This window comes from Eucalyptus grandis, chromosome 3 (genome assembly GCF_016545825.1).
Source record: "Eucalyptus grandis isolate ANBG69807.140 chromosome 3, ASM1654582v1, whole genome shotgun sequence".
In the NCBI taxonomy this organism is placed as follows: Eukaryota; Viridiplantae; Streptophyta; class Magnoliopsida; order Myrtales; family Myrtaceae; genus Eucalyptus; species Eucalyptus grandis.
The window spans coordinates 49,458,988-49,531,076 of NC_052614.1; the positions used below are offsets into that span (position 1 = coordinate 49,458,988).

Consider the following 72,089-nt stretch of genomic DNA (forward strand, 5'->3'; position numbering starts at 1 on the left):
GCTAATTGATAAGGACCAAAGCCATGTCATGACGACCATGCGAGGAACACCTGGTTACCTTGCTCCAGAATGGCTGAGTTATGTTATCACGGAAAAGGGAGATGTGTACAATTTGGCATTGTGATGTTAGAAATCCTATGTGGGAAGAAAAATGTGGACCACTCTTTGCCGAGTGATGAAGTGCATATGTTGACCCTTTTCAAGTGCAAAGTAGAACAAGAACAACTATTGGACATGGTTGATAAGTCCACTGGTGACAAGAAGTTGTTAAGATGATGAAAATCGCAGCACGGTGTTTTCAAGATGATAGTAGCAAGATAGCACTATTTCGTAATCAAACCAATTTCTCTTCTGCTATTTATTATCAGATTCATTTTCCCTTGTAGATGAGCAGTCTAGGGAGTATTCCACCTTAGCCTTTATCAAAGTCAACCATAGTTGAAATACATTGATGCCATCATCAATCTTTTGAAGAAAGAAAAGGGATGATCCTCGCTAGCGACACTTAGGGGTTTACGTGGCGGCTGTCGGCCAAAGCGGTTCCTCTAGCACCAAAAAAAAGAAAAAGTCAACCATAGTTACCACCGCCCGTGTTAGATGATTTTTGATCTTGAGATAGTTTCTTATGGGCTTGTTATCGGTTCCGGGTTCCTTGGATTACCAAAAAAGAAAAAGAAAAAGTCAACCATAGGAAACACATTTATTCATCAATTTTTGAATAGAAAGAAAAGGGGGAATGAACAGTTCGGCTTTTTTGAAATGTTTCTTGTAGATATGGCTAACCCATTAAATTTAGGTTTGAATAGATACCAAATGTTGTACTAACCCATTGGGCCTTGGAGGGCCTTAAGGTCCGATTTCAAACCAAACCTAGATCGACAGGGGCCAAGTCAGACCAACAATTGGACTAGGCTCTCTGACCCGACCCGAGTCCCATATTCCAGAATTAAAAATTCAAAAATTAATAAAAAAATTAAAAATTAAAAATATAAAAATAAAATGTAAAAAATAAAAAATAAATAAAATGCTTGGAAATAGGTCTTCATAATTTTTTTTAGCATTAGATTTAGTTTAGTTTCATTTAATTAGTATACAAGTAGATTAGTCCTAGTGGAGTATCATTTTAAAAGAAATTAAACTTGATTTGAACCTAGCTCATGGGAATCATGTATTGGGCCTTATAACGTGACCATGTATGTTCTTTGCTTGATTTGTATAGAGTTTTCTTTTTTCGTGTTTACTTTAAAGGTCATTTCAATATTTGGATGTTTATTTACCGTACTATCTTTCCATAAATTGATTGTTTATTGGTTTCTTAAAATAGGTTAGGACTAGTTTAGACTTTGATGAAAATGAACCTTACAAAAACATTTGTATGATCATGGAGCAAAATTGATGCCTTTAGGACTATAATTAGCAATCAAGACCATGTGACCACTTACGTAAAGACATTCCAAATTAGAGATACTGAAAGGGCACTAATAGACATTAATGTAACTAAGTGCCTGACTCTAGAATATTTAGTTGTGTAGGAATCGAGACGACACTCTCGTATCTCTGTTGGTTTCTAGTCGATTCAAATAAGTTTGTGGCAACTCTTATAAATATTTAGGTTGTTAAGAACTAAAAAAAGAATCCAATGTCACATGAGGCATGGGTTTGGGAAAACCCGTGCCTAATCAAGGGCTATTTGTCCAAATTAGGTAATACCCCTAAACCTATTTTTTTTCCCCTCCAAATGAAAAGGGTAGGTCTCGACAGTCTTTTTTTTTTTTTTTTTTTACCAAGAAGAATCCAACTGTTATTTTGTATATTATGCTCCTATTGAATACTTCTCAAATAATTGAACGATTCTCTTTTAATACTACTACATAAGCTATTCACCACACGATAATAATATCAGCTGCAACTTGGTCATGTATAGGTCTAGATGATTACCAGAATCTTTCTACAGTAGCTGAAACAGCTTTTGACACCTCGTTAACAAGTTTTCTAACAATATTGCCCTCAAAATTTTGATCAAAGGTTTTTGATATTGATATATGAAAGCCTAGACTTTTGTACCAAAATATTCAACTAATGTTGTCTTCCATGTAATTTAAGTAATATTATGTAGGAATGGAAAAATTTACCTAAACAACATAGATTGTCTTACGACGCATATGAATGATGTCAATGGGAAAGCACATTCTCTTACTAAAAAAATAATACAGAGAAATAAAGAATACTAAAAATTTATTGCTAAAAATAAGGCAAGATATAAAATAACATAACACTAAGCGAATTCTCTACTAAGACATAACAAACCCAATAATTCCATTGTCCGATTTGCATCTTTTAGATACAATAAAATAAATGTTTTTTTTAAATAGTTTTTGAACTTCTAGATCGATTCTTTATGGGTTTGATATAGAAAACAATAGTTCTTGTTAGAGAAAAAAATACACCTCAAGGGGTAAAACTTGACACGGATGGACATATAAGTGTCACGCCCCGAACCCCGAGCGCGCGCATATCCCACTGCGGCCATGCAAATGCGACATTCCCAGGTAGTGTCGCCGACCCCATTCATTTATTTTTGCGCAAGCGGAACGTATTATAAAACCCCGGACAATGAAATACGGGATAGAAAAACAAGAAGCAAAACCACAACATAACACTTTCATAATTCAACAGAATTACAAATAGAGGTCTACGGCCAAAAGTCTACAAAAAACCGGCTCTTAAAAAGGAACTGTCCTACGACCTACAAGTCGGACATGTCCTCCAATCCTTATGACTTCACCTCTGCAACTCCTCAAGGCCAATCAAAGTTATCTGTCCGCTTCGTTTACCAGGGACCTGAAATTTTTAATCCCACAACCGGGATGAGACAATGTCTCAGCAAGTTCAACCCCCTAAACCCCTATTAGAAGGAAAATACGCCCCGGGTGGCGTAGCCACATCACACAGAGAACTTACCTCGTCTCAGTTCCTTCCTGCAGGTTAGCACAATTCAAATCACCCAATCACAGATAATAATAAGAACTTAAACCACTAGAATGTCAACAATATCATTTCAAACGACCACAGGAGTCCGGATTATAAGACCAAACCATTATGACACGTCCCATACCATGTCACACGATTCCGTCCCATAATCCGACCCGTTAATAACACTCAGCATGCGATCCAATTGATATTCACTGCCACACAAGGACATAGCCTACTCGCAGTTCGGCTATCTACTGGCACATAGCCAGGCATCACCTCCCCCCTTAGAGCGTGGCTTCGTCACTACGTCGACGACATTCTCGAAGGAGCATGAGTCCAGCTGGCCTAGCCTCTACTGCGACCCGAGCCACGTCACTCGTTGACGGCATTTCTAAATGAATAAAGGTCTAGTTGGCCTAGCCACTACTGCGACCCGAGCCACGTCACTCTCTTGACGGCATTTCTAGCAGAATAAGGGTTCAGTTGGCCTAGCCCCTACTGCGACCCGAGCCTTTCAACCAGCACACGACAATTCGATACCGATCCCTGGATACTTTACATTTCACTCACATAATCCAATTACGATATTAACCATTAAAAATCAAATTTCAATGCCAAACCCGACACTTGGATTTTTATGAATAAAAATCCCTATTTATCACAATCAACACTCAATTTGCCACATCCATTCACCAAACTCAAATTCTAAATACACAAAAGGCGATCGACGAAATTGAGAGAATAAGGTCCCGACGAAATTTTCGAATTTAATAAATAATTAAATTTATTCCAAAATTAATTAAATAATAATATCCATATTTTCGCAATCCACACTCAATTTATAATATCCAACCATCAATTTCAAAATCCGAATACACAAAGAAATAGCGATGAGCACAAAATTCTGAGCAAATAAGGTCCCGAGATAATTTTCGAATTTATTGAATAATAAATTTTATTCCGAAATTGATTTAAATAATAATATTTTAATAATTTCGAATATATATATTATTAAATTATTTAATAATTCGGAATACTTAAATAAATCAAAAATAAATTCCTTTAAGTCACATCAAGGTTTATATTAATATAAACATTCACTTAACCTTAAATTAAACACACTTTAAGTTAATTAAGCCACTTAATATAATCTACACTTAAATAAATTAAACTAACCACATAATAACACTTAACATAAACTAAGCACACCTAAAGCATCATTAACCCTCTAATCAAGGACCTTCTAATCAAGGTTTAGTGAGCTAAACTCACCGGATTAGTGAGTTGAGCGGACCAAAACGACCGGGACGTCGAGGGGATCGACTCTTCTCAAGGCGGGCCGAGCATCCGGGGTCGGGAAGCCGGCCAAAACGGGTCAAACACCCGCTGCCATATCCATTTTTCCAGCTTCTGTTTGGGGCCGAGAAGGAGCGATTCCAAGCGTCGGTTGGGCGGAGGAACGGGGCGGCAGCTCGATGGTGGCTCGGACAGGCGAGGCGGCGGCCAGGCGAGGCCTCACAGTGGCCGGAGGTGGCTGAATCGCGGCCTGTGCTGGCCTGCGAAGTTGCTGGAGACGAGGGCGAGCAGGGACGACGGCGGCAAGAGGCGGAGACGCGCGAGCGGCGCGGGGCAGACGCGCGGCGGCGGCGACGGTGACGATGGCGCTGCTGGCTGCTGCTTAGGCGTTCTCAGATTTGTCGGCGGGTTTCGAACAATAACTAGGGAAGAAGAAGAAGAACTCGCGCAAAGAAGAGAGAGAGAAGGAGGCGGAGGTGCTCGCGAGGCTGCGACGGCGAGCGGGCGGAGGGGCAGCCGGCGACGAGCGGCCGAGCGGGGGGACGAAGGCTGGTCGGGCTGGCTGAACCGGATCTCTCCCGCTGTTGGCCACCGAAGAAGAAGAAGAAGAAGATGGAGATGGAGAAGTCGCACGGGAGAGAGGAAGAAGAGAGGGAGGAGAGAGAAGGAGGGGGCCATTTCTTTTTTTTTTTTTTCTCTTTCTTTAATCCAACAAAAGGGCCCACCATGATGTCATGCTCCACTAACTTCAAATCTCCCACAACAATCTTCAATGGGTCCAATCCCATCCGCCGCCATGGCATGAATTCTTGTACAACAAATTCTTCAATTCCACTTGATTCTCTTCCAATTGAATCAAATTGAAGTCCATAAAATTAATCCAATATCACCACACTTCAATTCACATCTTCATTTGTCTATAGAACCAACTTAAGTCCCAAAAGCACGACCAAGGGCGAGCCTATTAATTTCTCGAGCCAAATTAGCCATTCTCTGATTTAATTGCTGAAAAATTTTGATTACATGAAAAATCTTCTAAAGATGAATTAATATTCCTAAAATGATTTGTGACACACCCAGACTTCCAATTTCTAAATTCGATCTCAATTCCACGGTTAATTTCACTTTGGCACGATACTAGCGCGGCCCAACCTACTGGGTAGCTTTTAGAAATTTTCATACATTTGACCCGTGGTTGATCATCTCAAGCCACAATGTACATCTTTGAAACATTAGCGACTTTCGGTTGTTGGGGTAATTTCAAAGTTTCGAATACAAACACAGGGTAACCAATCGACAGAAAAGTCGGTCCAGTGCCGATCGACAAGAATTGTGCGATATGGTGGAATCACCCACACCTGATCACATGCCTCTGTCGAGTCGACCTATCTCCGATCTCTAATCGATTTTTAATTGTGCCGCAATGACCCTTGCAAATTAGCTCGGTCGAAAGATCGCTTCCTGGTTAAATTCTCGAGTTTGATACATTAGAATTTCTTAACGGCTTCACCTGATAGACTAGTTTTCACATGAGTGGCCGACTCAATGAAAATAACTATATACGTGCCAACGAAATGCCCGTCTCAAATTATGGAAAATAGAATTGGAAAATCGGGATGTCACAATAAGCGTCGAATTTCCAAAAGGTACAGTTAGCTATAACTTTTTTTGAAAATTGGACATTTAAATATCAATTTTGGCAAGACTTATTGGAAATTTGATGTAGCGTTATTTATTTAATAAAATTGGCCTATGTGGCTTGTTGGAATGTCCACTTAGTGTCTTTGTTCTAAAACGACGTTATTTTGCCCTAAATTTTATTTTTAATATAAATATTAATTAAATTAAATTTTAAAAACTAAATAAAAAAGTGGAAATCAGATCTGGGGTCGTGGAGGCCCTCACCACCACCGCCCCACCGTCATTGGCTCCAATTCCCACTTTTTTGAAAAAAAAATTAGTTTTTAAATTTTAATTTAATTAATATTTATATTAAAAATAAAATTTGGACCAAAATAACGTTGTTTTTGGTTTATCTAACCATGTTAGTGCCACGTGGGTTATTTTTATCTAAAATAATTGCCATGTCAGTGAAAATACTTGCTGGAAAATATCATGTTAGGAGTTCGGCCAGAAATTTTGGTCGTTGGCATTTAAGTATTTATTCTTTTCTTTGATTTTGGCATTTAAGTGTGCTTTTTAGAAGTTTTGGTACTTGTGTGTTTAGCTATGCCAGATTTTGGTACCTTTTTTGACACTCATTTGAGCTTTTTCCTATTTTAGTCCATTTCACATGTAGAAAATAGAGGACACGGTATATGTGGGCAATAAAAAAGAATTAACAAATCCTGTGCACACATTTGAAGGAAGATAAAAGGTTTTGAATTTTACAATTTACGGATGAGGAAGCATCTTTTATAAAGTTTAAGATTTCATTCTTATCATGGCAAATTACATCTTTGACCATCGAATACCAGATAACATTGCAATTTATATTAAGTAAATTGACATGGAATTTGATTGATTTTGTTTTTTTGGAGTTAGAGCTTGAAACTATACATGAATTAAAAACATATCTCTATTTGTAAATGATTTTTTCCCTATAGATCTGCAAGGTATATGTACAAATTCTTTGGGTGGGGAGCGATCACTCCGGCTTGCCTCTCCTCCTTCGTGGCTGGTTTGTGTTTAATTTACAATATTCTTGGACTTGGTATGTTTGTATTCCATCTTTAATCTTTCTGACTCGACATTTTGTATCAAATATGATAGCAAAATGTGAAATCATTAGATCAATCATCGATGATGTTTTGATCTAGCTAAATGAAAGAGACATACATCTACCTGATCATTTAGTAGGAATTCGGCATGATTTTGAAGAAGTCATGCGCCTATTAGATGAAGGTTCCCCTGATGTACGTTATCTAATAATCCACGGTATGGGAGATATTGGGAAAATAACTCTTGCAATGGTTGTCTTTAATCAAATTGCTAGTCAGTTTCATGGGTATAGTTTCCTTTCTGACATTTGAGAAGCTTCACAGGGTGGAAGTCGTTCGATTGGAAGAATGACTATTGTCAGAAATTCTCAACATTAAATGAGTGGAGATTTCTGATTGCATGCAGGGATTAATCAAATTTGAAGGAGATTCCATAACAAGAAAGTCCTCATCTTGATGACCTAGATAAGCGGGAGCAACTCATGAAATTGTAGATTGAGAGTCGTGGACTTGATTACACTAATTATCTTACTAATGCCATTTCAATATTGTAACTTGATTGTTTATCAACAAAGTGACCAATGCAGTCTTCCACTTCCATACATGGGTACACAATCAGAAAATTAAACAACCACAATCAATACGATAAGGGTAAAGTGCAAGAAAATAAACACGAAAAATTCAATATTGAACAAAAAATGTACTTGGCCTTGTTATTGAGCCTCAAGAAGCAATCCCCTAGGAGCCATATAATCCAAATTCTAGTTTGCTACAGAAGAAGAGACGCTTATTAGAAAATTCTCTAGTGATATTAAAGGCTAAAAAAAATTCTTCTTAAAGGTAAACCTAATATAAAATCTACAGTCTTTAAATCTTTTTTATTTTTATACGATTTTTTAATATTTTTAATACTTTTTTTTTCTAAGGAGAAATAAAAATCAAGAAAAAGGCAACATCCTAAATTATATGAATATTTTGACCAAAAAAAAAGACTATTTGAATATGATCTAAATGAAACTCAACCAATGATAATCCTAAATCCTAACTATCTAATTGAGACCTCTATTTTCTAATCCTTATTATTTTCTTTTTCTTTTTCAATTTATTTAATTATTACTAGTATTATTTTATTTCTCTCCAGCGCCCAAACACATGATGCACAATCAGATTTTCATCTTGGCTTTCTGTATATCTTTTCTTTTGTTCTTTGGTCCATTGTCACCAGAACAAGTATTCCCGCAGATTTCTCTTTTTTTACGCGCTCAATCGTGCTTCAATTCATTCATTTCCAGGGAAAAACTTAACTCTTTCCAGAAAACAAACTCTTGCTTAATCTCAACTCTCTATCCCCATTCGTTCATTCATTCCTAGTAGACAAGAACCCTCGATTCCATTAACATGTTTCAATGGTTCACTCAGTTATACAACGCCAACTCATAGCAGATTTACTTGCCATATATATTGATCCATATAGAGAAAATAACAAAGTGAACCAGAGTTGAACACAAGATGCATAGATGAAATGAGACTAAAACAAAGCAAGCTTGATCTATGGAAATCTCATGGTTGAATGAAAAATAATCCAAACTAGAATAAAGCAGTGATACCGCATGGATTACGAATACATATCAATGATTAACAACAACCAAGCATACATGCTAAGAACAAACAATCAATAGCCAAGCAAGCTACTGACTTAGGGATGTCGCCAAACATTATAGTCGCTGAACTCTTTCTCTTGACCAATCACACATGCAAGTTTTGCAGATTCATCGGAGAGGCTTTTTGGACAAAACTCACGAATCTCACAACCAATGCAAGCGATTCTGAAATACTGATAATTCGATTTCAATTTGTTCTCAATAACGTGACGATTCCAGGTTTTATTTCATGTCAGTAAACTGTAACAATTCAATGAGCGTCGATGAGCCAGAATCTGATGAACAGAGAGGATGAAGGAGGCTACAATGAAAATGAACTTGATCCAAAAAGAGCGGGACGCGAAGGAGGATAATTGGTGTATGGGTGCGTCCAGAGAGCGAAAGGAGCGAAGTCTAATCGGCCTGATCTGCTGGGCTCGATTGAATTAAACTGGATTGCGAGCAGTAAGGACTTCGGTGATGGGCCCAACTAGTCCAAATCAGGACTCTATTTTTTATTTTTTTTATGTACTTGTCTATTTCTTTATTTATTGTATCATACATTTCCTTTAGTCTTCTTACTATTATTTTATTTTTATTTTCTTACTGTTTCCAACTTTGGGCTTCACTTTTATGGGCTGCATGAAAGAGTGAAGTCTGATGGGCCTGATTTCTGGGCTCAATTGAATTAAACCGGATTAAAAGGGCAAGGACTTACGTGATGGGCCGGATTGCAAGGGCCAGGAATTAAGTTATGGGCCTGAGATGCTGCGCTAAAAAGATATACATGTTAAGAACCCAGTTGCACAAAAAACAAAATTAAGGGATCTGAACGTTTTGCAATAATTTAGGGACTCCACTCCCTTTTGTCCCAAGAAGACAAAAGAAAAGAGTTTTGATTGGCCATTATGGTCATCCGAGGAGTCCTTCCAAAACTTGTTAAAAAGTCTTGGCACCTTTAACAGTGTCCACTTGTGAATGCAGAACATTAGGTGGGAAATAGACAGTTAAGTTTGATTTTAATGTGAGCTCGCCAAATTCTAACAATTGATTGCGCAGTTGATCATTCAGATCTTTCAATTCATAGACGTGGATCTCGGACCTATGAATGGGGGTTTGATCATGTACCAAGGGGATTTTCCCGCTATCTTAAAAAGTAAATTTACCAAGAAAAAGGGTTGAGTTTGTGACTTTATGTGTTAGAATCTAAGAAGGTGGGACCTCGGTTCATTTCCCGGAAATTCAACCCCCAACGTTTGAGGTGCGCATATCTTATCAAGCCAAAAAGAAAAAAAAGAATTGGGCGTGTCAAATGGGACAGTGATTATGGTAAGATTCGCAGCCATCATTGCTTTTGCGGAAGAAGAAGACGAATTGGGAATAAAATATGTGCGATTCACGCATAAGAGCGGGCTAAAAAGTTGCCAATTGCCCATTTAAAATGAATAATTGTCAAGTCCATCATCAACATAAAACATATTCTTTTCATTTGCAATTTGAATAGGTAGTAGATGAATGAATTCGGTAACGCAACTAAATCTAAATAAATATGTCACATATTCAATGATGAATGTATAAAAAATTCATTACATGGACATTGAAGATAAAAACAGAAAGTACCACCGAAAATCTTAACTATACCCACCATGGTAATATATTCTTATTTTCTTATGTCACAAAAATCCCAAACATTTGCCATTTTCTCAAAAGATATACCCTCTACCATAGTTTCGTCCATGATGGCCGTTAAAAAACATATGCGGTGGCTTACATGGATAATGATAGGTAAATGGAATTGATGTGGATCCAACGTGGGTTTAGAAAAACCAAAATGATGTCATTTCATTTTTTTTTTTTTTTGCCTTCTTACCATTGTATTACTTTTTATTTTTCTTACTATTTTACCAAAATGAACGTTTGATTTGCAGGCACTTGCCATTTTCCCAACGTTCCTCTTTATTCAATTTCATTTTCAATCTAATTTAAATATTTTTATATTAAAAAATTACATTTAGATTAAAATGATATTGTTTTAGCCTTATTTTCCATGTTTTAGTCATGTCAATGACATGTATGAGAGATAAAGTAATAAAAAAGACATGTTAATAATTTCTATTAGCTAAGTTGGATGGAGTTAATAAAAGAATTTGATTGCACAAATTTGACAAGTTTTAATACTTGATTGCATTTTTTGTATGTTTTAATACTCAATTGCACTTTTACGACAAATTTTAAGACTTTTAATGTATATATCCCATTTTTTTTTCTTCTTACTAATATATTATTTTCATTTTTCTTATTGTTTTACAAAAATGAACGTTCGGTTTGTTGGCTAACATTTTGGTGTCAACAATGTATTTTGAGAGGCCCAAGTTTAGGTTTCTTAAGTATGAAATGAACTAAGCTCAAACTTGGTAATACTTGATTTGGGAGGCTCCTCTAAATTTTATTAAATTTTTTTAGGCCGCGGTTGTTAGGACATCACGAGTTAGAATTGATGATGCAAGACATGTAATCTAGCAAGTGCATTTAATCCTCTCACACGTTTGTTAGGGATTCAAAACAGATTTTTTTTTTCTCTATAAATAATTTTGTAGCTCGATTACATGTATGATTGGCGATTTATTAAGGCCTGCTTAGCTCTTGGGGAATTCTCAAATAAACCGAAAACGGTTTATTTTTAATTGATCATGACCCTTCGCTTTCCTGGAAAATAAAACTTAATTTCCAATTAAAAAAAGAATGGTTAAATGGGGAACATGGGTAGAGGAACCTGCTTCGTGTTTTCGACCTCGACTCAGCAAAGTCCACGCGCGCACTTCACCGACCGAGGACCTTGAAAAAGCCAAGTCAACTTTTGATTAAGACAAGCCGAGGAAAGGAGATTCATGCGTTAATACTTGTCCATAAACATTGGTTTTTGGTCGTCTCTCGGCCAAGCTTTCGCTTCCGGTGAAATTGCTAGGACAATGACATGCTAACAACAACTTGGCGACGTCTAATCACTGACAGTTTCATGCATAAGACATAGCGTGGACTGCGAATCTTATTTTTGTTGATAAAATTAAGAATTTATATACCAAAAAAAATTATAGGTGGACCAAGCCGTAAGCACCACGAAACATATCATGTCTCAACCAACAATACTAATGTGTAGTATTTTAATATCTACAAATAACAATTTGAATCTGACATTTCTTATAATTGACTAACAGTAAGTAATTTTGATAGAGTTATCAAGATTTCTTATTCCTAGCTATCCAAACATGATACAACTAAGTATTAATTTCAAGTCAGCTAAAAAGAAGAAGAATAAGAGGATATTAACTCCTTTTTCGAGCAATGAATTTGTCCATTGGACTTCCTTCGAAAAGCTGAAACTGAAAAAAAAGTAGTCCCTAGATTTTTTAACAGCATGACAAAGTACACAGATATTCAACATTCGATCCTTGGCGGAAAACATCTTACGAATTATCACTCAAAACAGTAAACTATGCTAGCGAATATTTGGACAAAAACCAATTAATCTCGCGCAGTGGGAAAAAGTCATAAAGCAGGTGAAAATCAAACTCAATTTCCTTATTATTTCAGCAGTAATTATTTTCAGAATACTATAATTAATTTGACAGCAAGCTCGTTAAGATAATCAAGGGTGACAATCTATCTGTCAAGATCGAAAGGCAATGAGGTGTATGAATGATTTTTAATTTTGATGGCCACAATACATCGTAGCATTGACCAAACAATCATATGCAAAAGAGTAAGTTAAGGGAAATCGCTATTTGTCATCTATGATGTTAATTTGAAGAAAGATCCTTTCATCCATTTTCAAAAACGAAGATATCATCAAATTAATATACTATTGACGGAATGGGCCCTGAGAGAATATTATCTCCTCGTGTTATAGGCAGGATGAGCAGCGCATAAATGTTTCCGCTAAAAGCTTGGAACATTTCCGAACAAACACACTGGTAATTCATATTAAGTTATTAACCAAACCTAATTTTGATTTTTCCTGTTATTTTGGAGAATCGAGATTCTCTCTCTTTTTGCAATCCAACTTGACTTGAACCCACTGATGTTTACATTTTCTGGTCGACAATATATATTTTTATTTGCTAGGCGTTCAACAAGCCACTGATGTTTATATTTGAGCTGATAATCGATCGAAAAACCAATGAGTATTTTCCACGGTAAGGAAGTATTTCTCATGGTCTTTGGATGATCTTCTGTCCATTTGTTCCTCCAATTTTAGATTGAGTTTTTCATTAGAGGCCATGCAATGTGCACCGATGATGAGAGTTCATTTGTATAATTTGAAAATTGAAACAGAAAAAGGAAAAATGGTGGTCGCAAATAAGTTATGCGGTGAAATATCTCATGCCTCGACCATCTATATAATATATAGTATTTTCGAAAGTTAAAAAACCAATTTTTTTTTTATTTTTTTTAAATATCTGCCCATGATAATCTGAATGTGACATCCTTTATGATTATCTCTCAAGACAATATACTATCCTAGCCGGAAAAGTGCCAAAAAAGTCATAAACCTTTTGTCATTGTGCCGATTTAGTCCTAAACCTTTTTTGGTGCCGATTTGGTCCTAAACCTTTTTAAGTTGTGCTAATTCAGTCCTTTCCGGCCAATTTGACCGGATTTTGCTGACCGGACGCCGGCCGGCCGACGTGGACAACTTTTACTAATATTTTAATATTTTTGAATTTTTATTTTATATTTATATTTATTTTATATTTTTATATTTATTTTTATTTTTTATTCTGCTCTTCTTCCTCCAGCCGGTCGCCGGACCTCGGCGATCGGCCGAGGCAGGCACGGCTGATGAGGTCGAGGTCGACCTCGCCGGCCACCTCACTAGTGGCCGCGAGGGCGACCTCGCGCGGGCGGCGAGGCTCACCCTTGCCGGATCCGGCGAGGGTAGAGCCTCGCCCATGGCCGGCGAGGCTCGACCTCGCCCGATCTGGCGCGAGGGCGAGCCTCGCCCACCCCGCGCGAGGCCACCCTCGAGGCCCGGTGGCGAGGCTCGCCCTTGTCGGATCCGCGAGGGTCGAGCCTCGCCCATGGCCGACGCAGGGCGAGCCCCACCAGCTTGCCGGATCGGCGAGTGAGGGGTTCGAGCAGGGGAGAGAGTCGGAGGGGTAGACCGCCGGCCACCGCACTCGAGTCGCCGCCGTCGGCCTACGGCCACGCCCCGGTTTCAAGCGTCGAAGCTCCGGTAGGCCTCGATCTTTTTTTGTGCCTTGCGTTGGTCGGACCAGGCCGAGCTCGCGGTCTTCAAGGATTCGGTTCGAGATCTGAGGGCGTTCAATTTGGGCGGGACCTGAGAGAGAGAGAGAGAGAGAGAGAGAGAGAGAGATCGAGAAAGAAAGAGAGAGAGAGAGTTCTCTCCCGGCCAAGCCGAGGAAACCCTGGCCACGTGAGACCACCACTGCAATGCTGCCGCCCGATGCCGTCCACCGCTGCTCGCTGACCCGCCGCCATATCCGGGAGCTGGCGCGGCTCGCCCTCGGGCCCTCGCCGCCCAGGCCTCGAGGGTGGCCCTCGACCTCACCGATCCGGCGAGGTGAGGCTCGCCCACCTCGCGCGAGGCCGCCCCGCGGCCACCGGTGAGGTGGCCGGTCGCCGAGGTCCAGCGATCGGCCGGAGGAAGAAGAGCAAAATAAAAAAATAAAAAAAATAAAAAATATTCAAAAATATTAAAATATTAGTAAAAGTTGTCCACGTCAGCCGGCCGGCGTCCAAATCAGCAAAATCCGGCCAAATTGGTCGAAAATGACTAAATTGACACAACTTAAAAGGTTTAGGTACAAATCGGCACCAAAAAGGTTTAGGACTAAATCGGCATAATGACAAAAGATTTAGGACTTTTTTGGCACTTTTCCCCTATCTTAGCAAATGGTTGGATAAAACCTAGTCTTGTGCCGCGTGAGCAAGTCATAAAGCTTCCATATGCAAAAGTGAAAATCAATGTCAATTCCCTTGGTAAATTAAGCCGTAATACTTTATGGAACACTGTAGCAATCATAATTTGTTCGACAACAACTCGTTAAGATAATAAAGGCTGAAAACCTATTACTGAGATCGTAGGTGACAAAGTCTACATCGTACATTTTTACCAACAAAAAAAAAAAAAAAAAGTCTACATACATGATGATGTCAATTTTAAGAGAAATATCTCGTTCTTTTTCAAAGGTGAAGTTATCATGAAATTAATATATTAAAAGAATGTTATTGCCTGACAACATCCATAAGCTGTGGTCCCGCTCAAAGCTAAAAGCATGGAAATTTTCAAACAAACACACTAGATAATTCATAGTTATTACCAAATCCACTTTTGTTTTTTTCCTCTTATTTTACTCGAACGGTCAATGTTTCTATCTGTGCTTGTTCGCCTTCTAGATCTGATTTAGGGAAGTTCAGAATCTTTTTTTTTCCTGCACTCCAACTTGACTCGGACCTGCTCATGTTTACATTTCCTGGTCAATGATCGCACGAACTGATTAATCATATATATATATTTATTCGTTCAACAAGCTCCTGATGTTCATATATTGAGCTAATAATCAATAGAAAAAACCAATGAGTATTTTCCTTTGTAAGGAAATTTTTCTCATCGTCTTTGGCTGATCTCTTGCAAGCTTTGTTTCTGTCGTAGTTGTTCCTCCAGTTTTAGATTGAGTTTTTCATTAGAAAGCAGACTACGTGCACGGACGACGAACGTAAGTTTGAATAGCTTGAAAGTTGAAAAAGATAAAAGGGTAAAAAAAAAATCCTAAACTGGCGGCAAATTTACCCCAAACTATTTTTGACTATAAAAAACCCAAATATGGTATAGAAAATTTATCCAAACCGGTACACTTGTGACAAATTTACCCTATATTAGTTTTAATTAAATTTTCTTGTTAAATTATAAAGAAATAACATAAATATACCGGTATATCAATTTAGCCCACGGTGGTCATAATTTATAATTTTTGTGATTTTTTTTTGTGGTATTGATCTAATTTTCGAAGAGTATATTAGTCACAAATTTACCAATTTGGGGGTTTTTGTGGTTGAATAAATTAGTTTGGGGTAAATTTATCATAAATTTACCTGTTTAGGGTTTTTATAGTTAGTTGTGGGTAAATTTGTCACTCCAGGGTTTACTCTTTTGGATTTTTTATGGTCAAAAAAATAGTTTTTGGTAAATTTGTCAAAAAAAGTTTAAGGTTTTTAATAAAAAGATAAAATAAAAAATAAACATATGAGTAACGCCTTATATGGCAAAAAAATAAAATAAAAATAAATATAGTAACGCATGCGATGATGCACACGCTCATAAACATGTTCACAGTTGAGTTGATCATGTGTCATCCAAAATTTTTATATCAACTGAATTACGAGTTACAACTCTGTATATACTGACTTCAGTATCTTTCGCTTGGCCCTTTTTCCCTTGTATGCACTATGCCTATTTCAGTAAACAAAACAATCGTTCCCTGAGATTTCCTAAATGGATATTGAATGTGGTAGGTAGTTTTATATGCACATCTAAATATGGGGACAGTCTCAATCATCTTATTCTGGTGCCACTTATTGGAATTGGTAAAGCTCTGATACTACTTGTTGAGTGGAGCATTTATCAGCACAAAAGCGAAGAAGTTTAATTTTAAACAAGGTATTCACACACCAACTCTCTTATTTCTCACCCATCAAACTCACGATGTGCACACATCTAATTCACTCATTTTCTTACAAACTTAGCATGCTTGCAAGAGCTTTTCTCTCGCTCACTCAGGTCACATCAACACAAGCACCATACGCACTCTCTCCTTTTGCAAGTTCAAGATAACTCACTTCTTCGAGCTTCGTCGAAATCTAATAGATACAGACTCCATCTTTACTAGTTTGGGGCCACATATAACTTCACATCAAGGTAACTTGCCAAGGGGAGGTTCAAGAGCAACTTCTTATGGGCAGAGTTAGTTCTAAAATATTCATTCAGCTTCTTTGAGAGTTAGAGACTGTTGGGGAGCATCAAAGTGAAAAATTCACTAAGAACTAAACTTAATCCAGAATCAATATCTTCCCAAACTAAACTGATCAAAATCAACTTAATACCAGTAATAATCAACAATATATAATGCTGAAATGACAAGGAGATAAAGCCAATAACAATACAGGAATTTAATGTGGAAACCCAATGAGGAAAAAATCATGGACCATGCCAAAACTTCCAATAATTACCAAGAATAGTAGGATATATAAAGTGCTTTTCTCTATTTACACACTAAAAGTTCAACACCAACAATACAATCGTATTTCCTCACAACAAAGGTGGAGAATTAATATAAATGGAACAAGAAAACTCTTGGAGAATTTAGACTAGGTTCTTAATGAACAAAATGATTAACTTGTAGCCTTTGGTCTCATGAACAACATAATTTGAGCTAATTCCATTAACGTTTGGCCTTTGACTCATGACAACAAAATAGCAGCCCTCTTTTTCTCCTTCTCCATGCACACTCTCGGATAACTCTGTTTCACTCCGTTTTCTCTTTTCTTGCTTTTGGGCACCCCACACAAAGCCTTCCTTTCTTTCTTTTGGACTTTTTTTTTGTCTTTTATTTTATTTTTTGTTTTAACTATGTGTGAGTTGGGCACCACAAAGGTAGACACAGCCAACAAATTTCCCTCTTTGCCTCATTTGGAAAGTTCCATCATGCTTGGTTTGTTTATATAAGAGTTAAGTTTCACCATGAGCAATGCTTTGTTCATCATAAAAAAGCAAAAATTAAGTTTTACTTTTTGTCAAAACTGACATGTTTCTTTAGATATTAAAAAATTTTGAAAATTATATTTAGATATACTTGTCAATATTGGACTAATGTAAAAGTTTGAGGTCCTAAGATTGAAAATATAAAGTGTGCATTAGAAAATTTAAAAAATCAATCTCCAATTAGTTGACTAAAAAAATAGTATCCAATATCCCATCACATTACTTAATGTTAGTCTTTTGCTGTAAAGAAAAACCAATCCTTTCTTTGTCTTCTAGTTCTTGTACTTTTTTTTTTTTTGGCTAAGTCACAATTAGATATCTCAAAATGGGTCATAAAATCCATTTGTTAACCTATATGATGGGTCGTGTTGTTTTATGGGTCAATTATGAGTAAAAGAGTTATAAATGATTTATACATAATATAAGTGTTTTTTGAACGCCGGGCACAATATAAGTGCTAAGTGGGTCATAAATGAGTTTATGATTAATTTAGACAAGCTCACTTTTTTCACTTTCACTCGATCTCATGCTTACTTATTTTATGTTATGACTTCGATTTGGTATGAGTTTTCCTACATTAAGTTAAATACGAAAATATTTTAGCAACATGGGTTGGGTCGGATATGGGTTAACTTGCACTGCAAATAAATGAGTCATAAACGAATTAATGTGTCAATTTAGATTAAACCATTTATGACCTTATCCATCCATTTAATAGGTTTAGTCACAATGAAAAGCATGAACGGGTTGTGTGCGGGCTGCCTTGTTCGGTGGATCCACCTTGGTGTTTTGCTGTCTTGCTGTTTTTTGTTTCTCCCTTGTTTCTCTGTCTCCTGTGCGGGCTGCCTTGTTTGGCCCTTCTCTCCTCTGCTGTGGCTGTTGTCTTAGCCTTTTTCTTTGCTGCGGTTCTTTCTTTCCCTATTCTGCAGCTTTACCCCTGGTACCCTTATACTCTTTTGACAACCTTGTCTTCTGAGCATAAGCTTTTTGGTTCAGAGGTCCTTAGCTGTACTGTTGTATAGTATCTTGGTTCAAAAGTCAATATATTTCTTACCTTTTACCAAAAAAAAAAAAAAAAAAAAAGCATGAACGGGTCTGAAGGGGAAAAAACCAAACCATTTACCATTTACTTAATCAAGCCAACGTCCTTCTAATACCGTTAAAACTTGGAAAAATCTGTAGACATTTCAATTTTGTCCCTTTCCCTTTTTTTATTTTATTTTATTGTTTTGTGAGTCCTCTTCAACTACCTGTTGTTTAATTACACCAAGTGTTGGACCACAAGCGTCCGACGTGACTTGGTGATACTGGGCTTCACAAATTTTCCACCAGGAGGACTTTGCCCTTGGCCTGTACTGTTGACCCCTCTCCGCTCTGCGTCTCCAAGGTGGCAACTTCGTTTCCGAGAAACTCACCTTCAACGTCCCTGCATTTGCTTTCCCCTTCTTCTCTGCACCTGGAGAAGTTATAGTCGATCTTCCTCCACTAAACCCTCCCAATCTAGCTCTTTTTGCAGAAGCATGGTGGTTCTCTTCTTTGAGGGAATACGGCTGAGAGGATTGACCCACAGATGGAATACGGAACTCTTGATCTATTCGTCATCCTCGTTTCGGCTGTACTACTACTGTAAGTGCTCTTACTCGACCCTGTTCGAACTCTTGTTGACAATGCACAAAAAAAGGGAACTTCGCTCCCTTTTTTAGGCATTTGTCGATTGATAGAATATTTGTGACATAATTACAAGTAGGACCTCTTTTCCGACCAAAAAAAGTAGGACCTCTTTAATTTATTATACTATAGGTCAAGTTACCGATTTTATCCTGACATTTCCAAGATTCTGATTGTCCTTCTCACAATTCTGAGTTGATTAAAGAGGAAGCGGAGTGGCTATTATGTTTTCTTTTTCAATCTCCGTGGCTGCAAAGTCAGACTCAACTCAGACCCTTTATTTAGGCATAAAAAAACAAAAATTAAGTTTTTACTTTTTCGCCAAAAACTGAAATGTTTCCTTAGATATTAAAAAATACTGAAAATTATATTTAGATATACTTGTCGATATTGGACTATTGTTAAAGTTTGAAGTCCTAAGATTGAAAATATAGAGTGTGCATTAGAAAATTAGAAAAAGAAATAAAAAATCAATCTCCAATTAGTTAACTGAAAAAATAGTAATCAATATCCAATCACATTACTTAATGTTAGTCTTTTGCTGTAAAGAAACACCTATCCTATGTCTTCTAGTTCTTGTACTTTTTTTTGGGCTAAGTGACAATTAGATATGTCAAAATCAGTCATAAATCCATTTATTAACCTATATGATGGGTCGTGTTTTTTTATGGGTCAATTATGAGTAATGAGTTATAATTGGGGTTTATACATAATATAAGTTTTCTTTGAACGCCAAGCATAATATAAGTGCTAAGTGAGTCATAAATGAGTTTATGACTTATTTAGACCAAACTCACTTTTTTCACTTTTACTCGATCTTGAGCTCACTTATTTTGTGTTCTTACATCGGTTTGGTATGAGTTTTCCTACATTAAGTTAAATATGAAAATATTTTAGCAACATGGGTTGGGTCGGGTATGAGTTAGCTTGCATTGCAAATAAATGAGTCATAAATGAATTAATGTGTTAACTTGGGTTGAACTGTTTATGACCCAACCCATCCATTTAATAGGTTTAGTCACAATGAAAAGTATGAACGGGGTTGAAGGGGAAAGAAAAACCAAACCATTTATCGTTACTTAATCAAGCCAATGTCCTTCTAATACGGTTAAAACTTGGAAAAAGTCTGTTGAAATTTCAATTTGGTCCCTTTCCATTTTTTGTTTTGTTTTGTTTTGTTTTGTTTTGTGAGTCCTTCTTACGTCTTCAACTACCTGTTGTTTAATTACACCAAGTGTTGGACCACAAGCGTCCCACGTGAATTGGAGGACTTTGCCCTTGGCCTGTACTGTTGACTCCTCTCCGCTATGCGTCTCCGAGGTGGCAACTGCGTTTCCGAGAAACTCACCTGCAACGTCCCTGCGTTTACTTTGCCCTTCTTCTCTGCACCTGGAGAAGTTATAGTCGATCTTCCTCCACTAAACCCTCCCAATCTAGCTCTTTTCCCAGAAGTGTGGTGGTTCTCTTCTTTGAGGGAATACGGCTGAGAGGATTGACCCACAGATGGAATACGGAGCTCTTGATCTATTCGTCATCCTCGTTTCGGTTGTATTACTACTGTAAGTGCTCTGACTCGACTCTGTTCGAGCTCTTGTTGACAAACAATGCACAAAAAAAAGTGGACTTCGCTCCTGTACATGTTAGATGTAATTCAGCCTGCTCGTTTGATTTACTTTCCTATTTTTTAAGTTTCCATCGGGTTAAAAGTTTGTAAATTTTGACAGGGCCCTCAGACAACTCCCGAAATCAGAGAGAAGGAGGGCCTCGGAATTAACCTCGATAAACGACCATCCGAGAACCTCGAGAACTGAGGATGCTTCTGAAGAAGAGATAAAGGCGTTAAGGTGGGACTCGGCGTCAACCTCGAAGACGGACGATGAGTCCGGAGAAGAGAACGAGGCGTTAAGGCGGGACGCAGGGTCAACCTCTAGAAGGGACCATCTGACAACTTCGAAAACGGACAATGCGCTTGGAGTAGAGAACGAGGCGTTGAGGAGGGACTCGGAGTCAACCTTAAGAATGGACAATGTGTCTGGAGAGGAGAACGAGGCATTTAGGAGAGACTTGGAGGCAACCTCAAGAAGGGACGATGTGTCTGGAGAAGGGAACGAGGCGTTCAACGCATCAGGAATAGAGTATGACGTGTTCTTGAGTTTCCGGGGACGAGACACACGTGACAACTTCACCGATTGCCTTTACCATAGATTGAGACTCATTGGACTCCATGTCTTCCTAGACAACGAAGAACTCCGAGTTGGTACAGAGATCGATGGAGAGCTTTCGAAAGCCCTTGACAAATCTCGAATCTACATACCCATCTTCTCTCAAAACTATGCTACCAGTTCGTGGTGTCTTCGTGAGGTTGCGCACATGGAAAAATGCACCTCAAAATCAAATCGGAAGAAAGAGATACTTCCCATCTTCTACGATGTGGACCCTGATGACGTTAAGCTCAACACTGAATTGTACAAAAATGCCATGCCCAAGCACGAGGAGAAATTTGGCGTCGATGAATTGAAGCGGTGGGAGGCTTCTCTTCGAAAGGTTGCACGCTTGAAGGGATGGGATCTGAAACGGAAAAGGTAATTTTCCTCAATTTTTTTTTTTTTGTTATCGTTTATAAATCCAATAGTTACACTTCTCATTTGAAAAAACTGTCCCTCAAATTTTTAGGAATCAAAGCAATGCGGCATCTTTTTCATTCTAGGAGAAGAAAAGAATAGGGGCAAAAAGGGTCCACTTTGATCCAATTTATGAATGAATTCAGATGACCCTTACTTGAATGAATTGTTCTCGAATTTGTTCGATAGGTCTAGTGAGAGCAGGGAAAAGTACCAAAAAAAATCACAAACCCATGTTACTGGTACTATTCAATTCTAAACCTTTCAATTGGATTAGTTTAATTCTAAGACTGACTGTCATTTTATTCGTCAGCATATCCATAGTGGTACTATCGATCTTCTTTCCATCTCCTCTGCGGATCAACTAGCTGATATTTTCACTCTGGTGAATAACCAAATTCCAATTGAAATGAAATCTTTAGGAGAAATCAATCTTACTTCCCAAACAAATTCCCCTAAATCTATATATTCTGACAAAACCAAAACAAACACGTCAATGCTATAATTTTCATCATTATTTTGTTTTGGATCCTATCTTGATTATGTCCGATTGCCTTTTTTTGTTCAACAAAAGTTTCATTTATATACAATAATCGCATTGTAGCGGGTATAGTTTAGTGGTAAAAGTGTGATTCGTTTTATTAATCCCTTTTATAGTTAAGGGATCCCTCGGTTTGATTTGATTCATATTCTGAAGAAAAATTTATTTCTTAAAAGGATTTAATCCTTTACCTCTCAATGAAGGATTCGAGGAAAAATATACATTCTCGTGATTTGTATCCAAGGGTTCAAATTGAATGAATTCAAAACGATGTTACTGCATGAATCGGGATTCAAAATTCTCCCATTTTCATCCATTGGGGCTATTTACAACTAGCCAATTAAGAATTCTCAGATGTACTAGTACTAGCAAGTGCATCAAAGATGCAGTTATCGATTCTCATATTGATACCAAATCGATTCACCTGGCCAAATTTAGTCCACTAGCATTGACATGGTTATTGGCCGGCCGACGAATGCTAATGTGGTAATTTTTGATAATTTTTTAAATAATTTTTTCTCCTTTTCTTTTCTTTTTCCTCTTCCATTTTTTATCTTCTTCCTCCTTGGATTCTTTACAGTGGTGAGGCTCGTTGGCCACTAGGTGAGAGCCGACAAGTTCTCGACAACCGCTGTTGAGTGTCGTGGCCCTCACTTAGTGGTTGGCAAGTTGCTAGAAGCTTGCCAGCCATTAACGGAGAAGAAGGCCAAGAGGAAGAAGAAGAAAAGGAAAATGAAAAGGGAAAAAAAAAAAAGAAAAGGAAAAAATTTGAAAAAATACAAAATAAGTAAAAGTTGCCATGTCGGCGAGTCATCACCCGATTAGCATCGATGTCAGCATTAGCTTGCCAAATTTGGCCAGATGAACTAAATTGGTACCAATGTGAAATTGGTCTAATTGAAAGGTTTAAAATTGAATTTTTATCAATGCCATAGGTTTAGGACTTTTCTAGTACTTTTTCTAGTGAGAACTTATCAAATAAAATATGTTCCCTTTTTGCAAAAAATAAAACTTGTTTCTTAGATAACAAGAGAACAATTTTACCTATTAAGAATATTTAGACCATATTTGTTAATTGGCTAAATAGTGATTATTTCTATTATTTTATTTCCCAGAACAAAAAAAGAACATAAATGTGTTTGGTAATGTTTTTGTTCTCAGGAATAGATTTGAAATATAATCAATAAGCAACAAAAAGTTGCTTCTTTGTTCGCAGGAACGACTTAAGAATAAAGCCCAAGCCATTTTCTTTTTTTATTCCTTCTTTTTCTCTTCCTCTTCTTCTTTAACCGGTTACTGGCCACTGTGATGGCTGGATGAGGCTCGACCTCACAAGGGGTCAGTGAGGCTCCTTCGAGGCCGGTGAGGCTGTCGACCATTGCCGTGGCCGGCGACTGGCTATAGGAAGAAGAAGAAGAAGAAGAAGAAGAAGAAGAAGAAGAAGAAGGACACATAATTTTTTTTTTTCATAAAATTATTAGAAAATTAATAGAAATGCTACGGCTTAAAGTAATTTGAGGTTGTACCAAACATATTTATGTTTTTTTTTAGAAATAGAAATTTTGTATAGTTACCAAACCCATTGAACACTAAAAACTCATATAGGGAAAAGAATCACAAAAAAAAAAAAATTTGAGCAGAAACTATTCTCGGAAGAGAATGGTTGCCAATAGCGTGAATGATAACTATTTTGTTTCAAAAATAGAATTTTTTATTTCTATTTTTGGGACGAGTTTCTAAGCAAAAATGCGCATTTGATAATGACACAAAATTTCTCCCTTTTGGGTGATAGTAAAGGACGGCAGTTGGTGACTGGCAACGTTGGCAGGTGGGTAGCTGACTAGTAGTGAGAGCAAGTGATAAGAAGAATTTTTATTTCTCATTTTTATTCTAGAATTAGAGAAGTAGAAATTTTTTAGTTATCATTTCTATTTGAAACCTATTTTTGGACTTAAAAATTGGTTCTAGAAATAGAAAAATGAAATTGTGTTACCAAATAAATTTCTATTCCAAACCTATTAATGGGAACGGAAAATAGTTCTGGCAAAAAATAAAATGGTTATTATGCACTCCCCAAATGCACCATTATTGTGCTTCTTTGAATTTTACTTGAGTCCGCGAACTTTCTTTGTTAATCTCAGGATTTAATTCTTACATCAGCAAAATCTTATAAGTATAGCTCAACAATACAAGTACTTTGGATTATATGTCACTGCATGTTAGTTTGTCGATCGAAGCATTATGAAAAAAATATTACCTTATCAAGTTTTGCAAATCTTACTCTGTCCATTCCATCAAGATTATCTCCTTCCCATCTATCAGCCCATGCATTATCTAAAGCATCTCTCATACATAAATAGGCCAAAAGGCATAAAAAAAAAAAAATACTAAGTTATGCTCAATATGACACATTTACTTTAAACTTGTTTCTATGACACCAAAAATCTCAAACTTAAATCTATGTGACTCACTTACTCTCTGTCGAAATTCTGTCCATGAAAGTTGTTAAAAATATGTCTACATAGATGCCAAAAAGCAACTAGTGTTGACATAGTGTCGACATGATAACAACGTTGTTTTGGCTGAAAAATTATCGAATAGAACATTGACGGAGGATAGGTGTTTCACATATGTACAAATTTATGATTTTTAGGTCACAAAAAAAAGTTTAGAATAGATGTGCCACATGCATAATTTGAGATTTTTGATGTCACCAAAAAAAAAAAAGTTTATGGCATATGTCATGATAGGTATAAATTAAGGCTTTTTTGTGACTTTTTCCTTACGTCAAATTGACTGATATTCCATAAAATTCCAACATGTGTATTAACTGATTTTGCTGCTTAATTTCCATCCATAGTACGTGAAACGGATGACTTATTTAACCATACAGTCCCTAGATAAACAGGGATCGTCATATCCGCAGGGATTTTATACCCTTTTCTTTCATGTCATTGACTAAAACAAAATTTTTATTATTTTGCTGCAGCCAAGGAGAACTAATTGACTCGGTTGTTGAAGAGGTATTGTGGAAACTTAATTCTAGAAATGTGGATGTGCCTAAATATTTGATTGAAGATCATCCTCAGATAAAAGCCATAACAGAAAAGTTGAAAATTGATTCTAATGGTGTACGTTTCCTTGGTATTCATGGAGGAGGTGGCATTGGTAAAACAGTACTTGCGAGGGTTGTGTTCAATAGATTATCTCATCATTTTGATGGGGTTAGTTTCCTTAAAGAGGTTCGAGAATCATCGAAGCACGGTCTTATAGACTTGCAGAAAAAGTTATTATCAAGTTTTGTTGGCTTTGAGACTGCTAACAAAATTGAAGACATTGAAGATGGGGTGCATTGGATCAAGAAAGTATGTAATACTAAAAAGGTCCTCATTGTTCTTGATGATCTAGACAAGAAAGAGCAACTCGAAAAGTTAGCCGGAGAATCTGATTGGTTTGGTTCTGGTAGCAGGATCATTATCACTACTAGGGACAAAAGTATCTTGATGACTCAAGTGGAATCATCTAGTGAAGAGGGTCAAAATCAAACGAAAGGAATTTTGGCTTATGAAGTTCATGAGATGGAATATGGTAGAGCACTTCAGTTGTTTTGTAAGCATGCATTCCGAAGAGACTCTCCTGTAAAAGGATATGATCATCTAGCGGAGAAAATAGTTTGTAGAGTGGGTATGCTTCCTTTGGCTATCGAGGTGATAGGTTCATCTCTTTACAGCGAGGGCTTGGTTCTGGAGCAACATCTTGATAAAATAGAGCTATGGGAAGACACGTTGAAGCAATTAGATGAAGGTCCTTACAAGGATGTCCGAGATGCATTAATAATAAGTTATGAACAATTGGAGCCTAAGCACAAAGAAGTATTTCTGGATATTGCTTGCTTTTTCACCAATGCAGACCTAACATATCCAATTATCATGTGGCGTGATTGTAATTACTATCCTCCCCGTGCAATTAGTGCCCTCCTCCTACGGTCCTTGATGAAAATTAGAGATGATAAAACATTTTGGATGCATGACCAAGTTCGAGATCTAGGAAGGTACATCGTTCTTCAAGAATATCCTTGCAAAGAAAATCCTCACAAATTTAGTAGGGTATGGAATCACGAGGATGCCATAAAACTACTAGAGATGAAAGAGGTAAAATGGACATGTACGTCACATAATTTTTATTTGAAAGAAAAACTTATTGAATTTTTTATTTTACTTTATATGTAGCTTTGTTTAACTTCCCATTTGTGTTGTGATTGAGATAGCTCTCTCTCCAACATTTGGGTCAAAAAGGTCTGCCAAATTGGTGGAGAGATTTACCAGATAGTTTGCCTATTAAGTTAGCTTTGTTTTCTAGATCAATAGAAAATAGTTTTTTGGAAATTCCGAAGCAACAAAGCGTGAGGTTTCGCATGTTATCTGAGAAAAGTCAAAAGAAAACTAGTTGTTTGAAAATTCTCTTTTAAATTATTTTCATGCACAATTGCAGAGAAAACAAAAATATCATGGACATCGGAATCGATATGCTAATTATAATTCTTGAAAAGTAGAAAATGGAAAATGGGGAAATGATTTATATTTTCAAATGGAAGCTGAAAATGTCGTTAATGGTGTGAATTTGTTTACGGGCGTTCATATTCTTCCTTTCTTAGCTCTGTGAGCGTTTAAAGTTATATGCACTCAATAATCTTGAATCTCTGTTGGCAGACAAATCGAGATGTACAAGCACTAAGCCTCACTTCCGATGGCTGCAGCCACAACTTTGCAGCTGAAGAGTTAGCTGCTCTACCAAAGTTAAGGTTTCTTCGAGTGAAAGAGTCCAACTTTTCTGGCAACTTCCAAAATGTTCTTCCAGAACTAAGATGGCTTTCTTGGCAAACATGGAAAATAACTTTCCGTGCGAAAAACTTTCACTTTAGTAATTTGGTCGTGCTCGACCTTTCAAATAGCTTTATAAGAGATGACTGGGGTGGATGGAGCCAAATGAAGGTACTACATGCCTAACTCCATATACTTCTATTTGTCATTACCTCATTCATGATAATTAAGTAAAATATTTATTTTACTCTTTTTATTGTCACCACATACCGCTGACATGACATGATGGTCCAACGCACTCCTTATCTCCTCTGACTGTATAATATATTTTGCATGGACGACCATCAATATTTTTTCGTATATCAAAGTAAACAACAATCATGTCCCATTAAAAGTAAGTGCGATTTTCCTTTAACATGCATCTGGTATTATCTGAATGACGTAAAATTTGAGTTAAGTTTAGTAATCCAATAGTTGATTGGAATCAAGTTTGGGATTGGAATAGCCAAGTTGATTATTAATGATAGTGAGCTTGACCTTCAGAGTACTTGATTCAAGCGGCTCCGTAGGCTAGTTAAATATTTAAGTATTTTTTTTTGTTATGTTTATAATTGGATTAACGAACTGAAAAGTAAATAAAAATGAAATTACTGTTACTCTTTTATTTTACTTGAGTTAATGAGCGAAGGCTCAAGCTTTACATCGAGTCTAGTTTTTAACAACCGTGTCAGATCAAATCTCACGTAAATCTATAGTTCAGTACAAGGTAGACAACAAATCTTGTGGGGCCACAATTATTGAGTTTATTTTATTTTTTTTATCAAAGAAAAATCTCATTCATTGGTCATAATTAAACATGGCAACAACATAGAAAACTGCTAAGTTAAGCAAATCCCAAAAAGGCTGCAAAATAAAACAAAACCCCAAAAACAAGAGTATGGATTGTGGCTCTAAATAGATTCTCATTTCAAATGACTAGATCTGTTTGAGCATAAAAAAAAAAAAAAAAAAATCGGCCGCCAATCACCAAAACTGTTAGTGATGGGCACATATCGAGATCTTTCTCTCTAGAAATTATGACATACAAGGTGCATTTAGGTTCGATGTCCTCAATACCATCATCAACAATCATAATATGTTAAACCACCACAAATCGAGCAACTCTAAGAACTTCCAGATTTAGATTTAAATCAATAGAGAAAATCACTCAAATTTAGATCTATAGCTAAATCAACAGAGCTTCCGCCAACTTTTGTATAAATCATATAACAATGGGGAGAATTACCAAAAAAGTCATAAACCTGTTGTAATTATGTCAATTCAGTTCTAAACTTTTTTTTTGGCCAATTTAGTCATAAACCTTTTACAATTGTGCCAATTCAATTCATCTGGCCAAAATTGGCCGGTCGGTGATGAGGTGGACACCAGTCGGGGACAGCTGGCCGACGAACGCTGATGTGGCATATTTTAATATTTATTTTTATTTTTAAAATATTTTTTTGAATTTTTGAATTTTTTTTCCCATCTTCTCCTTCCTCTGGCTTCTTGTGCTGGCTAGAGGTAAGGGCTAGCCGATGTCGGTCAGAGGCAAGGCCGATGAGGCTGCCGTCGCCAGATCTGACGAGGCTCAGCCTTGCCCAACCATGGCGAGGTCGAGCCTCGCCGGCCACCAGTGAGGTGGTGAAGGCTTAGCCTCACCCAACGACGGCGAGGCCATCGTCGCCAGATCTAGCGAGGCTCAGCCTCGCCCAGCCATGGTGAGGTCGAGCCTTGCCGTCCCTAGGCGAGGTTGAGCCTCGCTGCCCCCAATGAGGCTGGCGGGGGCGAACCTTGCTAGTGGCCAGCGAGGCTGCCGTGGTGAGGTTGAGGCTTGCCTTCGCCAATGGTCGGCAAGGCTGACCTCACTGGTCGGCCAGAGGAAGGAGAAGATGGGAAAAAAAAAAAAAAAGAAAAATTCAAAAATTAAAAAAAAAAAATTAAGAAAAATTCAATTTTTTTTTAAAAAATGCCACATCAGTGTTTGCCGGCCAACTGTCCCCGGTCGGCGTCCACATCTGCGTCGATCGGCCAATTTTGGCCGGATGGACTAAATTGGCACAATTGTAAAAGGTTTAGGAATTAATTAGCCAAAAAAAAAAATTAGGATTGAATTGGCATAATTGCAATAGGTTTATGACTTTTTTGGTAATTCTCCCTATAACAATGTCACGAGCATCTTGCTGACTAGATTGATGACAACGTTCTTACAAAATTTGTAGTTATAAGCATATTCATTCACTACGACAAATGAAGAAAAATAACAATATATAGTAAAAGACGACGCCAAACGAGACAGAGAAAAAAGGGAAATCAATGCCTAGAAAAGAAAATCGGAGCAAAGTAGGCTTTTAGCTTCATAAATTGAAGTTGAGAAGCTGAGAGCATGCATGAGAAGTTTCTTTCGAAAGGGTTTTCTTAAGAGAGGAAGGGCTTTTTTTTTTTTTTTTTTTTTGGAGATGAAGGGCTTACTGAGAGTATTTTTCACCGATGTTCAATTTAGTTTATTAACTTAGCTCTATGTGACATTTGAATCCTCTGCGCTTTTGTTCCATGTCACAGGATCTCTACTTGGACCTCCTATTCCTCGAACAAAATCGAAGGCTCTCTCTCACTCTCTCTCTCATAAGAAATAAAACGACGGGAGAGTAAAAACGCTTTCATTGATAATAACAAAAATCACCAATTTCCTCTTATTCCTTGTCGATTAACTTTTGTTGATGGTGTAGAATACAAAAATATCATTCTCATCTTTTATATCGATTTCACTTCGCATCATTTATTTTTTAAATCACCACTTTATGTTGTGAATATTATTAGGCTTTACATTACATTTGACATCGAGAGTGAGAGAGAGTTGAGTTGAAGACACAGAGGGATGTTGACAGTTGTAGCTTCTGCGTGATTTGGGAATTAGAGTTTTTCGGGTTTCTATAGCAAGGATACTTTGGTCTTTCGGTCATGAAGTTTTGTTCTCAGACGGAAGCTGCGGGTATTCATGTGACTGCTAACAGGGGCCTAACTCCATAACTCTAATTAGGGATTATTTAAAAAAAAAAATATAAAGTATGAGGGATTGCCCTAGATTATCTAATATTTATGACTTATGGATAATTAGGTTATCACTAACACTACCCTATATACTGATGTTTATGACTTATTTTGTTCCTACTTTTTTTCTGCAGATGAATAAATTGAAGGTTCTAGATTTGACAGGATGCTTATTGTTAAAAAGGACACCTGACTTCTCTAACTTTGCGTCTTTGGAGATGCTGATTCTTGCTCGGTGTGTGAGATTAACCACAATTCACAGCTCCATTAGTAAGCTAAAACTCCTAAAAATTTTGAATATCGAAGGATGCAAGTTGCTTCGGGAGTTGCCTGCACAAGTAGGTTCTCTACAATCTTTGACTGAGATTATCATGCCCCAAAATTTTGAACCTTTCAAGCTCCCAGAGACATTTGGCAATCTGGAATCTTTGTCAAGTTTTATATTAGACGGGCACCTTGGAATCAATCAACTTCCAAGCTATATTGGAGGGTTAGTGAAAGTTACACGTTTATCTTTACGTTGGTGTGTGGGGATAAAGAAACTTCCATGCTCCCTTGGAAAAATGAAAATGCTGGATGAGTTGGATTTATCAATGTCAGGAATAGCTGAATTACCTGACTCCATTGAATATCTAAAGAAACTAAAAGTGATTAGAGTAAGCTGTACGGAGATAAAAAAGTTTCCTCATACAATTGGACAGGTGGAGATGCTTGAAGAGTTACATGCCCAGAAATGTTGGGATCTAACAAATGAAAACTTGGAGGAACTTGGCAAGCTATCCAATTTGAGGATATTGGACTTATCATATACTAGTGTATCTAGACTCCCTAAGGTGCTATGTTATCTCTCTTATCTCCAAACACTTGAAATGAGTTCCACTCACCTTCAAGAAGTACCAAATCTTCTCTCAAGTTTGACACACCTTCACTTGCAAGCACGTCACTTCCCATCTATCAATGACCCAATGGAGGAACCTAACCTGCCTTGGACGAACTATTTGCCAGAAAAACAATGGATCAATCCACTTCCGTCTGGTTTGTCAACCTTGAAATTAAGGGGCATCAAGCTATTGCCACCTCTTTCCAACTTAAGAAATTTGTCAATTCTGTGTGTCATTGAATATCCTATGCCACACTTCTCTATCTCTCAAGAGCTAATCAATTTGACGGAATTGAAACTAAGTAAATGCGAATTCCTAGCGAAAATACGCGGTTTGTCATTTTTGAAGAATTTGGAGCGCTTGGATTTGAACAGATTAGAAAGTCTAGTTGAGATTCATGGTTTGTCAGAATTGGAGTCCTTGCTGCACTTTCGTATTTCCCATTGTAGGATAAAAAACTTGCCCAACTTATCAAAGTTAGATAAGTTAGAGCACATTGAGGTAGAAGCCTGTCCAAATATAAGAGTTATCGAGGGTGTCAAGGGCTTAGAAAGCTTAGAGTTGGATAATAATTGTTGCACTGTCCTAGAAAGATTGCTGGATGTCTCAAGATCGACATGGCTTTCCCATAGAGTACCTAAGTGCCAGGTGTTCCTGAGTTTTAGTGGACTGCAAACTCCTTATAGCATTGTGGATTTCCTTTACAAGGACCTTGTTCATAACCAAATTTCGGTTTTCAGGGACTATGAACTAAGCTTTAATGATGGAATTGGTGGGGAGCTTCCGCTGGCACTCAATGATTCTGACATCTACATACCCATCTTATCAAAGAACTATGCTTCTAATGGGTGGTGTCTACGTGAACTAACCCACATGGTAGAACATGCATCAAAGTCATATGGAAAAAAGAGAATCCTGCCCATTTTCTATGATGTGGGGTTTGATGATGTTATGCTTTATAGTAATTTGTACAAAAGTGTCCTCGATAAGCACAGGAGGAAATTTGGCAATGAAGTGGAGGAATGGGAAAGGGCTCTAAGAGAAGTTGCAGATATGACGGGGTTCCACCTAAAAAGTAACAGGTGATGCTACTGTTTTGATTATTTGCATTTTACCTTCTAAATTATAAGATAATAAGTCGTTCTATTAAACTTTACCACCATAGAATTTTAAAATCACTTAAATGCAGACTTTTGTGCAAAAATTCTCAAGATACTCAAGTAGATTCTCACGCTATGTTTAAAAGAGCTTTTGAGGTGGGTGATGAAATCCGAGGTGAAGAAAGTGATCCATTGCGTTGGTTAGGAGTTGTGGAAAACAGAGGTCAATGTAGAGATTTGAAAAATGAAAAGGGAAAATTTGAAACTTGGCATTTCTATATTGTAATGATAATTGTATTTCATTGGTTAATTGCTATATTATCATTCACAATTTTGTCATTTTCTATTACTTTTGAGGGTATACTTGGAAGAACGAGAAAGTTTGACTCTCCTCGGTTTCTTTCACACCTAAGCAAGGAACAAATCAGTGGGCCCAGCAGTATCCTTTTCACTTCTAAATCACTGTCTTCATTTTCTCTACCAATTCCAAACAATGGTGTTGCTTTCACCACCCCATCATTTCTCCACCTTAATTCTATCGACTCTGAATCTTTCTTTTCAAACAAAGCGTTATTTTTTGGGATACTACTAAAGAATAGAAAAAGATGGCCCGCAAAAAGAACGAAGAACATTTCGGGGGGAGAAAAAGTGTGAGTGAAATTATTCTAGGAAATTTATTTTTTAAATTTGTTTCAAGATTGGTAAAAATTCATCCAAGTTTACGACCCATATGAGATTAATGAGGTAGTGTTTTACCTCTTTTGGCCATTTTAATTTTCTATTTTATGTTACATAGCTTTCGTGAAATTTTTTAATAATGTTTGAAATTCAAAACCGATTTTGAATTCATTCTCTAATATAGAGCCATAATAGAAGGAGCTGAAAAATTCCTGCTTCAACTGTCTCCACAACATGTGCTAAAAGATGCTGCAAAAATGTTAGTCCAGCATAACAACGGCATTTTCTTTTGTTATAACTCATGGAAATTGGAGCTGAAATGAAATTGTCGACACATAAATCTATATTATATTTAGATGGAGTGACTAAGAACTATGTAATTTTAAGTATATATTCATTATGAAAAATTACATAACACTGTCCAAGAGTCTGCCATTGAATGATAAATGAAAAATAGGGAAGTTTTCATTTTACTCATTGAACTTGGAGATGATGCATATTGGACTATTATCTTATAATTTGTTTGTTTTGTGGAGAATAAAAAATCTAAAATAAATTTTCCTAAAAATAATTGATTATATTGCTTGGAGTAATTAGATAATAACACATATATTCATTTCCAACAACAATTTATGCTTAAAAGTTATCATGGACCACGAATACATTTACCATTCGTACATTTTTATAAAAGAAACATTTTATTATTCTTAAAAAGATATTTTTCAAAATGTGAATATTTCACTTAAGAGATGGACCCATAGAAATTTATATTTTATCCCTCACTTTCCCTTTTGGGTTTTTCCCCCGGGGATGATTGTGGTTATTTATTTATTTATTTTGGTTGGTCGGAGGGGTGTGGTTAGTTTTAAAGTGCAGTTTTTTTTTATTATTGAATTTTGCATCAAATGCCCCTTGTTTCCTCAGTTCAAATGAAAATTAAAAGTGATACACTCCAACAAAGATTTCCACCACTAAACTCTGGATTTGTCTAATTTTATAAAGATAAAATATTATATATTTAAAAATTTTAATTAGGAAAAAATGATAAAGTGGTCTGAATATTGAGGAAAAATTGTCTAATCTAGTTATTACTTATTACAAAGTAAATCTCAACCTTCTTAACAGTCTTCAATTTGGTTCTAACCATTTAAATCCATCAGAAAAATAGTCAACCTTTCGAAATTCTTTCAAACCTATCCTAGGTCCTTCATCACCAATTATGAGAAGGAATATTTCCATTCGATTCTTTCCTGAATTCAAATTAAATCAATGCATAATTCAGGGGAGAGTACTTATGCGCCTTGATATCCGCTATTTTTTTTTTAGAAGTATTTTTACATTTTAGGTATGAAGCAAAAAAGAAAAATCAGGTTCTCCTATAAAATGTTCCGATAAGTCCAATGAGAACTTACTAGACAAAACCTGTTCACTTCTTTTCACCAAAAATGAAACTTGTTCCCGTAGAAAACAACAAAACAATTTTACCTATCAATAATACTCCCAATTTATCTTTGTTTTATCTCAGGATTAAACTCCTATTTGGACACAATCCTATAAATTTAGCTCAATAGTACACGCACTTTGGATTTAATGTGCTGCATGTTTGTTAGTCCATCCAAACATTATGAAAAAAAAATTACCTCATCAAGTTTTCTTAATCATACTCTGTCGTCCAGTCCATCAAGAATGTCTCCTTCACATCGATTGGCTCATGCATTATCAAAAGCATCTCTAATACATCAAATTGAGCGACATTTCCTTTAAGGCCAATGTACGTAACAACAAATTATAACGCTTATTTTCCATCCATAGTAATTGAAATGGTTGACTATTTATTTAATCATATGTCTCCAGAAACCCAACGATCATCATATCCAGAACTTTATATCCTTTTCTTTCATGTCATTGACAAAAACAAAATTTCCTGCTTTCCTGCAGCCATGGAGGACTAATTGAATTGGTTGTTGAAGAGGTTTTGCGTGAGCTTAGAGGCAAACATGTGGATGTCCGTAAACCTTTGGTTGAAAATCATCCTCAGATAAAAAACATAATAGAATTGTTGGATGTTGACTCTGGTGGTGTACGTTTCCTTGGTATTCATGGGGTGGGTGGTAGCGGTAAAACAATACTTGCGAAGGTTGTGTTCGACAATTTATCTTCTCATTTTGATGGCTTTAGTTTCCTCAAGGACATTGAAGCATCATCAAAATCTCATGATGGTCTTTTGAACTTGCAGAAAAAGCTCTTATCAAGTTTTGTCAGTTCTGGGATTACTGGCTCTATTAAGGATGTTGATATTGGGATTAAGATGATCAAAAGAGTATTTAGTGGTAAAAAAGTACTTGTTGTTCTTGATAATCTAGACAAAAGAGAGCAACTTGAAAAGCTAGCCGGAAGATCTAATTGGTTCGGTTCAGGTAGTAGGATTCTTATCACAACTAGGGACAAAGCAATCCTGATGACATCAATGTCATCAAGTAAAGAGGTCCTAAATCATCCTGAAGGAATTTTGGCTTATGAAGCTCATGAAATAGAATTTGCTCGAGCACTTCATTTGTTTTATGAGCATACTTTTAGAAGTGACTCTCCATCAGAAGTTTATGTTACTCTTTCGAAAGATATTGTTCATAAAGGTGCTAATTTTCTTTTGGCTGTTGAGATGATAGGTCCATATCTTTTTCACTATGGAATTGCCTTGCAGCACCCCTTTGATGAAAGAAAGCTATGGGAAAAGACATTGAGGCAGTTAGATGATGCTCCTTTTAAGGATGTCCAAGATGCATTAATGATAAGTTATGATGGATTGAAGAAAAAGGAAAAAGAAGTATTTCTGGACATTGCTTGCTTTTTTGCCGGCAAGGACAACACATATCCAATTATTATGTGGGATGACTGTAATTACTGTCCTCACAATGCAATTGTTGTCCTCCGCCTACGGTCCTTGATAAAAATTGGTGATGATAATAAGTTTTGGATGCATGACCAAGTTCGAGATCTAGGAAGGCACATCGTCCTTGAAGAGTATCCTCACAAATTGAGTAGGGTCTGGATTTATGAGGATGCTATAGAGCTATTGGATAAAAAAGAGGTAAATGGAAGAATCCGTCACGTAGCTTTTATTTGGAAGGAGAAACACATTAATTTTTTGCTTTTATTATACAGTTATCTTTGTTTAAATTTTTTGTCTTGTGAGTGAGGTAGCTCTCTCTTAAACATTTTGGTCAAAAGGTCCTGTAAATTGGTGGAGAGAGACAAGACAGATTGCCCTATATTTTGCTTTGTTTCAAGATTCTAGAGGGTAGAAGATAGCTCTCTGGAAATTATGAAGCAACAAAGAGCCATTTCACGTGCCAACCAAGCAAAGTCAGAAGAAAACTATCTGTATGAAGGATTTCTAAATTACTTTCAAACACAACTGCAGAGAAAAACAAAAAACTATTAAGATTGGAATTGGTAAGCTAATTATTTTTCTTGAAAAGCAGAAAATGGGAAATGGAGAAATGATTCACAAGCTATTTGCGAATGGAAGCTGAAAATTTTCGTTCATGGTGTGTTGAGTGTTCTTATGCTTCCTTCTATATATAGCTATGTAAGAGTGTTAAGTGTCATGCACTCAACTAATCTTGAGTCTCTATTTGTAGATAAATGAAGATGTAAAAGCACTAAGTCTGACATCCGATGGCTGCAGCTGCAACTTTGGACCCGAAGAATTAGCTGTCCTACCAAATCTAAGGTTTCTTCAAGTGAAAGGCATTGATTTTTCAGGCAACTTTGAGAATCTTCTTTTGAAACTAAGATGGCTTTCTTGGCAAACAAGGCAAGCAACTTTCCTTGCAAATAACTTTCATTTTAAACATTTGGTTGTGCTCGACCTTTCGGATAGCAATATTGAAGATGGCTGGGGTGGATGGAGCCAAATGAAGGTATGATATGCCTTACTCTGTACGCTTCTTTCTGTCCTTACCTCATTCATGACGAATGAGGCAATGATAGAATCAATATATACTTTACTTCCTTCTATCATTACCTTATACAATTGACATAATAGTTGCATGCATTCCCCATCTCATCAAGTGTACAATATATTTTGCATGAGGAACATTCAATATCTTTTTATCTATCAAAGTAAAACAACATTATGTACCACAAAAAAAAAAAAAAATGCTTCATGTGGTTTATAACCTTCGTTTTGCAATTCTAATAGTTGCTTAGAATTTGGAAATGATGTAAATCCAATAGAAGCAAGTGATATTTTGCTTCAATATATGTCATATATGATTTGAATAATGTAAAATTTGACTCGAAGTTTAGTAATACAAAAGTACTTGGGATCAAGCTTGAGATTGGTAACACACAGCTTGAATGGCGTAAATGCTTAAAAGTTTATTTGGAATAGGTAAGTTGAATATTGGAATGAAGGTGAGCTTGACTTCATAATACCTGATTCAAGCGAATCACTAGCCTAGTTTGATAGTTAAGCATTTGTTTCTATTATGGTGGTAATTGCATTAACGAACTGTATAATAATTCAAAACGACTCTACTTTTACTTTCCTGTTTTACTTTAGTTGATGAGCAAAGGGTTGAGCTTTGCATTGCATCTAGTTTGTAACCACGGTGTCAAATCAAATCCTGACTATTACTTTACATTTACACTTGGCATAGAGAGAGTAAGAGAGAATTGAATGCGATAATGTTGAAGATTGGGGTCGGAGGTGGTGTGCTGGTGGCCAAATCTAGTTTGGGGCTTGTGGGTGATTTGTGAATTATAGTCTTTTGTGTCTTCGTAGCAAGGATACTTAGTCTTTTGGTTATGGACTGTTGTCCTAAGACGCAAACTGCGGGTTTTGAAAATAAAGGATGTGAAGTGAAGTAAAAAAAATGGTTAGTAATAATTTTAAAAGAACTTAAAGTATGATGGTTATTTCATACATCCCAAAAAGACTTGGGAAATTCAAATTACGCTAGATTATAATGAGGATATTACTAGTATTCCCATTTGTTGTGATGTTTCTCAACTAATTTTTTATTTGCAACTTTTTTAACATTTTTTTTTTCATGCAGATGAATAGATTGAAGGTTCTTGATTTGACGAGTTGTCGAGAGTTAAAAAGGACACCTGACTTTCTAACTTGTTGACTTTGGAGAAGTTAATTCTTGCTTGTTGTGTCAATTTAACCACAATTGACAGCTCCATCGGTAAGCTAACACGCCTAGAAACATTGAATATGGAGGGGTGTAGTTCTCTTGGGGAGTTGCCTATAGAAATTGGTTCTCTACAATCTTTGAAGAAGATAGTCATGCCGCAAAATTCTCAACCCTTGAAGCTTCCAGAGACATTTGGCAATTTGAAATTTTTGAGGAGTTTAATATTAGATGAGCACCCCAGAATAAGCCAACTTCCAAAGTCTTTTGGAGGATTGGTGAAACTTGCATGCTTATCTTTACGTGGTTGCGTGGGAATAAAGGAGCTTCCATGCTCCATTGGGGAGTTACAGATGTTGGTGGAGTTGAATTTATCAAAGTCGGGAATAGTCATACTACCCGATTCAATTGGAAAGCTAAAGGAACTAAGGGTGATGAGAATAGATTCTACAGCGATAACAAAGCTTCCTCATACCATCGGAGGAGTGAAGATGCTTGAAGAGCTACATGCCAAGGAATGCTGGCATTTGACAGATGAAAACCTGGATGAAATTGGGAAGCTATCTCATTTGAGGATATTGGACTTATCATGCACTTATGTTTGTAGATTGCCTGAGGCAATAGGCCCTCTCCCTCATCTCCAAAAACTTCAATTGGGTTCGATTGAGCTGCTACAAGTGACAGATCTTCCATAAAGTTTGGCATACCTTGAAGTTCAAGTAAGTAATCTACTCCTATTTTATCCCTGACTTCTCAAGCCTCGTCAATTTAGATTATCTGGTATTAAATAGATTAAGTGCTTTGAAAGTGGAGCCTTACTTTACTTGGAGGAATGATCCGCCAAAAATGAAGTTTGGGTGAAAGTGCAACCGATCCATCTACTTCCAAGTCATTTGTCAGCCTTGGAAGTAAAGGGCATTAGTTCACTGCCAAAATTTTCCAACTTAGAAAGTCTGTCAGTTCTACGTCACTAAAATTCCAGTGTCGTGCGTGTCTATCTCTCAAGGCCTAAACTGGAAATAAGTAGACGTGAAGTCCTGGAAGAAACATGTAATCTGTCACTCTTGAAGAGGCTACAACGCTTGGGTCTGAACAGCTTGAACAGGCTAGCTGAGATATCAGTTTGGTCGAACTGGAATCTTTGCAGTACCTCTGTCTTTCCAGAGTCATTTAATAGGAGGATTACCCAACTCATTAAGTCGGGTAAGCCACAACATCTTGAGCTACAAGTTTGTCCTAATTTAAGAGCAATTGAGGGAGTCGAAGGCACGGAAAGCTGGAAGTTGGATCATGGTCACACTGTCCTCGAAAAATCGTTGGATGCCTCAATAATGACCTGGCTTTGCCACAGATTACCTTTCATGTTGTGTTCCAAAGTTCTAGGGACCAGACATGTCTTAGCATTCCGGATTTCCTTTACGATAGGCCGGTTCATAATGGACTTTCTGATCATAGAGACGAAGATGAATTGAGGTCCGGTGGTGAACCTGTTCAGCGAGCAATCCATGCCTCTGCCACATACACACCCATCTTCAATAAGAACTACGCTTCCAATAACCGGTTTCTCCAGGGACTTGCTCACATGGCATGACATGGCATGATGCATGTCAAAGTCTCGCCCGGCGCCCCGGGGGAGGGAGATGTTAATCTGAAAAGCAATTCGTACAATTCGTACACAACTGGCGTAGATGAGAACAGAAAGAATTTTCTTCGTACGGAGTGATGGCATGGGAAGAGGCCCTAAAAAAGATCGCACGTACAAGGGATTTGACCTGAACACTGACAGGTAATTGCTTAAATGTCGATTAATTATGACAGTATATTCATTCAATTGACTTAAACATCACATAGAATTTCGAAGTCAGGACTCAGGACAGTGCAGGACAGTGCAGCCTTTGGCTCCCAAATAGCTTTACCCTTAAGATTCTTACTTTTTAAATTTTAACCCTCAAGATTCTTACTTTTTAGGATATTTTAACGTAAATTTCTGAAATATAAATTGATTTATGATCAAAATCGATTTCTCAATTTTTGTTGAAAAGTTAAAAATTTTAACTTTTGATTTATTTTTTAAATTTATTTATGAAATAAAAATCTGTTATAAAATAGAAAAATCAAATTGCGTTATCAAATAGATTTTTATTCCATACCCGTTTCGAAAAATAAAGAAGCAGAGAAATAGATAAGTAAAAATTTTATTACGAGCGCCTTTAATGATGTTTAAGTTAAAACAAGTTGCTTTTTTAAAAAATTAGCCCTAGTGTTCCACTAGTTTGAAGGTCAAATCCCACAAAAAGGCATGAAGTTATACCTACGACACAAATATAACCCCACTTTCCAAATGATGCCAAAAAAAAAAAAAAAGAAGGGATTTTCACTCGAGGGATGAAATAAGCGCTATAAAGTTTTCTTTGATAAATTCGCGCCAAATAGTCGATTTGGTACACTAATTTTAAGTTTGGAATAAAATGAACTCAATTTGAGAACCCTAACCATTTCAATTTGGAGTTGCTTTTTTTTTTCTCTCTCTTTTTCTTGTTATAATAAAGGAGTCATCGATTAAGAAATCTATAAACGAAGATGTTATTAATTAGCAAGACCATGTTGTTCCTCGCTCAAGTTTGCCTTGCTAACATGTCAATTGTACACATCCACACTATTAACTACATAAAATGCCTAATTAGCTTGCAAAGACATTTTTTTTTTTTTATTTTTTTTTAGGTGGACATATATGTCTATTAAGTAATAGTTCCTGCACATTTTGGGTCACTTGAAAGTGGAGATAGTTAGAAAGAAACAAAAAAAGAAAAGAAAAATGGAGATATTTTATCCTGAATGCAAATTCGTGTGTTCATTTACATGTAAATTGTGTGTTTGTTTCATGGAAAATTCATGATTTGAAAATAAATCTCCAAAAAATGAATAGCTTAAAGAAATGAATGATAAAAAATATTTTAATCAACCATGAAACTATTTAAGTATAAATTGTTGTCAATAGTAAAAACATTTTTCATTAACTAAATTTTATAAGAGATATAATCAATCATTTATTGATTTTTTTTTTTTTCAAACCATTCATTTTTTGTGGAGTAAATGCATTAAAGAATGAAGGAAATGCTGAAAAAAAATGAGGAGTACCTCTTTTCATCATATGTTCTTTTTAATACAATCAATTGATTTCTTTCCAATAAAATTGCCTGTTAGAATATGCCTGGTTTCTCAAGATTTTGCTTGAAACCCGCATCTAGTACTACCAATTATTTTCCATAGCGATGGACATGTCATTCAAATTAATCCAAGATTTTAAATGTTGTAAACGGTAAATTATCTCCTTAAGTTTTGGTAGGTGCATCCAATTTCATCCATTCCATCAATAATAACGGCTTCGAATGGTTCCTGAATTCTTGAGCATCTTAGGGCCCGCATGTTTTTGTTCTTTATTTCTGTTTTTGAACACTTTTTTTATTTTTTTGTTCCCGGGAACAAAAAAAAAAAACGCTGTTGGCCATAAGCTTGCGTTGCGTTTCTTTTTGTTTTTTTGTTCCTAGAACACAAAAAGAACAGAAATGAAAACAAAAAAGTTGTTTCTTGTTCGAAACGATTTTAAAGAAACGTTTCTCTTCTTCTCTCTCTTCTCTTTTCTTCTTCTTTTCTTCTTCTTTTCTTCTTCTTTTCTTCTTCTTTTTTTTTTTCTTTGGCCGGTCGGGCCTTGGCCATGGCCGGCGACCGGCCATCGAGGGCCGGCAACTCCATCGAGGGTCGGCGACCTTGCCGGAGCATCGCCGGCCCCCGAGCAAGGCCGAGCCTCGCCCGCCAAGGCGAGGCTCGGCCTCGCTCGAGGGGAGATCTTCGGCTAGGTTCCGCCGAGGGGCTCCGGAGGACGGTGCGATGGCGGCGCGGCACTAGAGGCTTCGGGATCGACACGGGCGACGCGGGCAAAGATCGGCGGACGGCGTTGCGAATGGCGTGGTGAGATCGAGACGGCGTCGAGCCGCGGCTTCGGGCGGCGCGACAGTCGGCGCAACGGTAGCGTCTCGGTAGAGTAGGCTGCGGGGGCATGGATCTCGCAGCGGAGTGGCGATGAGCGGTGGCGTCGCGAGGAGTAGCGGCGGGCGAGATCTCGGTCGGTGTCGCAAGCGCAGTGCTTGGCTCCGATGGCGGGTGGCGAGGCTCGGCCGCCCGCGCCCGGCGACCCCAAGCCTTGCCTTGGCCGGCGAGCTCGGGCTCGCCCAGATCCGGCGAGGTCGCCGGCCCCGTCGCCGGTCGTTGGAGGCCGGCGACCAACCGAAAGAAGAAAAAAATAAAAAGAAAGGAAAAAATGGAAAATAAAATAAAATATTAAAAAATTAAAAGAAACAAAAAAGAATAAAATTTACCAAACGTGTTTCTATTCATTTTTATTCCCGAACAAACGTTACCAAACGCGTTTTTTTTTTATTCAAAAACTGTTCCTCGAATAGAAACACTTTTTTATTTTATTTATGTTCCCCGGAACAAAAAAATAACAGAAACATTACCATACAACCCCTTAATTTCTTAAGACGAGCAATATCCAATGAGAATTGGTTGTAGCTGCAGATTAGTTGGTGCTAATACTTAACTGTTGGAGCCGTAAGTTTATCAGGGTCTGATTTACATGTTATGTTCAAAGAAGTAGATCCCTATGGTTTATTATATCCGGAGAAACTCCGTGGTAGAACATAATTGCATTGCAGTACGGCTGGAAATCTTTAGCGCCTACTTTTTCTTTCTTTTTTTGAGTTAAAGATCTTCAGGTTATAGTTGTTTGGGACATTAAAAAAAAAAAATTAGATTACCATTTTGATAACCTTTTATTTCTTGCCGGTCGGACCAAAATGAACTAGCCTTCGTCTGTCCATTGTTGCAGGTACGGAAAACTAATTAAATACGTCACTGAAGAGGTTTAAAGAGCAAGTCAATTGTAAGACGTCGCTTCGTCAAAGCCTTCTTTTGGTTAGTGGTCAAGGACGAGAAACAGGGATTTGGTTCCTAGGTAATAAAATTTTGTACAACTCCATTTTTTTTTTTTTTTGTTTCCATTTTGTTTCCGATTGTTTCGACGACCTAGAAATTTTATTTTGCAAGGAAATTGGTTTCCGATTCTAATGCGTTTGGTGCAATATTTACAAGGTCAACGTATCTGACCGGGGGTATCGGTGGATACAAAAATGCTCTGCAACAAAAGAAACAAGCTTCCACTCCAAGTAATAAGTTTTCTATAGGACCACGTTGTTTATGATTGTGCTACTCTCACTCTCTCTCTCTTTCTCTCTCTCTATCGTTTAATCTTTTTGAAAGTTGAGCATGAAGTGCAAAACCACTTGAGTGAATATGGCCTTGAATTGTTGCCAGCTTTCTAGTGCTTTTGGAGGTTTAGAACTTTTGCAATTATATGCTATTTGAGTCCAACAATAACCAAATCTCAGAACAAGACGAAAACAAGTATCCAGGCCAACCATATCAAGCTACACTGAGCAATGACAAGGACTGTGGTTTATCCCACATTTTGATGTGCTCCTAGAAGTTCCGGATAATTAAGCTTCGAGTCCTGACATGTAAACAATAACAATACTGCTTAACACAATTGATCATTTGGAGATTTAAATAAGCATTGCAATATAGTTCCTTTTCCCAAAAACAAAAACCACTCAATCATAAAACTTACCACAAATAATGATTCATCTTTTGCAACATACTGCACTTTTGCATCACAGAATAATAGTTATCAACGTGTGACCCATAAAAATTCATATTACTTAGACTACCGTAAGAGAATGTCAAATTACTTAAACTACAGTAATAGAGTGCACAGAAGCTTTACGAGGGCAAGCGGTGGTTACCTATGCAATTGCACCACTGTTTGTAAGCACCTCTTCCAAGTAGTATTGATAAAAAGTTAGGCAGGAAACAAAAGTTAGTTCTGCCTTTACAAATTATCCCCACTGAGAAAAGGACATTAACACTAGAGTCGTTTTCCCGATTGAAATTTCTTACACAGCACAACACTTACAAGAAGAAAATAAATTGAGCTCAAGATTAGTTACCTGGAGCTTGACAATTTTGCCAATTTCCTTGGAGTCCAGATACTGGAATACTTCATATTCATCAATTCGATTCATAAACTCTGGGCAGAATGTTTGTTTGGCCAACTCAACAACTTATCTTTTCATAATGTCATAAATTACTTCCTTGCTCTCTGTCGTAATACAAAGAGTTTTGAGTATAAAGTGAGAACCAGTATTAGAAGTCATTATCACGACACAGCTTGTAAAAATGACAGTCCTTCCCCAGAAATTGGTTATTCTTCCATCATCCAACAGCTGTAACAATGTTGGACACGTTGTGATGTGCCTTCTCAATCTCATCAAAGAGCACAACAGAATAGGGTCTTTGGCAAAACACTTCAGTCAGCTGCCCACCTTCTTCATATCCCACATAACCAGGAGTTGCACCAACCAAACGTGAAACTGCATGTTTCTCCTTGTACTCTCACTCATATCTATTCTAATGAGAGCGTTTTCTGTATTGAAGAGAAATTCAGCTAAAGCCTTAGCAAGCTCAGTTTTGCCAACACAGTAGGGCCCATAAACATAAAACTTGCCATTGGTTGGTTCGGATCAGATAATCCAGCCCTCGAACAACAGATTGCATCAGCTACTGATTTAACTGCTATATCTTGACCAACCAACCACCCTCTTGTGAAGGACCTCCTCCAGCATTACTAGCTTTTCCTTCTCTGGTCATTGAAGGTTCGACAAGGGAATGCCAGTCCATTTGCTGACAATTTCAGCAATGTCAAGATCAGTGACCTCTTCTCATAGCAAAGATTTTCCTGATTTCCTGAATTCGGCAAGATTCTTTTCATCCTCTTCTAACTGGCGCTGAAGGGACATAAGCATTCCATATTTGAGTTCACCAGCACAGTTTAAGTTGTGTTCATGCTTGGCAGCTTCCATCTCCAGGTTAACTCTATCAATCTGTTAGACGGAGAGAAAGGTCAAATCGAGGTAAAATATGCAAAAGGAAGAATCACGAAAGAGATTATATAGAGGTAGAAGAGTTACCTCCTCTTCAATTGATCGAATCCGAGTCATAAGAGTTTTTTCGCTTTCCCACTCCTCTGTCAGTTCTTTTTGCTTCTGTTTAGACAAATTTAAGTCATTTTTCAACTAATGCAACCTTTCTTTAGATGTGTTACCCGTGTCATTTTTCAGAGATAATTTCTCCATCTCCAACTTTAGCATGGCTCTGTCTATCTCATCCAATTCAGTAGGCCTGGATGTCATCTCCATTTTCAGCTTTCCTTCGGCTTCATCAGCTAGATCAATGGCTGAAGGAAAAACAACATAACAATATACAATTAGACAACAGAAGGAGCAGGAAAGATGTGTGTTTATTGAGGCAAATTAGAGAAGCATTCCAGACAATAAGTTGGAAATCATAACATCCTCTCTTAATGCATTTAGATTGTTCTATCATGATGGTCATACTTCTCAAAGTATATCAGACAAAATTATCCAAAACAGTGGCATAACAACATTGTACTCCTAATAGAGTATCTAGATAATGAAAAAAAAAATAATGGAGAAAAAATATTAAGCAAAAGAAGAAGAAAATAGGAAATAAATAAAATAATAGCCAACAGAAAATACCATACTGCTAGCAACTTTATATTTGAAAGTGCAATGCAATTTTGTTTTTCTAGTTAGGTGTCCCAGCAAAAGAAAAAAAGAGATTGTGCAGTTGCATGGTCTTTGCGCATTATCGTTGGGATTTAATGCATCATTCTCAAGACAGGAACATTGATTATCATTTGAAAATTTTTACAGGAATATGTCATTATCAATTGAGGGGAGTCAATTAGTTGATCTTACGATGGAAAATAGCAAGAGTTGGCACAGAAATACAATCCAACACTGATAGAATTCATAGATTACCTTTGTCAGGCAGAAGCTTCAGTAATGTAACAATCTGAAAGGACAGCAGCTGGAACAAGGGCACTGTCTGATATTTTAACGCCATGATGTAGTTCATACCACTCACGCAATCTGCAAAGAATGGAAATTGTGTCCTCAACAGATGGCTGACCACAAAACACTTGTTGAAACCTATGCTCTAGTGCAGCATCCTTCTCAGCGTACTTCTGATACTTGTTCAGTGTTGTTGCACCTATGCAACGTAGCTCACCACGACCTAACATTGGTTTCAGCAAGTTCCCTGCATCCATTGCACCACTAGTCACTCCTACATGCACAGCACAAGCAGTACTTTTCAATACACAATTTGCATTTGGCACGTTGGAGTAAAGAGAAGAAAAGTAGCACTTAGGAATCTGAATAAAACCATCACATGGAACACAAAAGCAAAATGAAAACATGAAAGATATAGATTATACTAGAATTTGCATGATTACAAAGTTCAATAACATGATAAATGACTTTTTCATGCATGTTGAAATTTTTTTTTTACATAGTCCCTGATGATAGAGATGGAACCAGGAAAAAAAAAAGCAAGAATGATACACACCTGCACCTAATACAGTGCGGATCTCATCAATGACCAATATTATCTGCCCATTTGAAGCCGTTACTTCCTTCAGGACAGCTTTCAGTTGTTCCTCAAAATCTATATGGAACTTAGCACCCGCAACTAGTGCTCCCATATGCAAGGAAATCAACTGCATAGGTCGAGATCAAGCAGACATCCTCTTAGCAGAAAGCTTTCTGAAAGATCACATTATGATCTAACCAAGTTATCTTGATCATACAGCCAACAATTACAACCTTTCTGTTCAACAGTGGCTCCGGTACATCCCCACGGACTATATGTTGAGCCAACCTGTTAAGAGTGAGAATTACGCCAAAGAAATTACCATACAATCCATGAAGTTGCAACATTCACACTAGGAACCATGTCACTAGACATGCTCACTCCCAAAATGACAGTAACATGCACATAGTTTAACAATGGCTACTCTCGGAATACTCTCTACTGCAAAGCAAAAGTTACATGATAGCTAAAAAAATGGAACCAGCACACTGACTGAGTACCACCAGCACTCTTCTGAACTAGTTTAGGTCTAGATTTAAATCTGTAGAAGAACCTATAGAGCCCAGCTCATCACCACTGATTTGCATAATCCAATAGAGTGTTTAACTTGAGAATAACTGTAACACCACTTCACCTTATCAGCTTGAAGGTCAATCACATCTTCGTGAACAAAGTTTCCTGCATTATGACATCATCATAAAATAAAGGAAGCCAGCTTTTGGTCCATCAGAAAAATGATTTGCATGAGTAATTTGATCCTAATAACTATACCTCAGACAGAACTAAAGTTGAGAAAAGGTTAAAAACATTGAACTATTCATATAACACTAAACAACAGCAATGTTACACTGGGAGCTCCATGAATGATCATTCATCATACATGCTGGCAGCACACACAAACAACAAAAGTAAAAGAGAAGAACAAGTCTTACAACACATCAGGGACTAATATCCTAAGCTTAAGAAAATAAGATTGAACTGAGAAACCTACCCTTAGCAATTGCAGTTTTCCCCACACCAGGCTCACCAATAATTACTAGATTATTCTTAGTTCTCCTACATAATATTCAAATGCAACACAGGATCTCATCGTCGTGACTGATAACAGGATCAAGCTTGCCCCGCCGAGCCATTTCCGTCAACTCATTGCCATATTTCCTTCAGGGTCTGTTTGTAGGAGACCAAAGAAAATGTTATGACTAATGCATTAGTAGTCAAAGAAGCAAAGGAAATAGACCAGGAATCAACAAAAGAAGGTCTTCATCCTTTGGCAGGACAATAACAAATCATGTGCTACAACATGCATATTAGAAGGAATACTTAGCCAGCTGAGAAACATCGTGAAAGGTCTGAGATAAAGCAGATAAATGCAGTGAAATATTTGAGATAAAGTTTTAGAAGCTTCAGTTAAGTATGTCAATATCCCTGAGAAGATATCCTGACCACTTTGAGATTCTGAAAACATATCTTTTTCTAATAGTTGAATATTATCAAAAGTTTCAATATGATTATTCCCTCAAATCAGATGGTTCTTTGCAGGATGCAGAATTGTTCCATAGAAGCTGCCAGTGGCACTGTTCTCTTATCTTATAACCGACAAGCAAACTCTCACTGTCCTTATGGACTTCTAATGACAGAGTAAACAAGCGAAGTCCATCAGGAAAGCAGAAATCCATCCAGATGTACTTAGTTCAACAGCAAGTGGTCGCTATGTAGAATTAGTTGATTAATGAAGCTTTATGAAAACAATGGCTAGCCCTTGTCATCAATATAGTTAGCCTGTTCAAGTCCTAACATACAGGAACCTCTGAGAAAAATGTTTTATAAGGACTGGTGCCTTCCATAGTATCATGTAATTCAGAATTAAAAAGGTTGCAGCAGTTGAATAACAATAGGATGTACTTTGATCTGTTACTCTTTGATTTCCACGAACAGCTCGAATGGCCTCCCTCAAATCCTTCTCACTAAGCTGAAGATATCGAAATACTTGCTGCCCAAACCTCTTATCAGAACGCAATGCTAGTAAAAGATGCTCCACAGAAACAAAATCATCCCCCATTTCTTTATTGTACTTTTGAGCATTTTCCAAAAGGGAGGCAAGATGTGAGCCCATTATAGGGCCATTGGTGTCACCCACAACCTGGCACAAAATCACAGATCGTTAGTAAACCCCAAATAACCTTTGGAGAAGGACAAAATTAAATTGAAAAACAAACATATAACTGAATACATGCCTTTGGTTGTTGGGAAATGAAATTGTCCACAGCCTGCAGACTCATGTATTGTCAAGAACAGGTTTGGTGAGAATTCTCCTGGCTAAACCATCCTTTTGCTCCACAAGAGCTTTCATAGATGCTCAGTTTCCACCGCTTGTTGTTTGCAAACTCGAGCTGCATCAACAGCGCCAACAGTGCCCTCCCAGGCCATCTCAGTGAACTCTGACAGATTTGTCTGAGTCAAACAAAGGCTTCAGGTCATTACTAACAAATGAAACAGGTCAACTATAAATTCTGAAAAGGATGACATAATAAATGAAACAGGTCAACTTCAATAGGAGATGCTTACTCGGTTGGTAAGTAACCTTCTAACATTTATCACGCTAACTCCGGTCCACCATATCTTGGGACTTTGAAGGAAATCAAAAGAAAACATGCCGAGTACAGATTCATCACCAAAACACAAAAAAGTTAAACAGCCAGCTTTAGACTTGTAAAATCAAGCAACCGTCGCCTCCATTGCTAAGAAAATCTAATAGCTACTCAAGTGTTAGGCAGACCTTCATAAGCAAATGGTCATGGAAGATGGGAAAGTTGCAGCTTATAACTATTCTCCAAAGTATACCTCAAAGCACCATCAAACGATATTTTGAATATAACATTCATTGAGAATACAGCTAAAAGCAATGCACTTTAGTGATACAGGAGAAAAGCTTATTTCGTTATTTCGTTAAGCTTATAATGTTTACATCGAACGCCCCTTATATCTCTATTCTGTAGCTGCAGCACACCGAGAGATCGTTCCTAGAGGAAAAAGATTTTCACAAACTTAACGAAAGAAGCACTAAACTTAAGTCCCAAAAGCTTCAGCAACACCAGAAGAAGACTACAGACAAATTGCTCTGAACTCAATCTTCACAAACAAGCACTATTCCCAACTCTAACATAAAAAGCCCAAATAAAAAAGGAAATGTCCTACGCTCAAAACACTTCAAAATCACACCTTTCCGTAATATCACAAAAATACCCGCATTCACATAATGAATATCGATCGGATTCCAACCTGAGACGCGCTCGCGGCGGTTGAGTAAGCCCGAGAGGGAAGGCCAAAGTCCCGCGAACCGAAGCCGACGACGCCGCGGAACTTGACGGCCCCGGCGGATTACCGAGGCGAGAACATTAGCCTCGCGAAGCGGTGGGCCGGTCAACGGGTGAACGGAGTTCCCGAAACCGGAAGCGGAGCCGAAGAGCGAGCGAGTGCGGGAGAGGCTACAGGCACTCCGGTGGCGGCGGAGGACCGTTTGGGAGGCGCCGAGGCCGCGAAGGTCTTGGTGAGCTTGGAGGTGTATGTTCTCCTCGTGGCCATGGAAGGAGCGCGGGAGGTTCTGAACTGGCTAGTGAAGAAGAAGAAATTTTGAAGGTGGAGAAGGGAGGAAGAGCGGGGTGGCGATTCGGTGATGCTTGGGGAGGGGGGCCAGAGAAGAAGGTAGAACGGTCCCCGGACGTCCCTCCGAAAGAAACCAATGCAAGAATTTTTCCGACGTGGGTTAATTTGTAATTTATTGTTTTACGATATTGATTTAATAAAGTGAGATGTAAATTTTCTTAATTAATTTAATATGAGATTAATTATTGTGGATTAAGTTGAGCCCAACTTATGATGTGAAGATTTAGCTGAAAACTTTATAAATAATGTTCAAGTTCCTCCTCTAGTCTTGATACACAAAGTATATTTATATAAGGAGTGATTACAAAATGCTAAAGATAAGAAATAATTTCATTAAGCCAGTGATACATAAAATAATAGAGTAAAAGTATTTCAAGTTTGAATCGTCATTGTTTTGCGTTAAGATTGATGTATTCCAAATCAGATGTACGGATCTCTTTACTCAATTGTGTGTATTCTTATTTCTAACTATAGAGATTTTGAGCGCTGTCTTCGCGGTGTACAACTTAAAGCTTTGTTCACAAATTTCCAGAGCTCTCAGCTCAGCTTAGCTGCCCTCGAAATGGAAGAAGATGAGGTGCTCTTTTGTATATAATCAGTTTAGACCTAAGAACCTCACTTAGTCGCGACACCAACCTTCCGATCAGTCCCACACATGAAGCTGACTTTTTTTTTTTCCATAGTATTACCTTCACCTTTCAGACTGTAGGCCTTGCTTTTGGCCTGGTTATTTATTTCCTCCAGTATTGCCTTTTCATGTGGGGAGGAGTCACTTCTTCTTTTGCAAAGCTCTAGCAATACCGAAATTTTTAATTTTAATTATGTGGGAAGGAATCACTTCTTCTTTTGGAAAACCTTAGCAATACCGAAATTTGTAATTATTATTATGTGGGAAGGAATCACTTCTTCTTTTGGAAAACTTTAGCAATCCCGAAATTTTTAATCTTAATTGGGCTCGCATTTTTTCCAGCCCTTGATCTACTCCCGACACCCCTACCACCTACGCTCTCAATTTTAAATTATGCTTTGTGGCCTCGTCACAATTCACAAGTGTCAGGGCGAAGCGAAAGACAAAATAGGAAAGAAGACAGGATAGTCGTCAATCCTCGAGGAAAAGAACGCAACTAAGGGAAAGCAAGATGACGATTTTTATCCATTCGCCTGATGAACTTTCAAGCACTCTTTGCACAAAGTAATGACGGCACAGCTAGAATCGATCACTCAGACTCTCGTAAGCTAAGGCCCCACCTTTTAAAATCTCTTTTGAGTGCGGAAATTGGTAAGACATAACTCGTAAGCATAAAATCCTTTTTGAGTTTTGTTATTTCGATGGATTAGTTTTTTAATCTTAAATTAGATAATTCTTTTTTACACAAGTTATTCATTATCATAAGAAATAATTGACAATTTAGACAATATAAGGTCCGAAATAAAATTAGAAGGCGTGAAGCAAAAATCTTGGCAATTATTTTACTGATATTCGCAGTTTAGTATTTTTTTTTTATTAATTAAGACAATTAAAAGGAAGAAATTACACGTTTCCTGTTATTCCCCTATAAGCCCGCTCAAAATCTCTCTATTTGCTTCTGTCAACCCGGCAAAGAGAGAGGAAAGAGATTGATCTCACCTAATATTTTACTACCTCCGTGGCTTCTGGATATGCTGTAGAAGAAGTGTACAGCTCAGCTATTTTTTTTCATACTACCAAAGAAGAGAAATCGCCCTGTTCTCTCCATGAAACGTCGAGCAAGCATGATCATGCAAAAAGGCCATCTCACGTCCGAGGGAGTCCCCATAATATTGAAACCTCCCATCATCTTTCCAATCACCATCGTCATCATCACCATCCTTCCACTAATCTTCTCCGCCAATTCATTATGCCTCCATGAACATTAGACGAAAGGACGGATGGTCAAACAAAGAAAGTCCAGGCGGCGGGTGGCTGAAGCTTTGAGAAATTGGTCTGGAAGGGAAATGTTACAATTCTTCTGTATTTGTTTTAGTCAAATGATCCTTCGGCCTCTTCATGCGTTATAATAAATTACAATGTTCCAAAATATATGCAAAAAAAAAAACAAAATGAGAGATGCCGTGATAGAGAACAATCATTAGGGGCAAAAGAGTGATTTGAAAAAATTTGAGGAGAATTGCAATCTTACCATTGAAAAATTCACACACTGGGCGCTCGCAAACGGAAAAAAGGAGGAAGGGTTAACGACTAAGGGAGTTTTGCATAAAGGGTGAAATTTTGGGTGTATATGTGTACTGCTCTAAATTTTCACGGGAAATTAATGTAATTTTTTCTCAAAGTGGCTCCCTAATGCATACAACCACCAGGTGCTAAAGATATGCTGTAGATTTTATGTACTCTTATGATTCAAGTCCTATTCAATCACTAAGTGCAAATCTAAAAACCCCAGACATGAAAGGTGCGCGTCAATCAGATTAGCATAATTGCTTTTATTTAAAAAGCCTGTCCTCTTACCTCTTCTTCGTATTATATTGTTTATAGATAATGACAAACTTAGATAACAAAGTTCAATGAAATAATTTCACGGGATAATAAAATTGCTTTACTGTGGAATTATTTTATTACCAAAATTCCCATTGATTTTGCTTTCTGAAACCCAATTAATATAGGTACACCCGCAGCAAGTTGAGAACAACTTACAACCTATCACAAACTAAATTTTGCATGGATTTCACGCAATTAATTGGGTTTCCACATAATGAAGAGAAACACAAGATTGCTTTATCTAATTACGGAGAAGGCATGAATGGATAGGGTAACTAGGAAGAAAATCTATAGAAAATAACAAAATGAATAAGCATTATAATCCATGTTACATCTAATTGGCTATGGAAGGAAAGATTAATAAATATTATACTCTTTTGATAGAAAGTTACCTGCTGTCTGCTGAAGATTGCAACTTGAGTGCCGACTTGGTCCTCTTTGCCTTCTCTCGGTGCCCGAGTCAGAGGAACGACAATTCTCGGAGTAGGATCACTGAAGGAGATGTCCTCGATTTCACTGGATTCGTGAGCGAGTTGTTGAATGTCCTTGGCAAGAGCCTCCACCATGTCCCGCGTGATAGAAGATGTGGATTTGAAGACGCCGTCATCCGTAGGCTTAATCGATGGGACGACATCCGTGCCTTCTTTCCTTGCCAGAGTTGCAGCAGCGACGTCACCTGGTGTAGGATCGCCGAAGCATAATTGCTAATTCTTGCTCTACACGTTGCGGTGCCGTCATCACACATGGCCTTTGTGCCTAGGCTGCACTCGGAGATTCTCTACATTTTGCTGATGTGAGCTATATTAATAGATAGTATAATTTACTGTTTTATAGAATTGGTCTAATAAAGAGAGATATAAAGCTTATTAATTAGTTTAATATGTGGCTTGCTAGTGTAGACCGAGTTGAGCCCGACTCGTGATGAGAGGGCCTAGCTAAAAACTTTATAAATAGTACTCAAGCCTTTCCTCTAATTCTAGCACACATACAAATATCCTCACATAAGGAGCATTCACTAAATGCTAAGGGTGAGAAGCAGTCTCATTAAGCTAGTGATACAGAAGACTATAGAGGAGAAGTTTTTGAGTTTGGATCGTTGTTATTTCGTATCAAGAACGGTAGATTCTAAATCAAGTGCATAAATCTCTACTTGATTATATAAGTGTTCTTGATTCTAGTTATGGAGATCATGAAATATACTTTTGTGGCTTACAAAAATGCCTGTCGACTCCTTCCATAGTACCATGGCAAGTTCCTATGCCCATCAGCTAGCCACGATGCCCACCAATTCTCTTGACGAAGCTTTGGCACCTCACCTTGCGCACCCTATAGTTTCATGGATCATTGTCGATCATTGCCGATCATCACCCTTGTCAGCACTGACCAATCGCCAGCCCTCTCTGTATCATGCTAAACGTTGGCACTAAGTCAAGGTAAGTGTAATCTTGTAGTTTAATTTTGACAATATAGTTTGTTTTGATGCATGCTATTTAGTCAAAAGACTTAGGCTTTCATGATTTGATTATTTTCCTGCACTAGCTAAGGCATATTGGGCCTCCGAACCTTTAGACACTAAGGTTGGAACCTAAAATCATCTTGCTTGACTTCTTATGGTTGAGTATTTGATTAATTCGTACGTCATCATTGCGCATTACCATCTCATGCATAATTAGAGTTCAGGAAATGTTCATGTAACACATGTTATTTAGAAAATTACATATGCTTATGTTTTCTTAAAAAATCATATCTTAAGGAATATATTAACTATTAACTGCATTACATGCATTGCCTGCATTACACATAGTTCAATATTAATACATAGTACATCAGATCGCATTATATCCTAGGATTTAAATTTGCTGTTTTCATAAAATAAAAGGAAAATTAAAAATAGCACTTCATATTGATTTGTCTCGTAGGATTAGTTCACAGTTAGTGTGCATTGGGATAAGTATGCAGTGTGAATAGAAAGTTGGATCTACATTGGATCTCACCTGAATCGCCCCATCTATCCTCCTGAATAGAAAATGCGCCTAAAATAGGAAATGAATGCACATTTAATAGACTTTAGGGGCATTTGTCTTTTTGTTAAGAAAAAGAACAAAAATACAGTGGAAAGTCTCTTGTAGATTGCATACTCAACATTCCATAACATATAATTTAAATTCATCATGCACGATCCTGCATAACATTTATTCATTTTGTCTGCATATCTTTATCCTATTTCAACATCATCTACCTTCATAACAGATATTCATTTGATATTTATATTATGAAGTGCGGAAATTCATAGGGTATGACTAGTAAGCATGAAATCATTCTTGAGTTTTGTTCTCTAGGTGGTTAGTTTTTAAAATTCACATTAGATAATCTTTTTTACACAAGTTATTCATTATTGTAAGAAATAATTGACAATTTAAGCAGCATACGGTCTGAAACAAATTTTTTTTTTTGGTCGAAAGTCTGAAACAAAATTAGAAGGTACGAAACGAAGCGAAATCTTGGAAATTATTTTATTGATATTCACGGTTTAATATTTGTTTTTCTTAATTAACACAATCTTTTTAAAATTAGAAGGAAGAAATTAGACGTTCCCTGTTATATCCATCAAAAGCTCGCTCAAAATCTCTCTCTCTTCTGGAAGGGAGGGTGCGATGGGTTAGGGTTTCTCTCTAGGGTTTCATTCCACATCACCTAGGAAAGGAGAGGAAATTAAGTTCTTAGGTTTCATTCCTCCCTCCTCTTGTCGCTACGTTCGCTCTCTGTCCCCACGTCTGGACTACTTTTCCGGCTTGGGGAGAGAGAGCACACGTAAGTCGGAAACTCTTGTCGCTACGTTCGCTCTCTCCTCTACCCACGTCGGAAAGATAGTCCTCTCCTCCCTCCTCATGATGCTACGTTCGCTCTCTCCCCCCTTGCTTGGACTATCTATTTTTCCGACTTGGGAGAGAGAGCACACGTAAGAGCACACGTAAGTCGGGAACTCTTTTCGCTACGTTCGCTCTCTCTCCCCACGTCTGGACTACTTTTCGGACTTGGAGAGAGAGAGAGAGCACACGTACGTCGGAAACTGTTGTCGCTACGTTCGCTTTCTCTCCCCACGTCGGAAAAATAGTCCACTCCGCCCTTCTCATGATGCTACGTTCGCTCTCTCTCCCAACGTCTGGACTATTTTTCCGACTTGGAGAGACAGAGCACACGTAAGTCGGAAACTCTTGTCGCTACGTTCGCCCTTTCTCGTCACGTCGGAAAAATAGTCCACTCCTCATGATGCTACGTTCTCTCTCTCTCCCCAAAAAACTTAATTTCCTCACCTTTCCTTGCCTCCCTCTCTTCATCTGCCCAGCAACCACCACCACCCCCAGGAGCCACGGCCCGGCCACCACAAGCCCACCCGTTTTCCCCGATGGCCTCCTCCTCCGCAGCCGCCCACTGCCACCCCAAGGTGGTCATCATCATGGGCGCCACCGGGTGCGGCAAGTCCCGCCTCTCCATCGACCTCGCCTCCCACTTCCGTTCTGCTGAGGTCATCAACTCCGACAAGATGCAAGTCTACCGGGGCCTCGACATCACCACCAACAAGATCGCCCCGGCCGACCGCCGCGGCGTCCCCCACCACCTCCTCGGCTCCCTCGACCCGGACGACGGCGAGATGACCCCGTCGCAGTTCCGTTCCCTCGGAGACGCCGCCATTTCCGACGTCGCCTCCCGCGGGAGTCTCCCCCTCCTCGTCGGCGGTTCCACCTCCTCCATCCTCGCTCTCCTGGCGGAGCGGTTCGTCCCGGAGGAAGACGTGTTCGGCGGGCTCGGCCCGCCGGCGAGACCCGAGCTGAGGTATCACTGTTGCTTTCTGTGGGTCGACGTGTCGCTGCCCATCCTGAAGAAGTGCCTGCCGAAGCGCGTGGACGGAATGCTCCGCATGGGCGCTTTCGATGAGCTCGCCAGATACTACGACCTGCGCCGGACCGACCCGGGGGGTCGGGCCGGGCTGAGGAAGGCCATAGGCGTGCCCGAGTTCGACCAATATTTCGAGAAGTATCCGCCGAGGGGGGTCGGCCCTGGGGACGCGTGGGAGCCGGAGGATGCGAGGGAGCGGGACAACGATCCGGTGCGGGAGGGTGCATACCAGGAGGCGCTACGCGAGATAAAGAAGAACGCGGGCCAGCTGATGAAACGGCAGATTATGAAGATCCGGCAGCTGAGCGAAAGCGGGTGGGAGCTGCATAGGCTGGACGCGACGGAGGCGGTCCGGCTGGCGACGGCGCCCGAGGAGGAGGACGTTTGGAAGAGGCAGGTGTTGGAGCCGAGCGTGGAGATTGTGAATCAGTTCTTGCAAGAGAAGTAGGCGGCATCTTCTCGTTCTTGATTTTTCCCTCTATCGTATGTTACGTGTTTTGGGAGAGGTCAAAAACACTGAATTTCTGTCAGTAGCAATCGGAGTGTGCAATTTTGAAGTCTCTTCTTCTCCTTAACGAAGAATGTAATTTTTTTTTTTTTGCCTTTTCGTATATTTCGGCTGGCAAAGGGGAGGAAATTTTAAAGCCGAGCGGGGGCTGGGGGGCCACCACCGTCACCTGTTACCGTCGTGCCTATAGACCCTTTGATGGGACTTGGTGCTAGCTGTAGCTATTGCCCCTCACCTCAGCCCCCTCTTCCGGTTCGAGCGCTCTTGCGGGAGCTTCGCTCGTGCACGCGAACAAGAAGAGGAAGATGACGATGAGGAAGAATAGAGAAACATGAATCGTTTCTAAAAAAGAAATTTTGGTGCGGAGAAGGAAGGGCGGGCTTGTTTTTGTCAATATTTTCGGAGATGACAGTGACGACACCTGCTCGCCGCCACTTGTTCATGACACGCGTCCTAATCAAGACTTTAATATGAGCCCCGTGGGATTTGAGCAACCGAGAGGCGAGTGTCCGAAACGAACCCACGAATCTTGTCTCGCACGTGAAAATTTTCAAAATTCATTACATACGATCGGAACAAGAAGAAGAATTTACTCTCCTTGAATTTACCATTTCCAGCCTTTGCGGCGATACCCCAAAAAGGAAAAAAGAAGAAGAGACCCGCTGCCCGACTCCACATGCCAGAAACCACACCCAAAATTGGCCGACGCGACCCGTGTCGAACCCAAACCGATCAAGCCATTCCCCCTCTGTAGAGAGAGAAAACGGAGTTTTTGACCGCTTTATAAATACGTAACAAACAGGAGAGAGAATAATCAAGAGCGGAGCGAAAGAAAACTTTCGTGGTCAAACCTACTAATCTAGGTGTTCGACTACCCTCTTTAGTATTTTTATCAATGGAAGAAGCGAAAAGGCCAAAAGAGAGAGAGAGAGAACCGAAGGAAAACCCGAATTTTAATCACCATCGGTATGGGATGACGTACGTGCTACCCGGTCCAAAGGAGAGGCGCTGAAACTTGAGAGAGAGAGAGAGAGACGTGGTTGTGGAGAGGGATTTGCCCTTATTTTAAACTATGGAAATAGGATTTTTTTTTTTTTTTGGGAAGTGGGGGAGACACATGAATGGATGCGACGGTTGTCCCTCTGTATTTTATGTCAGTAGTTTATTGTAAGAGATATCTTATCTGACATCTATATAAATGTGAATATGGATGAAATTTGACACTAATCGACGATCATTATTTTTTATTTATTAAAATTCAGATTTATAATTTTTTAACAATTAATTACAGCGCATTGTTGAAACAATGTAACCATTCACAAGAAATTACAATTATTTTTCATTTATTAATTATTTAATTTCAAAATTTTCCTATCATTTCAACTTAGCCTTAGAAGACGTCACTTTGCAACATTTTTAAAAGGTGCCTCTATTCATTAAGATTGAGATAAGTACGTTAGTTTTGGAATAAACGTGAATCAAGTCTTTTCTAGTTTTTTTTTTCAAAAACTATAGCCATCTTTTCTAATTATTTCTGTTGAAAGACTATGTAGAAATACTAGAATTGCTATATAGCATTCTCAATCGAAACTTTGTTGTATCCTAAGGGAAATTTGCTAGTGATCATTAACAATGTTGTAGGGCAAAATTTTTTTTAAAGAAAGTGGCATCACACCTTAAAGTTTGATTTCATTCTTCAACTCGATTCATTCATCATATTTCCCCAGCGCTTTGTGTGTTCAGTGCATTTGAGGCTCACGGGGGTGGTGATTATTTGGAAGAGACTTCATGCTTTTTGCCTAAATTTGACAAGATTTTGCATGGTTAATATACGTAACCCACCTCCATCATTATCGATTAGATGATTAAGGTTTGAAAAATCGATGAGTATTTAAATCGATGGCGATAGATGGAACACCATGAATAGTATATGTAACTGGCTCTTGTTACTTCTCTTGTTGCACGAGCGGGATGATGCTTTTATGGAAGTGGCGCAAAAAGAACGTCAAAGCTTCAAAAGTATTCACAGTCCTAGTCCGACGAAGGACGCGAAGACAAGTAACATAAGAATATTAAAGTGGGAGATAGCCCACCTACCAAGTTTACCTGCTTTCACAGCATTGAAATGGTGTTTTGGAGATGAGGACGTTCTCGTCCGATCCCCACTTTCCATCATATCGATTCCCTTTGTCTCTTTAGGAGAAGGGCGGGAAGATCCAGAGTTTTGATCAAGGGAGCTCCAAACGTAGCATCCAAGCAAGCCACTTTGACCATTAGGAGCCATCAATTCACACGATAAATCTAGCAAAAAAATCCATTCATTCCTCTTCCTAAATCAGCTTTCGAAGGATGGTGTTTGATCCTATACATTCCCAATTATCAAGAAAAACGATTGTCAGTGGCCACCGACTAAGCCATGTGGCCTATATGGTGAAGACTCGGAAGGGATGGAGATGGGACAGTGGTGGTATTCAAACTTGTTGACCTAAGAAACTTGGATGCTTTTCAACTGATCATTACTTAAGGTGTGTTTGTTTCACTGAAAGTATTTTACCGAAAAGTGTTTTTTGGATTTTCAGTCTTTTGGTTCTCTAAAAAAGATTTGGTCAACGGAAATGACTTTCCGGTCAACACAAATATCATGTGTTATTTTAGGAAAACAAATTCCTCCGCCTCAAAAGGTGAAAACACTTTCCCTTTTCATTTTTTTCCTTTTGACCTTTCACTTTTCTTTTCCATACGCTGCTCTCTCCCTCACTTCTTTTGCTCGTCTTTCTTCTTCAGCTCTTCTTTGATGACGCGCATCTTCTTTGCCATTGAAGGTCCAAATCTTCTTCTTCGCCATTGAAGGTCTGGCTCTTCTTCAACGACGCTCAACACGATTCCAAGTTCTCTCTCCTCTCCGATTTGAGAATAATCTCATTTTATATATATGCTTTACGTCGTTGAGTTGATGTTGATTCTTTGTGTTTCAGTTGTTTGATTCACGTTCTGGGTTCTCTCTCCTCTCCATTTTCTTTGAATTGTGTAGAGTCCTTAGGTCAAATAATTTTTTACATGAAATAGTAAATGTGTTAATTAAAGAGCAATTGCTGGTCTTTTGCCATATTTTAGGGCATAATGTGAGGTTGAGAGTAATAGGGTCAAGGTTCAATAGGGCCACTGAGACCATTCATCGATACTTTAGAATTGTCTTACAAGCAATTCCAAAATTATACAAGTATGTTATAAGACCACCAGATGGCACTACACCCCCGACAATATCCAAGAGTCGAAGATTTTATCCATACTTTAAGGTATGTAATATGACAAGTGTCACGAACTTCATTTTGATAGTATGTTGTTACATTCACTTATTTATTGAGTACATTAGGATTGTATTGGAGCTCTTGATAGTACCCATGTCCGTGCATCGGTTCCCCAGAAATTCAAAGAAAATTTCGTGGTCGAAAAGAGAAAACAACACAAAATGTTCTTGCAGCTGTTACTTATGATTTAAAATTCGTTTATGTGTTGGCCGGTTGGGAAGACACGGCCCATGACTCTTGTATTCTTACAAATGCACTTTCAAGGCCTCGAGGAATGAAAATTCCTGAAGGTATAGACTATTCCATATTTTCTATAAAATTTATACCCTATTTTCTTGAAACATGTTGTTGAAACTTTACATAAAATTGGTAGGTAAATACTATCTTGCTGATACCGGATATGGCATTCAATCGGGAATAATTTCTCCATATTGTGGAGTTCGATATCACAGGAGGGAGTTTAGTGACCACTCACCCGTGAACGAGAAAGAGTTATTCAATCATCGCCATTCATCCTTACGGTCTGCAGTAGAAAGGGCATTCGGTGTCCTAAAAAGGCGTTTTTGTGTATTAGACGCCGAACCCTTTTGGTCTTTTGATACTCAAGTTGATGTGGTCTTAGCATGTTATATTATTTTACATAACTTCATTATGGGAGTTGACCCTTATGATCCCTTTATGCAAGAACTAAATGTAGAGGTCGAATCTCAAAGTGAAAAAAGAAGACATCAACAAACACAAAGAGAGGAGAGGGAGGAAAATAGAGAGTGAGTAGCAAAAAGAGATAATATTGCATGTTTAATGTGGGATGACTATAGTAGGCATAGAATGAATGTTTAGTATTTGTATTTTCTTAGAAGTTATCTGATGTTTTTGATGTGACATGAATACTTTGTGATTGAAGTTCTTGTAAATGTGAACTTGATTTACTACTCTATATCATTGTGATGTTTCCTTGTCTCAGTAGTCAAATGATGTCTGTTATTGTATTATTCTTTGTTTATCACAATTTCTTGTGTGGGATATGTTTGATAATGTAGCAATGGGCAAGACTAGAGAAGGGAAGTCCAAGCATTTCATATGGTCAGGACCTATGGAGCATATGTTTTTAGAGATACTAGTTGATGAGGCTTCCAAAGGAAACAAACCTTCAGCCACCTTTAAACCATCTTCTTTTGTTCGAGTTGCTCAAACTATAAATGAGAAATTTGGGACTGAATGTGAGCCTGATCATGTGGACAATCATCTTAGAACTATTAAAAACAATTGGGCTACCACCCAAAAATTGCAGGTTAAGAGTGAATTTCAGTGGGACTATAGCTTGAAGATGATCACAGTTATTCGGAAGGAAGTTTATGATGAAGAAATAACGGTAATGTGCTTTTTAGATTTCTATATAACTTAATACTCTTGGCATTTGATATCTAAAAATTGTGGGTTAAGTTTGTGTACCCCGGTATGCTACAATTTGTTTATCCAGACAACTAGAAATTCATTGATTCAAGAGATTTATTATACATGCAGCATGTTGAGATATGTAGGAATTGGAGGCTGCAATAAGTTTGTGTTTTTGTGATTTTTCATAGGCACATCCTACCCATGAGAAGTACTTGAACAAGAAAATCGAGATGTACGATGAACTCGCTTCGGTGGCTGGAAGAGACATGGCCACAGGATGCTTTGCAAAACAATTTGGAGACATCGACTTACCTTCTTTTGGTGATTCGGACTTCTCAATTGAACTAGATGATGGTAATGACAATACTACAAAAGGAATAGAAGATCCTTCAAGATTTAATAGAAAGTGAAGTCATGCCACTAACAAGGATGATAGGTTTGCAATGCTCTTGGAGCAAATTGGAGAGGTTGCTAATGCAATAAAAAGATGAGTCAAAATCAATTGGATATTGCTGAGCTCTACAAAGAAGTGATGGAGGTTGAAGGTTTTAATGAAGCTACCATTGCACATGCCTTTGATTATCTGGTGGACAAGGAGAGAGTTGCAAAAGCATTCATTATCAAGAGTGTTAAGCTGAAGAAGTTATGGCTCAAAGATTTCTTAAATAGAAGAGAAAGTGGATATTGGCAAGCATCTGACTTTCAATGTTTGTTCTCGATATTGTCTAAACATTAGACTTGTTCTTTGGTTACTTGTAGTAGCTATTCAAGTAGCTAAGCATCAAACTTTGAATGTTTGTTCTTGATATTGTCTGAACATTAGACCTTTGGTAACTTGGCTCCAAAAGTTGCCCAGCTCAATGACCTACTCTTGTTCTCTGCTCAGCGTCTCCTTCAGTTTTGCCTTTTCCAGGTGAAAGCACGCCTCGTGACCAAGAATTTCTTATGTTGTCTTTAAGCAGTGTGTTCTCCAGTCTTTCTGCTGATTTGGTGTGGCTATGATTACTGATTGATGCCTCTGGCTTATCGCTTTCTGGGTGTTGAGAAGCAATTGAATGGTTGATGTCGATCAATGGGAGAGTTTCAATTTCACTACCTGTTTTCTTGTGGGGTTCTCAGAAAGAGAAATCTTGGACAAGACCCACGTTTTCTGGGTGTCCCAAATCCCAGAATTCGGCCTTGATTTCGTGAATCAAAAGGGTTTAAAATTCGTTTTTCGCTGTTGGGTTTTGGTTGAGAATGATGGGTAAGTATCTGCTCTGTGGAGAAACTAGTGAGATTCGATTTACTTTGTGGAAGAATAGCCATCTTCACATTTCTAGATGCAATGGTTAAGGCGCCTCCTTGATAAGTTGTTTGCCATCTAGATCTTGTTATTTTGCTGACTTGTCCTTTTGATTGATTGCTGAAATAATCGCGAATCGCATGTTTGTTGCGATTAATGAGATCATTTTGACTTGCTCTTGTAACCAGAAATCATGTCCATTTTCAAGAAAAAAAATACGTGTATGAATTCAGGTTTCCTTTTCATTTTGTAGGTTCAAATTCTAGATTTATTAAGCTAATCGAGAAAAATCCGTTTATAAAGTAATATGGACTCAACAAATTAATTTGGAAGTAAGAGCCACACTATTGTCAATTGTTAGGTCAAATGTCATTCAATCATTTTTCAAATGCGATCCCAACACCATAAAATACTTTCAATCACGTATCCCCAAACAAAGGAAAACTAACCATTTTCTTGGAAAATGATTTCCCAAACAAAGGAAACTAACCATTTTCTTGGAAGATGGTTTCCCGGAAAACATTTTCCAAAAACGTTATGTTTTCCGTGAAACAAACACACCCTTAGTTTCTGTCTCCAATTTCTGGAACCCAACCCATACCCAGTTTGGAAATGTCTAAATAGAAGAAAAATAAAGAATTTGACTCCTTCAGTTGGAAAATAAATCATTTGGAAATCATTTTTCAAAAATTTAATTGTTTGTATCGTTTACATTACTAGATAAATGAAAAATATTTTTATCATACACAAACATATTTAAAGATATATTATTGTCAATAATGGAAATATTTTTCATTGGCTAATCATTTCAAACGATACAAGTGATCATTTTTAGGAAAATATTTTCTAAATCGTCTATTTTTCGTGAAACAAATTGAGCATAAGATTTAGGATGATATATCATTATATCCAATATCAAGACTCAAAATGTGATTATCAATCAATTGACGTAATAATTTCTAATACCTTACCAATTTCATTCAAAAAAATCAAGGTCGAGCACCTTGATTTCTAAGATAGCTAGTATAAGCACCTAGAGGGGGGTGAATATGTGTAAAAATAATTATTTGGGATATAAGAGCAATACTGAGCAGACAATAGAAATGAAGTTCTTCTTTGGTTAACAAGATGAATTATGATCAAAGTAAAACAGAGAGTAGGGAAGAGAAAATTGAACACAAGGTTTATAGTGGTTCGACTTATTCCAAACCTACGTCCACTCTTCCGCACCGACAGCCCACCGGCTGGATTTCACTATGAAAAAGAGATGTTACAGCAAGTCTCTTCCTTGATTCCACAGTGTAGAAACTCTACTACACTTCCTCAAGATCTCTCAAAGTATAAACTCTCTTTTGCGTACAAGATTTCGCTCAGTAAATGAATTGACTAAGAACAAAGAGCTTCAGACTTTGGAATTCTTCTATCGCGCACTCTCTCGAACAACTCGAACGTCTTCCTTTTATACTCCTTTATGCCATCATACCTGTTGGCACTTACCAAAGGAATTCCTTCAATCTACCCGTTGGACGGAATCAATTAGGAAGATCATTCGAGCTATTAAAGGAACAAGTCGATAGCCCATCAATCCTGCTCGTGCATACAATCAGGATCTTGGTTTCCATAAGTAGAACCTTCCAAGTATATTTTGTTAATCATCGGATCCTTAATCATAATTAAATAAAGGATTATGTTATATCATATCCAGCCAAAATATTTTCTCCAGTCAATAAGGTCAAATCCTTAATGAAACACCCAGTTCTGGATAACCCTTCTTCGACGGTCTAGAAATTGTCAATGGAAATAGACTTTGAGTCTTGAGTCCGGCGATCTAGAGGTCTTCGACTTTGAATAGGAGAGTCTGAGATCTTCGACTAGACCGATGGAAACGTTTTGTCGGCTTCAAAATATTCCAGAAAGATTTCTCCAACAATTTCAACGGGTTGCAACTTTTGATTTGGGAAGAGTTATGGAACTTGTAAGCATGCCATGAAATATTCATTCACAACTCAACACGGCGGTTCCATCTTCAAGAGGTAGAAAGCCACATTTTTTTTTTAGCCGGAAGAGGCTGATAGCTAGTTTAAATTCTAAAAAAATTCTTGCTTTTTTCGTTTTTCAAATTCGACTCCCCAGCCACACATGTCCATAGCCCATTTTCATGTTAAGTATCTTCATGTTAAGTTACTAATTTGCGGCTTCATTATATTTAAGATATAAATGACTTATAATTCTAATTTTTAGAGTTTTTTATTTAATATTTCAACTTTTGGATATATTTTTGGGTGAGTCCGAGCTTTTGAACTCCTCAATCCCACGCTTGGGAACCGATCAAACCCAAACGTAATGGTGAGACAGGCTTGAAAAATTCAGATTTGGAGTGAAAAATCCATTGGAATTCATCTGGGCCAATTTAAGATACTAGGTCTTTTTGGATATCCTTAATTAAAAGTAAAAGTTAAAACTAGCAGTGATGTTATGAACCTGCACATAGGTAAAGGTCCCCGGCATGTATGGATGTCTTTTTGACGTCTCGATAAATCTCAATGATCGATAGAAACTGCACTTAAAATATTAATGAGTGAGATTTATTAGGGCACCAAGAAGATCCATGTCCTTTGCATGTGTAGCCAACCAGACAGAGAGAGCTTGAAATCTAGATATCTGGAAGAAAAATGTAAAATTGTTTGAAAAGGATAGAACCGAAGAACCATCCAAAGATGCATGTGGGAATGAGAACAACGAAGGACCAAGAGGGCTTCACAACTGTAAAAGCTACAAATCGGGGAATGGAAATCTTATTACAAAACAAAATTCTTCTTTTGTTTTTTTCCAAAGATCGTATTGCATTGCTTTAATGGACCAACCTTTGACCGAACGTAAATTTTTTGTCCCATATATGATTGATTTGATTTTTGGGTCCATAGAAATCTGGCCAAGAACTTCCGAAAAATGCAATATGATCTTTGGAAAAAGGCGTTAGGATCATAGATTTTTTAATACGAGCCTGTCTGCCCTGGCCGTGAAGGACTTTTTTTTTATCTAATTATTACCGAACAAAATTCTTTTTTCTTTTGGCCCCTTAAAGAGACGTGATGGATTGTAGTATTTCATTTGCACACCCATTTACGCAAATGTTCTCTCAAAATTTACTATGTCAAGCGTTAAGGCGTTTGCTTTATGCTCCTATACCCTTATCTAATCCGGTCGACATTTTCGTTCCATACATGTATCCCAATCGTAGAAAGAGGAGAGAAGAAAGGAAAGGGGAACAGGGATCGTGCCTTGACTATGGAAAATAATGGGGAGAAACTCTTGCCGAACTATCGAGGAAGAAGAAGTCTTGTCAGCTTCAGAGTAATAAAGCTGGAACTGGAAAATTTTCAATGGTGTTGGTAGTCACCATCCCCGCGAATGGATCTGAAAAGATCGCGACAGGGACTATGACAATTTTGGCAACTTTAAAGCTGAATCTCTTGCGGAATTCTCGAACCTTCCAAAGGATTGTGTCCTTTTAATATTCCGATTGCCTCTTTGACGAAAATCCATGTGAGGGCGGGGTCTCTAGATTTGATCGTGTCTGGGGTTTACGGTCCGAAAAAGCCCTTACCAATTTTGAAGTCGGTTCTCCTCGTGGCCATGGAAGGAGCGCGGGAGGGTTCTGAATGTTGGAAATTATATCCAGAGAAAACACAAACTATTTGTTGTAATCAGAACATAAAATTAAAGGTGAGGTACGGATATCCGAATCTTCTTAAGGCAATTAGTTCCTACCAATGGTGCTTCGTAGATTCACAAACTATACCTCCCAAGATACAACACCTCGAACCTGTTTGGATTAGCACTTGAACCGTTCAATTGAACCAGAACCTGTTTGGATTAGCACTTGAACTGTTTAATTGAACCAGTATACTCAGAAAAATCAGAGGAGTAGAAAAGTATATCAAAGCCTTTTTGGAATCGAGTCGGAAAAACCAAAACCGAAAAACCATAAAGAAGCTCTATGCTCCCATCTATTTATAGAGATTTTTAGTTTATGTATAAAAGAGATACATGAATTAAATAGACGTATGTATCCACGGAATTCATTAATCAAGAGATACATGAATTCAAGAGATTTATTAATCCAGAAATACATGAATTCAAGAGATTCGAGAACTCTATAAATACATGAACTAAAAGATACTGAATCTAGGAAATTCATGAATCCAAAAGAGATACATGAATAGAAAAGCCATATCTTAATTTATTGGTTTTCGTTAATCCATTAACCATAATTATAACTGTAATTATAACAATCCCTCACATTAATGGATCAACAAAACATTTTTGACTTGAAGGAATCTGAGCATACTTACTAAAATACACTACATCAAGATAGGTAGCTTTCTCCTTGAACTTTCTTTAATGAAAGCCTATCGGACTTACTTAACTAGTTGATGGACTAAGTCTTGAATCGCCAGTTGTTTGTGTAAGCCTAGACAATAAACTTCACACAGAGTATTTCGAATTCAAGATTAGTTCTCGGTTGTGTTCATTCTTTTGGTCCTGAACCTCTCGGGATTCATGTGTGCTTTAGAAAATCTAGCCTTTAAAGGTTTTCATAGAGTTGGCCAACTCCACGCATATAGGTGCATTTCTATTAAAGATATCCTACCATATCTTACTTGGATGTTACATTCCAAGTTATAGGAATCATTAAATGCATAGCGTACCCTTAATAATACTATAGGAAAGCACTGTTGTATCATAGGAATGGGAGACAGTGCTTACACTAGAGTTTCCAAAATTTGCGTTGTCCTATTGAACCTAGACCATGGGATCTCCAATCGCATAGGTTAGGTTTCCACCCTAGAATATCTTTATTGGGTTAAGGCTCTTAAACCCATTCCCCTCGATGCGCAATTTATTTGCTCATTTGACAAACTTTTTGTCAGCAGATCCGCAATATTTTCTTTTGACTTTACAAAATTCAAAGAAATGATTCCATTTGAGAGCAACTGCCTTACGATGTTATGTCTACGACGGATATGTCTAGACTTACCATTATAAATCACATTATGCGCCCTTGCAATTGCCGCTTGATTGTCACAGTGTATGCAAATTGCAAGCATAGGTTTTTGGCCACACTGGAACATCTTCTAAAAAATGTCGAAGCCATTCTGCTTCTTCAGCAGCTTTATCCAAAGCAACAAACTCTGATTCCATCGTAAAGTGCATTATTAGAGTTTGTTTAGAGGATTTCCATGATATCGCGGCACCTTCTAGCATGAACACATATCCGCTAGTCAATTTCGATTATTCAGAATCTGAAATCCAGTTGGCATCACAATAACCTTCCAAAACAGCTAGATATTTGCCATATTGTAGAACATAATCTGTTGTCATTTTCATATATCCTAATACTCTCATCAAAGCATTCCAGTGTTCGTGATATGGGTTATTGGTATATCTACTCAGTTTGCTTAGTAAGTATGCAATATTAGGTCTAGTGCAATTCATGATATACATGATGATGCCGATTACTTGAGAGTATTCCAGCTATTTTACACTATTTCCAGTGTACTTTCTTCAAGTTAGGTGTGGAAAAAAATGATTGTTTGCATCTTTAATGCCGAATCCTTTAAATCTCTCAAATACCTTTTCAATGTAATGAGATTGTGTTAAACCTAAGCCATTAGAATTCCTTAGAATTTTGATGCCGAGTATAACATCCACTACACCTAAATCTTTCATCTCAAAGTTCTTCTTGAGAATGTTCTTGATGATTTTGATGACCTCAGTGTTATCTCCAATAATTAGTAAGTCATCGACATATAGACAAATAAGTACATATCCAACCGTAGTGGATTTAGTGTACACACATTTGCCACACTCATTGATTCTATACCCATTTTGAATCATTATCTGGTCAACATCCTTACTGATGTTAACGACATTAAGAGCTTGCTTAAATCCATACAATGATTTGACAAGTCTACATACTTTGTGTTCTTGTCCTTTGACCTTGAACCCTTCAGGTTGTTCCATATAAATCTCATTGTCGAGATCACCATTTAAGAATGCAGTTTTCACATCCATTTGATGTATTTGCAAATTGTATAACGAAGTTATAGCAATCAACATCCTTACTGATGTTATTCTTTTGACAGGTGAATAAGTATCAAAGTAGTCAATACTCTCTTTTTGTTTAAACCCTTTGGCTACAAACCGAGCTTTGTACTTATCAATGGAACCATCAGCTTTTAGTTTTTTCTTGAAAATCCATTTACACCCAATTGGTTTATTTTTAGGTGAAAAATCAACCAATTCCCAAGTATGATTACTTATGATAGAATAAATTTCATTGTCAACAGCTTCTTTCTAGAAAGGAGCATCTGGAGATGACATTACCTCTTTATATGTTTGGGACTCACCTTCTAACATGTATGTTAGAAAATCAGGTCCAAAAGATTTTTCAATTTTAGATCTTTTACTCTTTCGAAGTTCGGCTTTTTTGGTCACATCTTCATCATTCTCAAATTTTGATTCTCTAAGCCTTTTTTGAGAAAGTTCTCCTTGATTTCTTTTTGCATGATATATATTCTCAAAAATTCAGCATCCCTTGATTCTATGATTGTATTGACATGAATTTCCGCATTTTCATATTTGTGAACCAAAAATCTATATGCACTACTATTTTGAGCATAACCGATGAATATGCAATCCCCCGTTTTAGGTCCCAACCGAGTTTGTTTCGAAGGAGGAATTGCCACCTTGGCCAAGCACCCCCACACTTTTAGAAAATTGTAGGATGGTAACGTTCCATTCCATAACTTGTATGGAGTTTTACTTGTCTTTTTGTGGGGTATTTTATTAAGAATATAATTTGTAATTAAAACTGCCCCCCCACAAGTTCTAAGATAAACCTGAACTCAAAAGCATGGTGTTAGCCATCTCCTTTAGTGTCCTGTTCAATCGTTCAGCAACTCCATTTTGTTGTGGAGTATAAGGTGGAGTCGTTTGGAGAATTATTCCAAAACTAGCACAAAAGTCCTTGAAATTGATTGAATTATATTCTCCTCCTCTATCAAACCTAAACACTTTGATTTGTTTATCAAGTTGGTTTTCAACTTCATTTTTATACTTGATAAACATGCTCATAGTCTCATCTTTGTTAGTTAGTAAATAAATGTAGCAAAATCTAGTACAATCATCCACAAATATGATGAAGTACTTCTTTCCACCTTTACTTTCTACAAACTTTAAATCACATAGATCACTATAGATTAATTATAGAGGTTCACTTGTTTTTTCAATGGATTTGAAAGGTTTCTTGGCAAACTTGGCCTCAACACAAGTCTCACACTTGTAACGGGCATCCAACTCAAATCTTGGAATTAACCCCAAGTTTGCTATTCTTTTCATTGTACCATAGTTTATATGTCATAATCTACTATGCCATAGATAAGGAGACACAACAGTGTAAACTGAAGACTTTTCTTTATTAATAGTCTTTGGGTACACATAATTCGAGTTTACATCAATGACAATTACATTGGCTTTAAACAGGTCATTACACAAGTACCATTTCCCCACATACATCCCTCCTTTTGAAAGTACAAATTTGTTGGATTCAAATATAATTTTGAAACCCTTCTTGACAAGTATGGGGTTATAAATTAGATTTTTCCCAATCTCCGGTACATGCAGCACATTTAGTAGGGTGACCTCCTTGCCATATGTAAACTTCGGGATCACATTTCCTCTTCCGGCAATTTTTGCTAATGCAGAGTTAGCCATATAAAGCTTCTCATCTTCTTCAGCCTTCTCATAAGATGAGAACATGTGTTTATCTGCACAAATGTGATTTGTGGCACCTGTATCTAGCCACCAGCCATTAGTGTTTAACACCAGAGATGCTTCGAACATTACCACAGCAGATAGTCTCTCAATATTGTCATGTTATGTCAAATTCAGTTGTTGGGCTGCACCATCTATCTTACATTTTTTCGAGCACTTCTTGCAATCCTTAGCACGATGGCCAAACTTGTTGCATATAAAACACGTCCCTTGAAAATTCTGAAACTGCTCCTTCTACTTGCCTTTTCCTTGAAAAGACATCTTCATTTTTCTATCTTGCTTGGATTTGGAAGATTCCACAACGTTGGCCTTTGGCTCAGAAGAAGGATTTGCACTCCTTCTATTGTCCTCCTCGATTCTGAGGTGTAGAATGAGATCTTCAAGGCTTATCTCCTTCCGTTTGTGCTTCAAATAATTTTTGAAGTCTGACCAGCCTGGAGGCAATTTCTCAATCATAGCCACCACTTGGAATGCTTCACTAAGTATCATTCCCTCAGTAGAGATGTTACTCGAAATTAATTGTAATTCTTGAACTTGACTCATGACAGATTTAGAATCCACCATCTTGTAGTCTAAGAATTTGGCAACCACAAATTTCTTGGTGCCAGGTCCTCAGTCTTGTATTTCTTTTCTAAGGTCTCCCATAACTGTTTAGCAGATTCAATATACAATAAACATTATAAAGAGAATTCACTAAACAGTTAAGGATATAATTTCAGTATAAGAAGTCCCCATGCTTCCAAGCCTCCAATGCACTGAGCGTCGTGACATCTTGCTCATTTGGACTAATTATCGGGCACACCTTCGATAAATATTTCGTCAGATTGAGCATGGTTAGATAGAAAAACATCTTTTGCTGTCATTGTTTAAAAGCCCACTTCGATGAATTTCTCCAATTTCTCATTAGCTGTAACTGGAGGCATTGCCATCACAATAGGCAAAGAACTATCCCTCCAAAAACAGAGCCAAAAGCCATTTGGCTTGTACTATTCTGAAAAACGGTCCCGGGCATACCAGTCGTATGACTTGTACTCGCACCACCAAAATTGGTGTTAGCCCAATGGCCATAGCATTGGCCGCTACAAATTCAGACCCTGAGGGTTGAACATCTTCCATAGCAACGGTCAAATCGACCATAGGAACGTCTTTTGAAACAT

The 72,089-nt window shown here is 37.8% G+C and overlaps 2 protein-coding genes and 1 pseudogene across 2 annotated transcripts; 2 read left to right on the forward strand and 1 right to left on the reverse strand.

Annotated features, from left to right (window-relative positions):
• The first annotated feature begins 20,429 nt into the window (after nt 1–20,429).
• Nucleotides 20,430–36,157, forward strand: LOC104439832 (disease resistance protein RUN1). Its single transcript, XM_039308770.1, has 6 exons — nt 20,430–20,635; nt 20,801–21,658; nt 25,228–26,389; nt 26,948–27,229; nt 30,280–32,108; nt 34,743–36,157. Exons 1-6 carry the CDS (start codon nt 20,580–20,582, stop codon nt 35,998–36,000), a joined length of 5,445 nt encoding a protein of 1,814 aa, XP_039164704.1. The 5' UTR covers nt 20,430–20,579; the 3' UTR covers nt 36,001–36,157.
• A 7,165-nt stretch (nt 36,158–43,322) lies between these two features.
• LOC104439826 lies at nt 43,323–53,263 on the reverse strand (annotated as a pseudogene).
• Nucleotides 53,264–56,103: 2,840 nt separating this feature from the next.
• LOC104439824 (adenylate isopentenyltransferase) lies at nt 56,104–57,042 on the forward strand. Its single transcript, XM_039309733.1, has one exon. The coding sequence runs from the start codon at nt 56,104–56,106 to the stop codon at nt 57,040–57,042; it is 939 nt and encodes a 312-aa protein (XP_039165667.1).
• The last annotated feature ends 15,047 nt before the right edge of the window (nt 57,043–72,089 follow it).

What these genes read in the sequence shown, in the direction of transcription:
- LOC104439832 (XM_039308770.1), top strand. Translation starts at nt 20,580, where the DNA reads ATGGAATACGGAGCTCTTGATCTATTCGTCATCCTCGTTTCGGTTGTA. An exon ending in GTTTCGGTTGTATTACTACT is followed by an intron (nt 20,636 to 20,800) that starts GTAAGTGCTCTG and finishes AAATTTTGACAG; the next exon opens with GGCCCTCAGACAACTCCCGA. An exon ending in AACTACTAGAGATGAAAGAG is followed by an intron (nt 26,390 to 26,947) that starts GTAAAATGGACA and finishes CTCTGTTGGCAG; the next exon opens with ACAAATCGAGATGTACAAGC.
- LOC104439824 (XM_039309733.1), top strand. Translation starts at nt 56,104, where the DNA reads ATGGCCTCCTCCTCCGCAGCCGCCCACTGCCACCCCAAGGTGGTCATC.